General features: G+C 39.5%; 4 protein-coding genes and 1 long non-coding RNA gene across 6 annotated transcripts; 3 read left to right on the plus strand and 2 right to left on the minus strand.

Moving 5' to 3' along the window:
* Positions 1-1,736: 1,736 nt before the first annotated feature.
* Positions 1,737-4,808, minus strand: LOC121808012. The gene is made up of 3 exons (XR_006052090.1): positions 4,494-4,808; positions 3,403-3,499; positions 1,737-1,935 (listed from the first exon to the last, which is right to left on the minus strand). It is a non-coding gene; the product is annotated as an uncharacterized LOC121808012 (long non-coding RNA).
* Positions 4,809-13,866: 9,058 nt separating this feature from the next.
* LOC121806949 (tRNA (adenine(37)-N6)-methyltransferase-like) lies at positions 13,867-17,032 on the plus strand. Of its 2 annotated transcripts, none has more exons than XM_042207126.1 (9): positions 13,867-14,018; positions 14,105-14,244; positions 14,992-15,092; positions 15,225-15,420; positions 15,499-15,591; positions 15,825-15,884; positions 16,004-16,078; positions 16,264-16,344; positions 16,471-17,032. In XM_042207126.1, the coding sequence occupies exons 1-9, from the start codon at positions 13,940-13,942 to the stop codon at positions 16,801-16,803; spliced, it is 1,158 nt and encodes a 385-aa protein (XP_042063060.1). In that variant the 5' UTR covers positions 13,867-13,939; the 3' UTR covers positions 16,804-17,032. The 2 variants fall into 2 exon arrangements, with proteins under 2 accessions (XP_042063060.1, XP_042063063.1); XM_042207129.1 differs by having other exon boundaries at positions 13,897-14,018; positions 14,122-14,244.
* A 17,850-nt stretch (positions 17,033-34,882) lies between these two features.
* Positions 34,883-37,919, plus strand: LOC121806985 (probable receptor-like serine/threonine-protein kinase At5g57670). Its single transcript, XM_042207167.1, has 8 exons — positions 34,883-35,095; positions 35,184-35,305; positions 35,484-36,111; positions 36,199-36,453; positions 36,526-36,683; positions 36,771-36,986; positions 37,119-37,268; positions 37,441-37,919. The coding sequence occupies exons 1-8, from the start codon at positions 34,960-34,962 to the stop codon at positions 37,585-37,587; spliced, it is 1,812 nt and encodes a 603-aa protein (XP_042063101.1). The 5' UTR covers positions 34,883-34,959; the 3' UTR covers positions 37,588-37,919.
* A 2,396-nt stretch (positions 37,920-40,315) lies between these two features.
* Positions 40,316-44,035, minus strand: LOC121806796 (ADP-ribosylation factor 1). The gene is made up of 9 exons (XM_042206950.1): positions 43,359-44,035; positions 43,053-43,193; positions 42,935-42,973; positions 42,539-42,601; positions 42,188-42,206; positions 41,592-41,703; positions 41,162-41,209; positions 40,897-41,027; positions 40,316-40,682 (listed from the first exon to the last, which is right to left on the minus strand). The coding sequence occupies exons 2-9, from the start codon at positions 43,153-43,155 to the stop codon at positions 40,649-40,651; spliced, it is 549 nt and encodes a 182-aa protein (XP_042062884.1). The 5' UTR covers positions 43,156-43,193; positions 43,359-44,035; the 3' UTR covers positions 40,316-40,648.
* A 4,673-nt stretch (positions 44,036-48,708) lies between these two features.
* On the plus strand, positions 48,709-49,644 carry LOC121806560 (pathogenesis-related protein PR-1-like). Its single transcript, XM_042206664.1, has one exon. It carries the CDS (start codon positions 48,850-48,852, stop codon positions 49,354-49,356), a length of 507 nt encoding a protein of 168 aa, XP_042062598.1. The 5' UTR covers positions 48,709-48,849; the 3' UTR covers positions 49,357-49,644.
* Positions 49,645-72,089: the final 22,445 nt, after the last annotated feature.

Consider the following 72,089-nt stretch of genomic DNA (forward strand, 5'->3'; position numbering starts at 1 on the left):
ATCCAGGCATATCAGACCATATATCATCACATTTCCATTCCCAAGTCACACATATATCAAGACACATCAAATCACATGTCACATATCACTGTTATCATATACGTTTCATATGTCCACATATTATAACACATTTTATCACATGTGCTAGTTCGCACATAATCATATATAGAAATACATACCGATCACCTCAAATATTTGCACTCATTTGTCTCAAGTGCTTAGTGATAACACACAGGTATATGGGTTAAGCGAAGTACACCCGCATGGGCTGATCGAATACTCCCGTCGCACCATATACCACATTTCATTTTCAAATTTCATCATATATTGGTCATCAATACATTTCACATTCTTACAACACACATATGATTCATTGGATTCCATACTTTCAAGCATAGTACCCTTCTTCCTCATATCGCTCAATTTCAAGCTCATATATTTATTTCATTTAAACTCACATTTTTAGACATATCATTTCATATATATTATAGCTCACTTAGAGCACCTATTTTCATTTTCCATTTCATTTCTAAATCCTCATTTAAATTTCCATATTCGCTTAGCTCGTCTTCGAGTGCACACATAGTTCTTACGGAGTTCACATTCTAATCTGATCACATTTTGTATCACATATCTTATATCATGTACAATTACTTAGCTTATATCTTTATCGCATCACATCATATTTCCTATTGCCCAATTCCGAGCACACATATAATCTATACAGAATTCATACTTCCATACACATCACATAGCTCGATCTCGAGCGCACATATAAGCCATTCAACGGCACACAGATTCAGATCCCATCATTTATTTCTCATTTTCCTTATAACCAACAAGTGCCCATAATCCAATAGTATGCAATATCAATCACATAACATGTCAACAGTCATCAGTATTCACACAATCATCAAGTATTCCACATGACATCCACACATCACATCAATATCACATATCACATCCATATCCTCATTACGTGCTCAACTATTTAATTTCATCATTTACAAAACATCCCAACATCATTTACAATTACAACAGAAACTACTAATCGTATCGTACAGCAAAACCAATCATATCATAAAGCTACCAAATTGCATCGTATAATACCATACAGAACTCAAGCATAACATATATCATCTCAATCACATCATATAGCCCCACTTGAGGTCCGATCGAATCCTCCTATCACCGTATATCATATATCAGTTCCTCCCATCACACCATATATCGCGTATCATATTTTCGATCACATCATATTTCATATATTAACACTCATTTCCTACAATTCTCAACATAACATACCAACATCTTATTTTGACATATTATCGAATAATACAATTGAAGCAAATCTCATTTCTTTCATTAGGACACACTTTTCATCACTATTTTCAAACACACCCTCCCTGCACTTTTTAAGTCTTTTACACAAAATAACGTTACCGAGAGTCGAACTATATGAGGTGGCCAGTCTCATATAACATCTTTCTCGGTCACACGGGAAACTATGTCCCGTACTTTACTAACTTCTTTCCACTTTATAAATAGGCAACTGCATCGAGACACTGGTACTAACAGACATTTACTCCTATGTGGCATGTTTCTACACACTTTACTGAATCACTTCTTTCCAGAACCGCCTAAACCTTTGCTCTGATACCAACTTGTAACACCCCTTACCCGGTAGGTAAACCCACCGAATACGTGGTGTCACGTTTCAGTATCGACAACACGTACTGAAATTTTCCTATTTTCTTTTTAGCACAAAAAGAGCAATTAAAAACTATTACAATTAAAAACTTAACATTTATCCAGCGAAAGATCAAAGATTGAACTATTATACAACATGCCACGACTTTTAACCATGTTGATCACCAGTGACCAGCCAAAAATTGCAAAGCTGCCCAACCACACTGACATACTATCAACTCTAACCTGCAGGGGGGTAAAAGATGATAGGAGTGAGCTTTCCACAGCTCAGTAGATATATCCAAACTATAAAAATCAATTTTCTAATCTAAACTGTATTGAGACTTTTACATTATTTATCTTTTACTTATAACCATTCATTCTTAGCACTTCCCACTTTCATAATTTACTATATTAATCTTTTACCCGTCAACACATATTAATTTCCGTATCACCTTCCACATGTTGTCATTTCTTAAGACATCATATATCATGATTCTTTTCTTGTATTACCATATATCACTTTATTACAACATCTATACGTTCACCGTGTTTTCCAGATAATATCTCATAACAATACTATCAAATTGCACCATAATTCTTCATATACTTACTTACAAAATACATGTTTCCATATAATTCCTTAATTTATTCAATTAGCTAATTATTATTTATTCACACTTATTCTTATCTTATAAGCATATTACTTCCCATAATATGTCATACGTCATATTTCCATATCCAAAGTCATTCAGTCATTTATAACTTTATGTTACATTCTTATCCACACACCAATGCAGACAAATCGCAAATGTTAACCCATTTCAAACACATATAACGATCGCCAAGGTACTCATATACCGAAATACATATAATCAGAAATAATATACAACCTATATCATAAACAATTTCATATCCATATACATATGCCTCTCTATTCCTTTTTATTATTCTGTGACGGATCAGGCCTGGTATCTGCCCGGGATATCCAATATGATTGACCCGAAGGTCCCAATATGATTGACCCGTAGGTCCCAATATGATTTGACCCGAAGGTCCCACTGTGATTTGACCCGAAGGTCCCAATATGATTTGACCCGAAGGTCCCACTGTGATTTGACCCGAAGGTCCCACTGTGATGTGACCCGAAGGTCCCAATATGTCCACTGTGATTTCAGATCCAGGGCAAGACCGTCACAGATCCTCTTTAGTCGAATGATTCATATAATTCCAATATCATATGCAAAACATATCAATTTCATCAATCACATATCCATATCTTATCCTACCAAATAATTCGAATATAACATATAAAACATATCTGTTGCATCAATCACATATCCATATCGTATTCCACCATCAATATCAAATAGCGCATAACCATATTTAGTTCACACCATATAACCCAAATATTCACCACAATCAACATATAGCAATCAACCACATAATATATGTAAAATTAAAAGTGTGATTCATACACACTTCAACGCATATTATCACATTTCACACCATATTATTTCTATCATCATCATATAATTATATTTATACAATTTCTTTGTAGAACTTTCATATCATGTTTATAAATATCATAATAATTCCATTTGTGTCTTCTAATGACATATATATAATTATCACATAGAATAACATATTATTATACATTTAGTTCACACAGTTCAAACCAGAGAAGTAAAATTCATAGTAAGAATATCCTACCTCTTAGGCTTATGAACATAAGCATATTTCACCTTGATACTTCTCTACCTTCTAGGTTCACTCCTTTGTCTCCAAAATGCACTATAGGTTCCTTCGCCTTTATGCGTAATATAAATAGCGTAACTATTAATAACTCATATTTACCCAAAGAAGTCAATTTATAATCCAACATGATTCACTCAAGGATTCCCAATAGTTTAAGAGATATTCTTGTTTTCCCACAGACTACCAAAATTAGACAATTTCTGGCAGCATTTTCTAAACAATTTTTGTAAATGGTATTTGTACTCTTTAATTAATCATAAAATTCAGAGAACAACTAAACACCTTTTAGTTAATTTAGAAATTATGAAATCAAGTTTTCATCGACCTTACATGCCCTAAATATTTCGGATAACACATACCAAAATATGACAAAGTACCAGAATTTTGACAGTTCGTAGCTGTATTGTTATAACAATTTATACACATAGTAAACGAACTCCTAAATTCTCCATAAAAGTCAGGGACTCTCTAGACTCATCAGAGTTATTATAAAAATTGATAAACCAAACTTTTCACAGTCCTAAATATTCAAAACAATTCGGAATATGGGGCTGAAAAACAGAGGAGTAAATCTGACTCATACTTTTGTATCAAATTCTATTTCCATTTATGTTTAATCATCCCATTAACCATAAATCAACAACCATTTACTCTATATAATATCAAAAATATTTAGTTATAGCCAACTTTGTTCGATTATTTCACAATTTCTACCATAATTGGATTTCATTATGATTATCGAATCAAACGACGTTTATTCACGACGTTAAACACTTTTCCCAACCAAATTCAAATCCACAACAGGCCAAACACCTCAATTATATCCTAGGGTTTCGATCATGATGGAAATTTGGGTTAGGGTTCGATACATTTAAATCCAAGGGTGTAACCCAACGTTATCGACGTCTACAAACTCGTATCTATCGAAAGAATTAAACAAAGACCACAACTCCACTCACAAATATGAAGCATGAAAATCACAGCCCACACACCCTCCAAATCATCACTCAAATAGCAACAAAAGTGGTATAGAAAAGAAGGTTTACCTCAAGTCATCGGGGAGTACGCGTCTAGAATTCGATTTCACCGAACGATTTGCAAAATAGAGGGAGATGAAAGCTTGAGGTCTACTTCTCCTATGGGGGCTGATATGCACGGTTTTTTTTGAAGAAAATGAGTGGAAGATGAAGTCTAGATTAATATATAATTGATTAGAATCTTCTAGATTTAGTTTATTATGTAAAATATTTTTAATTATTCTTTTAATCTTCCAATATTTTATTTTCCTACCATATGATATCACATTTAGGATTTCTTTATACCCTCATTTAGCATTTAGATTCTAGTTTAAGGTAAAATTATTCCCGTCTATATCTTCAAAAGTTTCGCCGATTGTTTTCGCTAAAAACTGAAAAAATATGCGATAGAATTTTTTTTATTACCTTCTAATGGCCCAAAATAATTCCTCACATTATTTACAATTATGCTAGGCCATAATTTTATAATTTATAAAATTATTAGCCCTTAGCTTCGATTTACGATTTTACGTGGGTAAAAGAAATTGCCGAAAATCGCATAATCGACATTTCGTATTAAATTTCTACCTTATACTTTAACTTAACTACTATTCCTCATCACATATCCAAACGTTTCGTCAAGCCCTATAATTCGGGATGTTACACGATGGAAGCACTGTGGTCTTCTTTCTGGGTAGAGTAGAGAGAGGGTGAGAGGAAGAGGGAATTACAGAAGAGAGATATGGTAAAATTGAGTTGCAGAAGAGAGAGAAAGTGAGGGTGGAAATGGGAGAGAGAAGAGTGTTGCAGAGAGAGAAAGGAGGGCAATTATGACTATCATGAACAAAAAGCCTACTATCGGAGGATTTTAGTGAGATAGTGTAATCCCAGATATCTGGTTAGTCCACCGGGCCTAGGCGGGCTTTTTACTTTTTTTCGGGCTTAGAGATACACATGGATAAGAGGGACTATCTAACCCTATCATGGCAACCAAACCAACCCTAATAATGATGGAGTATTCATTTAGGGCTCGTTTGATAAGCTAGTAAAACCAAGATATAGATATATATCCATTCATTTCTAAATGTTTGATATCCTATTTACACTATCATGAAGCCCGTGTAATTCACTATGGAGCATCTTGGGCCCGCAGATAATGCCTCAAAATATGCAGATACATATCTTGCCAATTTGGTGGGATACTATTCCTACTTCAATTTATGGATCCAGATAAAATAAAAAATCTCCTTCATACCCTTTTGCCGTCAATTTTCCATTCACACAATCCTCCATCGTTGACATAGAGAGGCGGATTGGCAGAGTCGTATTCACTACAATTTGAGGGCGATCTGCCTCTTCTCTATCTGGATTTATTCTCTTTCTATAATTTCTCCCTCTCTGTTCTTGCTTTTTTTTCTTTTTTTCGACAAATTGGCCAGAAGACGATCTCTTTGAAATTTAATCTGCAAGGATTTCATCTGGTCAGTTCTTCATTTTCCGTTCTTTCTCTATTCTCTATTAGCTTTTTCACTATGAAATTCTTTGTGAGTTATAAATTTGTTGTCTATTGCGATTGAATTTCTCTGCCCCCAATTCAATGGAATTGATGAGTTTCAAATATATTTGTAGCATATTGTGATTGAAATTTTCTATTCCCAATGGAATATATATAAATTATGCGATGGAATTGTGATCGGATACAATGAATTCAATATTCTGTTCAATATGGTATCATGTAGTAAAAGCAATTACATGTAGTGGAGATTTTTGGAGCAGCACGCTCTCTCTCTCTGTAGTGAAGATTGATGGATGAGGGAGTGGGAGGGAGCAGTTAACAGTGGTGTTAGACTTTTGACTTGTTATGGATGATGAGAATTTTCTAGCCACAATTCCATATTCTGCCTCCAGATCTTAGCCACAAACAAAGCTTTTAAAAGTGATCGAGTGAATTGGCATGCCAACCATTTCAAAATTAAATCCATTACAAAGTTCCTTAAGAATCTTGTTGATGATGTATGTAGTTTTAGCAAAAATTTTTCTGCTAGTTTTCGTAGTTGTTCATTAAACTTAGTAGGTCTTTCTTTGCCTATCTTTGGGTCATTTATCTTGTTCAATTTAGTGTTCATACATCCAGCATAGAACATAAGATTTATTTGACAAATTATTGGATTGTTTGTAAATTTTGTTAAAGGTTCGCCTTATATGTTTGTGTGTTTAAATCATTTGCAAGTGAATTGTTGTCTAATATATAGTCAGATTATTATGTTTTTTTTATCAGGTAACAGTGTTATGGAGACTCGTAAATTATCGGATGCATCAATTGCCTTAATACTTGAGGACATCTTGCACAACTACAAGTTCGAAACAATGTGTATTCTTTACCTATTAGCTGCAAGGACTCGTAGCAGAGCGCGTAGTCGATGAGCAGCGGCTAGAAAAACATTCACCATAATAAGTCAGTTGCCAAGTCAAATTAAGCACATGGATAGGTTAGTAGGAGTCACAGATGTCGATTGTGTGGACAACCTTCGAATGGACCGTAACACGTTTGGGAGGTTATGCCAGTTACTTAGACACATAGGAGGTCTTAAGGATGGGAAATATGTTCTTGTGGAGGAGCAAGTAGCTATATTCTTAGGTATCTTAGCACACCAAAAAAAGAATAGGATTGCTAAATTTAATTTTTGGAGATCAGGACAGACAATATCTCACTATGTCCATTGTGTTCTAAATGCGATTTTAAAGATGCACACCCTTTTTTTGGTGAATCCTGTCCCAATAACCGACGATTGCCTTGATCCACGATGGAAGTGGTTTAAGGTAACTTTATATGTGTTGATTCTACTACTCGTTAAACCAATTCATTATTGCTCACTTTGTTGTCGAAAATTATAGGGTTGTCTGGGAGCCCTTGATGGGACGTATATCAACATGCTTGTGCCTAATATAGACAAGCCAAGGTATCAGACACGGAAGGGACAAATATCGACAAACACATTGGCTATGTGTGATCGATATATGAGGTTTGTTTATGTTTTACCGGGATGGAAAGGCTCGACTGCAGATTCTAGAGTACTTCGTGACGCAGTCAATCAGGTTCATGGATTGCGAGTACCAAAAGGTAATTAAGATATCACACACCTATTGCTCCACACATTGTTTCGGCTTGCATAATTTTTTAAATATTTGGTCACTTTTGAATTTTTGTTTTATTTTGTGGCATGAACATAGGGAATTATTACTTGTGCGGCAATGGATACGCAAACAACGATGTGTTCGTGACTCCATACAAAGCTGTACGTTACCATTTAAAGGATTGGGGCCCTATTGCAGAAATGCCGCAGAACCCAAAGGAAATATTTAACATGAGACACACCAGAGCACGTAATGTAATTGAGAGAGCCTTTGCTGTGCTAAAAATGCGTTGGGGAATTCTGCGTAGTGCAGCATTCTACCCGGTTAAAGTCCAAATTCGGTTAATTATGGCTTGTTTTTGCTTCATAATTTTATTCGCTTTGAGATGACATCTGATCCAATAGAGCAAGAAATAGATGGTGTTGAAGGTGATAAGGATGTTGAACATGATGACGAAGTGATAGAATTTGTGGATGGGGTAGAATCTTCAACGGAGTGGAACCAAAAACGTGAAGAAATGGCGCAAGCCATGTGGAACCATGCGCGTGTAATTGCAATATGTATTATTTCATTTAAATTTTATGCAAGTGTTTTATATATTTTTCCACTAAATTATGTTTCTGTTTTGTTTTTTGATGTGTAGAGACATGGTGCCAGGGCATGATGACACGATGTTGGTTCTGGATTGCAGTTGTGTAAGGAAAAATGTCTTTAGTGTTTGGGCAAGGCTGCACAATCATGGTGCAATGGCTCCAGAAAGAATTTGAAGTCCAACTAGTTCTATTGTTCATATCTATTGTGCTTGAATTATTTAGATTTGCAATAGGTAGTGGAACTAGTATCTAGTATTATTATTTCTCCATTTTATATTTATGTTTTACAGAACAAGTTAAACATGATGTCCATTTTTGTAGTTAATGAACTTTTTTGCTTTTAATGAATGGTCGTTGCTTTCTTTCTTTCGTATAAAGAAGCAAAAGAAATGGAGGGCATTTGTCCAACCTTTCTCTTTTATTTTTCTGTAAGATTCTTGAACTGAGATGCCAGTGGACAGTTTTGTAGGGTAGCTAAGATGGTTGGATTTGTGTGTGTGCTAACCTTTAATCATCTTGTTTTAATGGGTTGATGCATATGACTAACTTGATCCATTATTTCCATTGTTTAAATTAGACATGCAAAACTAGTTTAAAAAGAAGACAACAAGATAGTAACATCAACATTTTGATTCATCAGTTTCTCAACTTAATGAAAAACAATATATAAGTTAACTTGCTACATTGTTTTCAACCTTCATGGCAGGGATGTCATGCACCCGAATATCATCTGTCACAGGGCCTACAAGAACAACAATCTTGTCTTCCTGCAATTCACAAAAGTATGAAAAAACTTAATTATCAATTGGGATATAACTAGAAAGGATAACAAATGTGATTGAAATAGTTAATATGATCACACTACGCTGTCTAAATATACATGAGTAGTACCAATAAATCATCCCATAGAATACATCTCATACAAATAAAATAATCAAACCAATTGCCAACAGATAAATAAATTGAATTTCAAATATTTAACACATTTTCCCAGTATTGGGCAACGATCGTTTTCAACTTACAATGTGCATAACGTTTCATTTGAATATACAAACACAATTAACTTAATGGTAGGCTTAAGCAACTAAACAACAATTAAGTATAAATATTTGGCAATGCCGTGATACATGTTTAACCACATCATAAAAATACAAATTTCCAATTGATTGCCAAAGGAAGCTTTGTTGACCCTGCTCATGATCAAACGCTTCAATATCACTGCAGAACCCAAAGGATTGGTATTTCTGTATTTTAGGTGAAGCTAGAACAAGGAATTGACATGTTAATGATCTTCAAGAACCATGATGTTGACACCTCTCTTCTTGATGATTTTAACTTCTATGATGAGCGAGAGAAAGCCTTGCTAGACAGGAAGGCAAAACAGCGAGCTACTCCTACTGGAAATACGACGGCTACTCTTGCTACTGATTCGATAAATAAATTGTCAGATAACTTGGCTGACGCTCTCCAGTTAGATGGCGTTAAAGCCTCTCAAACAAAGATGTGAAATAACTCCAATGGTGGTTGCTTTCTTGTGTGTTTGCATCTTGCTAAGGTGAGTTTTACCTTAGATGCTAGAGTGAGTTTTACCTAAGAGCTCTACTCTCACAGAAATCTTTGTTTTACTTGAAAACAATAGACAGTAGAATGTATGAATGAAAAGGAAAAATGAGCAAAAACGAATTAGATATTGGTTCAAAATAATATTACCAAGTTCAAAAAAATTCATCGTACGGAACAATAGATATAAGTTCAAAAAACAGTACTAAGTCTAAAAAATCATCACCAAAAAGGATTATCTTAGTCTATTATATCACCAATCGAAAATATGATATCATTTCGGCGATAATTGCTCCAACACCATCAGCATATGTTGTTTACTGCATCCATTATGTCCTCCGCGCCTTCCCCATTGGCTCGATCCTTACCAAAAATCTCCTTCCAGTCGTCAAAGTAGGGCCATGATTGCCACGCATGAACCTTGCATTTCCATCTTTCTGCAAAAATAAATTAAGAAAATTTAGCTTCAGTTATCATACCTTCACAATCACTAAAGAAGATTTTTTATCAGCAATGAAACTAAAGTAAAGAAGATTTGAGAGTGATAAATCACTTTTTCTCAAAGAAAAGAAAATTAATCAAGCCACGTCCTAGTCACGGTGAATAAAAATTGGCCAAATTTATTTTTACTTCTTTTCCTTCAAGAGACGTGATATACTACAGATTATTGTAATCAATTCAGTTTCTATACACAAGCATACCTTCACAATGTCTGTCCACTGTTGGTCATCACAGTCGATTTTGTGGTCTTCATTCAGATTAAAACCGACACCACTTAGATTAAGGATCTGTTGAAGAGAGTAATAACTCTTTTTCCATGCAGACACCTTCGATATGATATTGGGATTAACCTTCAGATCCGTTGTTGGAAACTCACGGCGTAGCGCCTCTTCCAGTCTAACAAGGTATCCAGCGCGAAATCCATTATCAGATTTCCAACCCTGAGCAACGAGCTCCTTCAAGGTCGCAAGTAAAACCCCTCTTCCCGATCAGTCCAAATACGCCGAGTCCTTTCGCTTTTGGGTTGTTGGGGTCGAAGACCCCCGCTAGTTCCTGATCATAATATCATGAAAAAACAGACCAAATTCAACGCATATGATTTTGCGAAATTAACGAAAGCCAAATAAATTATTATAACACAAACCGCGACCACCAGAAGAGGAGTGCATAGTTGTTTTGCTACCCCGAAAATCAGCCATGTAGCCTAGAAAAACTAACTACATCATGTTTGGCCACGACAATCACACACATATAGTGAAAAAACTCAACACGTGAAGATTTTTAGTAAGATTTAATAGAGAACCTAATACTAGTAACAAAAGTTTATTTACCTTTCGAAGAACTGTGCACAAGAACGAAACTGCTTGAGGAATAAGAAGGGGAAAAAGAGAGCGAAATATGATGTTCTTTTTTGTTTCTCCCACGTAGAGTATATATAGGAAATAAATAGAATCAATAATTTAGGTTTAGAGGGAGCCACCTTAGAAATAAGGAGGGAAAAAAGAGAGCTAAATTTTTGATATTGTTTTTTGTTACCCGCGTAGACTATATAGGAATTAAAAGATTTGATTTGTTACCATATTTGCCCATAACCAAATGTATTCTGCCGTGATAATAATGAGGGAAAAAAGAACCCAAGTGTGATATTCTTTTTGATTGACACATAAAATATTTTGGAATTTAAAAGATTTGATTAGGTCAATACAAAGGACAATCCAGGAAATAAATGAATTTATTAAGGTCAAATTTGTCATTGCATATTTATTTCTTATTTCATAACTTCCCTATCAAACAAAGTAGGCTTTTAAGAAAAATAATTAACTAGGTTATCAAATGTGTATTATTAAAATTATATCTTTTCCTAACTTGGCTTTATATCTTTTCCACCTGGCCTAGGCGGGCTTTTTACTTTTGTTCGGGCTTAGAGATACACATGGATAAGAGGGACTATCTAACCCTATCATGGCAACCAAACCAACCCTAATAATGATGGAGTATTCATCTAAGATGTATTTTTAACATATTCTACTAGTACTAAGAGCATCCACAATAGCGCCTAGCGCACCGCCTAGCCGAGCGTCGGCGCTAGGCGGTGCGCTAGGCGAACTATTGCAGCCGCCTAGCCGATTTCGCGGAAAAAAACCGCCTAGCGCTCGGCGGTTCCGCGGCGCTAGGCGGTGCGCTAGGCGATCCGCTAGGCGCTATTGCAGCGTCCGGATCGCCTAGCGCACCGCCTAGCGCGAATTTTTAAATTTTTTTTTTGTTTCCGAAACACTATATATACGCGACTTGCCCGTCATTTTCATTCGCACCACTTGTATTAACGAGTACTCTCTCTATCTTAATTTTTGTACAAGATCAACACCTAGAAATGAGTAACGCCGGTGGTAGTGGTGGGAGTGGTGGGGATGCTGAGGAGTACGAGCGTATAATGAACGAAGCGTTAGAGGCCTATACGAACCGTGAGATTGATCAATGGATGCAGAGGGCCTTGCAGCCGGCGGTACCTCGACCTCGACCAGTGGTACACCGCCGAGCGGTGATTGATCGTGATCACGTAGCTGCACATCAGCGCATATACGAAGACTACTTCGCACAGGAGCCGCGGTTCAACGCCAACCTTTTCAGGCGCCGTTTTAGGATGCGCAGGTCCCTGTTTATGCGTATTGTTAACGGATTGGAGCAACGATATCTGTATTTCCGCTTTAGGCACGATGCGGCTGGCAGACCCAGCCACACTCCTATTCAAAAGTGCACTGCGGCAATCCGGCAGTTGGCCTACGGAGGCGCTGCAGACATGTGGGACGAGTACCTCCACATCGGTGAGACGACTGCCCAGGAGTGTATGAAGTATTTCTGTCAGGGCGTGATTGAAATATTCGGTGATCAGTACCTTCGAAGCCCTACCCCCGATGACTGCCGGGATCTGCTGCGGATGCACGGGGAACAGCATGGGTTCCCAGGGATGTTAGGCAGCATAGATTGTATGCATTGGGAGTGGAAGAACTGCCCCGCCGCCAGGAAGGGGATGTACACTACCGGCTACAAGGGAAAGAATCCCACGATGATCCTCGAGGCCGTAGCTGATTACCGGCTGTGGATTTGGCATGCGTATTTTGGGATAACTGGTTCGAACAACGACCTCAACGTCCTCAACTCGTCGCCACTTTTCAACGAGCAGTGTCAGGGTGTCGGTCCGGCCATCAGTTTTGTCGCCAACGACAACCGACATGATATGGGCTACTACTTGGCGGATGAGATATACCCTAGGTGGCCCGTCTTTGTGAAGACGATCCGATGCCCAGGAGATGAGAAGAAGGCCTACTTTGCGGCACGGCAGGAGTCGGCGCGCAAGGACGTGGAACGCGCATTTGGTGTGCTCCAGGCTCGATGGGCGGCAGTTAAGGGGCCAACGCGTTTGTGGCACGTCGACTGCATTGCTGATATAATGTACGTCTGTATAATCATGCACAACATGATTGTCGAAGATGAAGGTGGACAACTGACTGATTGGGCCAACGACGATAATGAAGCTGGTCCAAGCCACGGCGTAGCCGCCCCTAACGTACGGAGTGGGGTACCCCACGATGAAGACGGCCGCCTCCAAGCACATGCCGACATGCGCCAAACGGAGGCTCATACTCGACTCCAAAAGGATTTAATTGAAGAATTATGGGCGCGGAGGGCTGCACGACGTTAGTTTTTTTTTTAATTATGTAATTTTTTTTAATTAATGTACTTTGTAAATTTTATTAATATTAGTGAATTTTCTCGTTTTTGTGGCGTAAATTTAATTCCGTATATTGTGAGATTATTAATTATTTCATTTTGTATATATTTGTTAATAGTGATGTGCATAGTATTATTAATGTTTCCCGTATATGTCTCGTAAATTAAATTCCGTATATTGTGTGATTGTTAATTATGTCATTTTATATAATTGTTATTAGTGATGTGGCTATTGATGTGGCTGAGCTATTTATGATGTGGCTAGGCTATGGCTGGGCTATTTATGATGTTGCAGGAGGATTTTTAGTGCTGATGATGTGGCAGTGACTAGGCTATGGCTGGGCTATTCCTATTGTGGATGGCCTAATAATCTAACGAACACCGCACCCATTTCAAATTTTCAGTCTTGGTGTTAAGTGAGATCCCTAGCCGTGGGCCAACTCCATCAATTTTGTTTTGATGGACGGCGGCAGCAGCAGCGTGAAATCGCAGTGGTTTGCACTCTCAATCGGTTGTGCATTTACTCTCTCTGCTTCCCGTAAGCCCTTATCATTCGCACCATGAAATCTGAACTCCTCTGAAACAAGTGTTTGTTGTGTGTGTTGATATTTTCAAGTGGTGCAGTTTATTTATGGAGGAAGAAATCGAAGCCGGATTTTCCAAACGGCGATGCGACCGACAAAATCCTTGAGCTACAAGCCTCCTTAAAGGGCGCTCTCGACAAGTGCGCTGCTGAAAGACAAGGCCGCATTATGGCTCAGAAGGTTCTCTCTTTCTCAACATGTCTTAATTTGAGTTTTTGAGTGAAAAACTAATGCTGATTGGAAATTCCTCTTAATCAGTTTATTGCCTTATTGAACCTAGCTTTAATCTTATGAACTCCTCGATTACTTACACAAGCAGTTCTGTAGTTGAGACATTTTTGGGTAAATGGCTCATCTTGTGAACTACTCCCTCCGTCCCCACTCTAAGTGGAGCACATGATAATATAGTGTTGTTTTGTGAGTAAGGTGGAGGAAATAAAGTAGAGAGAGGGAAAAAGTAGAGAGAGTGGTGTTTGTATATTAAGAAACGTGTCATTTAGAGTGCGACATCCCAATATGAAAATGTGTCACTTAGAGTGGGACCGGAGGGAGTATTCACGTCAGAATAGTAAATCACTAGTCTCACTCTCAATATACAAGGCTTACTAGCATATTGCATCTAGCTTGGCATTTCAGAGCAAAAGACCGGTGAGTTAATCGAGCTTGGCTTTACTGAGCAAAAGCTCCATGAAGTACGTCGTGAATTGCAGAGCGCTCCAGATAGCAATATGCATTCTTAGACTGTTAGATCCACCAAGACATGCATGTAATTATCTGCGAAAAGGTTTTATATGTAGTCTTCAATATGACATGCTGCTTAATGTTGTATTGCGATGCATAGTTATGGTGCTTTGTGAACTGAACTGTGTGATATTCCTGAATTTTCTGGGGCATTGTCTCTGATATTTACCAATTTATCTTTTGCAGGCTTTAAGGGAGGCATTGAGCAAGTCCAGCTATGACAAGGTTGAATCTACTTCATATCCCATGGCACCTATTGGAGTAGTCCGCTCGTGTTTCTCTAGACGGTAATCTGGTCAATCTGTGGAAGAACTATTTTTCTTCTAGCTATGACACCAACAATATGATGCCACAAATTAAAAAAAAATTACTTTGTGATTCATGTGCTTGTTTGATGATGTATATTGGAAATTTTACAGGAATGGAACTCCAAGACAGCCTTTGCTTGTACCTCTAGCAAAAGCAACCTTGATGTTTGATCCTGCTCGGGTTCCTCAAGCATCTCTTGAAGGCCTTGAAGGGTATTCTCACTGCTGGATTATCTATGTGTTTCATCTAAATACAGATATTGAAAAGCTATGGAAGCATCCATCTCAGTCAAAATTTAAAGCAAAGGTGTGTTGTCTTCTGCCTCTGTGTTTTAAGCTTCTTAGACATTATAGCGAACTCTGAAAGTTGAATCCATGGATGTAGGTTAGAGTGCCAAGGCTGAAAGGTGAAAGAATTGGAGTCTTTGCTACGCGATCTCCCCATCGCCCATGCCCTATTGGATTAACTGTGGCAAAGGTATTGTTGATTTTCCCCAAGCCAAAACCACATCTTTCTTGATGATTTTCTAAGGCAATGGCAGGTTATGAGCTATGCTAGACTTTGCCAATATTATGTGTTTGGGAACATGTGTTTTTGTTGGAAAATGCTCTATTGCCTTCTATTTTGGAAATATTCACTCTGAAACATGAGTAGTCTTCCCCACCATATTATACTTCGAACTCACACAGATTCATTTTTCTGGTTTCTAGGTTGAGGCCGTAGATCAGCATAAGGTGTTACTATCTGGCGTGGATCTGGTTGATGGTACCGTGAGTAATCCACTAGACCATCATAGATTTCCGAATCTTGTTTAGGGTTTTCCTTATCAAAGAAGTTTATACATTACCCTGCACGTCGAAACAACCTAATAATAATTTGACTCTTGCAGCCTGTCCTGGACATTAAACCTTATCTGCCGTATTGTGACAGCATTCATGGAGCAATAGTTCCTGACTGGGTAAAGGTAATCTCTTTAATTACTCTTATCTTTTCACTTGTTCCAGACCTTCACTATTTGTTACTTTGAGAATTTACTTCAAGGTTAGAAAAACTAGTCAGATTAATGTACAGATTTGTAGGTTTTTTCATTCCACGTATACACAATTTAATTCCTTGGTCCGAATCTAACGAGCATCATGATGTGCACAGGTGGACAATCTGCTAGCAATAGCTTCTGTAAACTTCTCCCAAGGCTTTTCATCCAGTCTAGCAGATTGTTGGTCACTTGTGGTAAGACCTGGAAATTAACCGGACTGGACTTATTATTATTGACATTTTATTGCTAAATATGTGAAAAAAATTGGGACACCGGGTAACAGTCTTTGCAAATATGATTAATCTATTCATGATTTGCAGGAAAAGAAGTCTCTTTATTCTTCTCCGGACGAATTCCAGTCGTTGATAAGGCAGGTGCTATCATGGGACATACAATCAGTGTCACGACGAAGTCATCTGGTTCAGACAAAGGGCGGAATAGGTGATGACGATAATGTTGAAAATACCATCTGTCCTGCTTCGAAGGTCGAGAGTGGGCAAGATGAAGAAGCTTGTGAGCAAGATTCCAGCAATGTAGTTTACCACCTTATATTGGAGGGCCTTGACGTTTCATATGGAGTTGATTCCGATGCTAACGTCGTAGTTGAGAAGGTTACCTTGCCATCTCGCTTGCCAAGTTTAGGCGAGATGTAAGCGCTGCTGCATAGTTCTATTGTTTTGAATACAATATATGGCAGTATAGGAACATAGTTTTTTTTTTGGTTGTTATATGAGATGAAGTCATAGTTCTTGTGTTGTAATGAGATGAGTAGTTTTTTTGTATACTGATCCAAAGTGGGATATTAGTAAGAGGGTGATTGTTTTTTTTACTCATTGTGTTGGATATTGTGTAGTCAGAATGTAATATTGATTCCCTTAAAAATTTTGATATACTAAATTTTGGTACGAGAAGACGGTACGATAACGATATCAAAAATTCGGTATACAACTGTGCTCAACGTGTCAGTGACGCCACAAAAAAAAGCGCCTGTTTGCTACTAAAGTTTTGCTAGCACATGTGTATGCTCACAAATTATGAGATATTTCAAAATTCGAGCACAAATGAAAACAGTGACCAGTTTTCAAAGAGGGGAATATAGTTTGGCCAGCACCCAACCGTGCTCGCAAACGGTGCCAGCAAAATACTACCGGTCAAATTTTCTTCCATATTGTGATTCCCAGGTGCTCGCAAAATTCTGTAACTTTTTTATTCTTCTGTTGCCTCAAGATTTGCGAGCTCGCGGAAAAAACTTAGTTCCCGCTTATTTTGAATAGGTTCCTGCCTGCCGCTGTTAACACAAAACCCTTAATTCTCAATTTTCTCAGCTCGATTCTCCCTTGCTCAGCTAACCACCACCGTTCAATTCTACCTGCTCCGCCACTAATTCTCCGCCACCAGCCAGTCTCTCTCTCAAATTGAGGAACAATCGCTAGAAAGTACCTTGATCGTCAAGCTACACGAGTATTTACTTACAATTGCATGTAGGGATTATAAATTTGCTAAACCAATGAATGACTATTTTCCTAATCGGCGTTGTTTTTTAATCATGCACTGCATTATGTTTACTTTGTTTCGATTGGGAAACTTGTGTGTATGTGTGTGTGTGTGATTCTCATTTATTATCCTTCTCCTGCTATTAATAACATTAGGAAACTTGTTTAGTAGCAGATAAAATCCGTTGTGTAGTGTTGATTGTTGTGCGTGTGCTAAAATGAAACTGCTTCTGTCGATTTCTTAGAAATTCAGTTGATTTTTCGTTGATTGATTTTTCGTTGCTGCAACCACCATATTGTTTCACTGTGGCTCAGATGGAAAATGCATCTTATAGGGAAATTTAGGCATCTTAAGAACTTCTCACAAACCTGTTTGAGATTTCTTTCTACAAAAGCAGGATAGAACGTCTTAAAGATGGTAATCGAGAGAAATATTGAAAGATTGGTAAAGCATTTTAGTAGTAGGAGGTAGAAAGATAAGTTTATTGTATGTTTTTCTTGTATATTTGAAATGCTCATCTCCCTAGTATTTATAGGGAGATTTGAGTCCCTTGGAGTACATCAATAAATGGATATTGGAACTCTACCACAACTAGGAACTCTACACACATAAATATATTCTAGGAACTCCACTGTAATGAATGATGGGCGGCTAATGATGGGCGGCTAATTTATGATTTCTTTTTCCAACACTCCCCCTCAAGTTGAGCAACGGTATCTCCGATACTCAACTTGCCCAGAAATTCTTTGAAGACTTTCGGACTCAATGCCTTGGTTAGTATGTCTGCAAGTTGTTCCTCAGATCGGACGAAGGGAAATTCGATGATGCCGTTTTCAAGTTTCTCTTTGATAAAGTGACGATCGACCTCAACGTGTTTGGTCCTGTCATGCTGTACGGGATTTTCTGAAATGCTAATTGCAGCTTTATTGTCACAAAAAAGCTGACTCTTCCGAGTGGGTGGAAAGCCAATTTCTGTTAACAATCTCCTAAGCCAAAGTATCTCCATTAGGCCACTTCTGATTCCTCGAAATTCGGCTTCTGCACTTGATAAAGCTACAACTTTTTGCTTCTTGCTTCTCCAAGTGACAAGGTTGCCCCCAACAAAGGTAAAATATCCTCCGGTAGATTTTCTATCCACCGGATTGCTTGCCCAATCGGCATCAGTGTATCCATCAATTTCCAAATCTTTCATCTTCTCTAAGAATACCCCATAGCTGGCTGTTCCCTTTAAGTATCTCACAATTCTCATGACAGCATCCATATGATCTTCCTGGGGCTGGTGCATGAATTGACTGACAACTCCGACTGCATATGTGATGTCGGGTCTAGTATGAGAAAGATAGATAAGTTTACCTACTAATCGTTGATATCTTCCCTGGTCTGTAGGTTTAGCTCCATCCACAATCTTCAATCCATGGTTGGGTACCATTGGCGTTTCGGCAGGCTTGCAGTCCAGTAGGCCCGTTTCTGCTAACATGTCAAGAACATACTTCTTCTGTCTTAGGAATATTCCGTGCTTGGATCTCAACACTTCAATTCCTAGGAAGTACTTTAAGGCTCCCAAGTCCTTCATTTCAAACTCCTTGAAAAGATTCTCCTTTAGATTTTGGATCTCCTCGGCATCATCTCCTGTTATGATCATGTCGTCAACATAGATTATTAGACATGTCATTTTACCGTTCCTCTTCTTTAGGAATAGCGTGTGATCTGAATGGCTCTGTTTGAAGCCATGCTTGAACATTGCCTGGCAGAATCTTCCAAACCACACTCTGGGGGATTGCTTTAACTCATAGAGGGTCTTCCTCAGTCTGCACACCTGTCCTTTTCCAAATTCTTCACAAAAACCTGGGGGGACCTCCATGTAGACTTCTTTGTCTTTCTCAAGTTCTCCATGAAGGAAGGCATTTGTAACATCAAACTGGTATAATGGCCATTCTTTACATGCAGCTACAAATAGAAGTGCTCTTACTGTATTTAGTTTGGCCACAGGGGAGAAAGTTTCTTCGTAGTCTACTCCATACACCTGAGTATATCCCTTAGCAACCAATCTTGCCTTGTATCTCTCGATTGAACCATCTGCACGCCTTTTTATGGTGAAGATCCACCGACATCCTACTGGTTTCTTTCTCGGAGGTAGAGTACACTTTTCCCACGTTTCATTTTTTATCAAGGCATCAATCTCCTTCTTCATGGCTTCCCTCCAGTGCTTGTGTTTCCTTGCCTCTTCGAAGGACTGCGGAATCTCTTCTTCTTCATAAAGTGCAACTTCGAACGCCCTAGCCATTTCGGTAAGGTGTCCCTGGGTGAGATTGGCAATACTGTATCTGGATTTGTGCCCTTTCCAGTCTGGCGAATATCTCCGAGGGGGGATGCCCCTTGTACTTCTTTGGGGCAATCTGCCGTGCCCTGTTCCTTGTTCCGTTGGTGGCTCATTTATATCACTTCTGTTTTCCCTGTCACTGTCAGTGGTTTCAAGTAGGGTACCAATATTGGGATCAGAAGCGTTTACCTCAGGATTCAAGGACTGGTCAGATAGCTTGGCAGCGTCCTGAAGCGGCATGTTATGTTCCTGTGGATTTGATTGCCCGGCGGTACTGCTAACTTCCTCTGTTGGACCGATATCTATGACAGGATTTTGGCCTGATATGGTAGTTTGGCTGTTTTCCCCATGAATATCCTCCCCCTGAATGGTTTCTCCCCACAGAGGTAGCCAATTTAGGGCGTCACTGCTTGGATTTTCTGTCTCACTCTCCCCCTGACCACTAGATTGGCTATAGAAGTACTCACTCTCAACAAAGTCGCAGTTCATAGTTACGTACATGCGATCTGTTGACGGGTCATAACATCTATACCCTTTCTGATTTTTTCCATAACCCAAGAAGACACATTTTACTGCACATGGCGAGAATTTGTCACGATCATGTTTGGGTATGTGAACAAATACGGAGCAGCCGAAAATTTTGGGTTCGAGGTTGAGAGATAAAGGTGTCGAGTGTAGGGAAGAGAAGAGCTCTAGGGGGGTTTTGAAGTTTAGGATTCCTGTTGGAAGACGATTGAGGAGGTAAACGGCTGTTGCAATAGCTTCTGGCCAAAAGGATTTAGGAATGTGGGATTCGATTAGGAGTGCACGGGTGATCTCCAGAATGTATCGGTTTTTTCGCTCGGCTACCCCATTCTGTTCTGGTGTATATGCACACGATGTTTGGTGGACAAGGCCTTTTTCGATGAAGAAGGTTTTCATTCTAGAGTTCACATATTCCCTCCCATTATCGGACCTAAGGATTTGGATTTTGGAGTTGTACTGGGTTTGAACAAGACTATAGAACTCTGTGAACTTCTCAAAAACTTCTGATTTTGTTTTCAAAGAATAAATCCAGGACATACGAGAAAAATCATCAATAAATAGCAAAAAATATCGAAAACCTTGTCCCCCAGTAACCGGGGCTGGACCCCACACATCAGAGTGGACCAAGGCAAACGGTGATTTTTCTCTAGTATTGTTCAATCTGAAGGAATGTCTACGACTTTTTGCCAAAACACAAGTTTCACAATTCAAAACATGTGAAGAAGAAACTAACTCGGGAAAGAGTAGATGGAGATATCCTATAGATGGGTGCCCTAACCGGCGATGCAAGAGCCAAATCTGTCTGTCTTTCAGTCCGTGAGTTAGCATCGCAGTACTCTGTTGGGCTATCTCATCCACGTAGTACAGTCCATGTCGCTCAGTGCCACGCCCAACTATCATCCCCGTCTTGATATCCTGTAACATGCAAAAACGAGGCTGCATCAGTAATTTGCAGTTAAGATCTTTTGTGACATGACTTACAGACAAAAGTTTGTGGGACAAAGACGGAACATAAAGACAGTTTGAGAGGCGAAGGGTTGGTGAGATAGTGATAGTTCCCGCCCCCTCAACTTGTGCTAATTCCCCACTAGCGGTTTGAACAAAATTCTTTGTGGATTGGGAAATATCTAGGAAATCGGACGCATCAAAAGACATTGTGTCGGTTGCCCCACAATCAAAAATCCAGTGGTAGTCTTTAGGTCCTATGTTTGAGGATGATGAGCACGCTAGAGCTTGGTATGAGTTTGAACATGGGATGGAAGGCTGAAATTCGAAATTCAGGGGTGTATTTCTGGAATTTTGAACAGTTTGGGGTATCTTTTGAAATTTCTTGGTCAAATGGGGCATATTTCGAAATCTCGGGTTTGACTGGGGTGGGTTTTGGTAGGCATTTTTAGGATGGGGTTGTATTTGGGATAAGAACAGACTGGAGGGTTTTTTTTGCAAAATGGGTAAATAATTAAAACAACCCCTCCCCCATTCAACCCTAGCCGTCCCCATTGTGATTTCCGCCTCCCTTCCAACCCTAGCCACCTCCTGTGAGGCGGCTCCTTCGGCCGGAGCTCTACTCCCTCCCCGGTCACCTGCGTCGCCTACCTTTGGAGCCCTCATTTTACCTTCTGTCCAATTCTTGGTGGTAGCAATCGAGGTCTTGGCTGTATTGTTTGGGAACGGGTTCCCGGTGGGATTTTTATTGGTTCCGCCGCCGCCGCCGTTGAGGTGTAGGTGGTTCTGTTGGAACGGTGGTGGAGGGGTTGGCGTGGAGGTGTAGGTGGCTCTGTCGCAGATGTTGCCCGTCGATCCGTCGGTGTAGGTGGCTCTGTCATCACCGCCTACTGCCGTCGCTGCCCTTCCTCCGCTATTGCCGCCGCCGCGCTTCCCACCTTGCTTTGTCCGCTTGATCTCTTGCCACCAATCGGGGTAACCGTGGATGTGGAAGCATGTCTCCAATGTATGTCGTTTTCCTCCACAGTGTGTGCAGGTTAACTTGCTCTTATCCTCCTCTGATTTCCGATTTGCACTAAATTTGGTTGTTGGCTGGTGTGTTCGGCTTCGGTCGAAGGCGCCAAGTCCAGTGGCGATTCCGGATTGGTCAGCTTCTCGTTTGAGAACTTTGTCATTGACCGCTTCTCTTCTCACCATTCCGTAAGCTTTTCGGACTGTGGGTAAGGGTTCTTGATTTAGAATTTCTCGTCTGATTTTGTCATACCTTTCATCCAGTGCCCAAACGAATTGATAGAGTCTGTGCCTTTGAATGTGCTTGTTGTATTTGTCGATGCTTTTACGGCTGTCCATGGGGTTGGGATCTCTTGCATCAATTGAAATCCATAAATCTTGAAATTTATTCCAAAGGGCTTCCAGGGTCATATCTCCTTGCTTCATTGACATGGCTTGTCTGTGTAGGTCATGGACTTGGAATGGATCTGCTCCACTCCCATATGTGACAGCCAGACCTTCCCACAGGTCTTTGGCTGTCTTGTATTGGGATACTTCATTTACAAGGCTGGTTTCCAGATTGCTGATAATCCAATTGAAGCAGCAGTGATCCCGTTGCTGCCATTTTGAGTAGCCGGGGTCATCGGGTGGGGGAGGATCTGAACCTCCAGAGATGTGAGATGTCAGTCCCTTCCCCCCTATTGCTCTCTCCATCAGATTGGCCCAAAGGGGATAATTATCCCCATTAAGTTTGGTCTTCAGGTTGATCTCTCCTAAGGACTCCAGCTGCAGTTGTGGCTGTTTTGTGGAGTTTTCGGACTTGTTTCCAGATTTATTCATGAATTTCATGAATTCAGCAAATTGTGCTGCAAAATCTGCCATGGTTTCTGTTGGGATTGGTTTTGAGGTTTCTGTGTCAGAATCTGACATTTTGAGTTTGTGTTGGTTTTGCAGGTTTTTAGAAAGGGCCGAGAAGGGTATGATCGGGACTATGATGACATTGTTCTGAGTCCCAAACTGATATATCCTGCTCTGATACCATCTTAAAGATGGTAATCGAGAGAAATATTGAAAGATTGGTAAAGCATTTTAGTAGTAGGAGGTAGAAAGATAAGTTTATTGTATGTTTTTCTTGTATATTTGAAATGCTCATCTCCCTAGTATTTATAGGGAGATTTGAGTCCCTTGGAGTACATCAATAAATGGATATTGGAACTCTACCACAACTAGGAACTCTACACACATAAATATATTCTAGGAACTCCACTGTAATGAATGATGGGCGGCTAATGATGGGCGGCTAATTTATGATTTCTTTTTCCAACAGAACGTAGTGAATTGTATCTGTCAAATTTCTGACTGTTACTTTGCTCAATGTGGTAAGGTTTACTGTTCTTATCTCTATCATTTGATTATATTTTATAAGCCTGTAGCAAGGGAGAGCATTCAACTGCTTTAGCAACTGCTACTGATGCTACAATGCAGGTATCTTATAGAAAACAGATCCACTGAGTGTTGGTGATCCTTTTAGGCAGATCCACTGATGCTACAATATGGTTGCTTGTGCTGGTGTTTGCAGGAGCTGGAGATAAATAATGAGAGAGATTGTGGGGACTCACCATTCCCATTTCTCTCAAGCAGGTTTCATATATTTTCTTTTTTTATATGTTGGTTTAGCATGCCAAAATCATACAATGATGGATTATCCAATATCAGGAGGATGATTGTTCTGCTTTATACTCTTGAATTTGGATACTATATGGGAGCAGGCTACCATTGTTTTGATGCTTAAAAATGTGATAGTTCCTTTATAACTTGAATGTTGATTTGAAAATTTTAAGGGAATGCAGAGAAAGTACTATGAATCTCTATTGGTGGCTTACTAGTGATATGGAGTATCACATAACAGTTTTATGCATCCAAGGATGAACTCCATGACTACTAAATTAGTGATCGTAAGTTGTAGAAAACCATAAGGATTTTGGCAGTGCTTAGGTGTTTAATAAGGTAGAAAAGAGAACCTCTAACGAACTATAAGCACGAAACATGTAGATCAAGCATATGGTTTGTCTATAGACTCAAAGGTGTTTATGCAATGATATAAACCTTCTGAATGAATTTGCTCAACTCTTTAACTTAACAACTTGTATGAAATGATGTTGGAATCTGACCTGCTGTTTCTATCAAACTGTTGTTATGCCGTTTCTGAATTGTTACTCATTATGTAGCCCCACTTCCTAGTGATCCTGGATGACCTTTGTTGTGATTGATGCAGCCTGGTCCAAGAAGCTCTTGGATTCAATGTTTCATAAAGCGGAATCGTGGCTTGCAAACCTATCACCTTTACCTCAATTTGAGCCAAGGTAAATCACAAATGATTTCGGTTTATCTTTCAGTTGTTCTAAAAATATTATATCTTCCTCTTTCAACAGCTTCTAATGATGAGGGGAAATTCCTACTTGCTGCTCGGAGATGTAGACGTCCAACGTATGCAGATTATATAACCCTGGAGCGATGATGTTTTAGAGGGCATCAGCAAATACATTGGCAAGTTAAGGTAAGTCCTATTTCAGAACAAGATCTTGTGCTTCCAAAGCCTTTTCTACAATAGCAACTGCTACTGATGCTACAATATATGTATTTTTTAGGGGTTTGCTTTTCATCTGCAAAGGCACTAATTTATTGCAATGGACTGCTTGTATTCTTTGTATATCATGTGTGTGTGTCTACCTTACATATATGTACATGAGTTTGTTGAGAATCAAATTCAGAAAAAAGTGTTAAATCAGAATCAGTATATCACCTTTCTTCTGTCATTAAGATGATAATCTAATAAAAATATAGTTTCCTGAAATAGTATGAAATAAGATTATTTTGAGTGTGATGCTGTTCTACATTCTTGTTTTTAGGGAGAAGAGCTCAGAAAGCAAATTACCGCAGTTACCTTATATCTAGTGCAGTGCCAAGACGCAACAGGTTTGCTATCTCCGTATACCTCTTGAGTGTTTTTGTCCAAACATTTTGATGCTGCACTTTGTCGAAGTGATTAATAACAATGCATATATTCCTTTGGTTTGTAATTAGCTAATCATTATGCCTTCGTTAGTCTACACTATAATCAGTAGCTGATCCTGATCATTATCAGGATCAGTTATTGATTCAATATGAGCAGTTCATGAAGCTCACTGAGCTATTGACAACTCATAAGAATTCAGTGATGATCTGAAAAAAGGGTTGCGGGGTTGAGGCGATTGTGCACCTGGTTATCATTTACTTTCACATGAATATGAAGATATATGGCATGATAAAAGATGATAAAAGGCACAAATATATCTGTCTAGTCCTACAGACCTTGTGTGCTCCTATTGAACATATAATGCATGCTACAAACTAAACACTTTATGCTCTTATTAGAGTTGGCAGAGAAAAGCGCAAGTGATTATGAAAATAAATGCCATATTCCTTTTTTTAGGGGCTTTATTGATCTAGTGTGGCAAATCTCAGAATCATAGTTTCCTTAGTTACCTGAACCACAACCATTTTTAATATGCCTGAGCACTGTCACCTGATAGTAGATCATTTGTTGTAAACCAAGGCAGTGGTTGGTCATAAAAAACCAAGGTCTTCATTGTGTTTCTCTACTTGAATAGAATTGCCCTTTGAATAGATTTGAAGTTGGTGTCTTTTGCTTGTGTTGTGGATGGCGACCGATTCAATACTCACTCGAACTCCAAGAAAAGACACAATGATTTAACGTGGTTCGATCTTTCGATCTACGTCCACGGGCGAGGAAGATGATAGCTTTATTGATCACGATCGGAGATTACAATTACAACGTATACAACTCCAAGAAACACTACACACTCACTTCTAATCTCACTTTCTCTCCAAAGCTAATCAAGCGAATGTAAACTGGATTGTATCGCGTCGGTTGCTTCACGCTAAAAATGGCGTGCTTGTGCTTCCCATCCCCTTTTATACATTGGAGAAAACACACGCTCCTTCAACAGCTCGAGATCCCAGCTGTAACAGCTCTCAACCGTTTTAACCGTTGCCTTCAATACATAGCCGTTGATCTTGATCTCTCATGATGTGCGGCTGTGATGATGCATGGTTATATTTTATCAATCTCCACCTTAACCATGCCATCAGCTCTATACTCAAAACTCCTCCTCGCCATACCCCAGTCTCAATCACTCTCGGAGGCCCACCAACTCCAAGCAATATTTGAACTTTAGAGTTGGCAATGGCTTAGTCAACATATCCGCGGCATTGTGATCGGTCGATACCTTCACCATCCTGACTTCCCCCTTCTCCACTTCATCCCTCACAAAATGTAATTTCACATCTATGTGTTTCGACCTTTCATGGAACACTTGGTGTTTCGCAAGAGCCAAAGCACTGCTGCTGTCACAGAAAATGTCAACAGCCTTTTGTTCTTCACCAAAATCCTCTAAGATCCCTTTAAGCCATTTTGCTTCTTTTACTGCCTCAGTTATGGCGATATACTCCGCCTCTGTTGTGGATAAAGCTACTACATGTTGTAGTCCAGACTTCCAACTAATGGCAGTCCCATATAGGTTGAAGATGAATCCTGTCTGAGATCTTCTATTGTCTCTATTCGAGGCAAAATCTGAATCACAAAAACCAACAAGTCCTCCACCTTGCTGATTACTCTCTGCCTTGTAGACTAATCCATAATTTGATGCGCCCTTAAGATACCTGAGCAGCCACTTGAGCGCACTCCAGTGCTCTCTACCATGATCAGCCATGAACCGGCAGGTGGTGCTGATTGCTTGCGCTAGATCAGTCCTTGTACACAACATTGTGTACATAATGCTGCCTATTATGTTAGCATAGGGAATCTTGCTTAACTCCCTTCTTTCATCATCATTCTTGGGCCTCTGATCCATGCTAAGCTTAAAATGAGCCGCCAATGGGGTGCTCACTGCCTTGGAATCATCCATTTGATACTTCACCAACAGCCTCCTGATATAATCTGATTGAACCAGCCTCAACTCTCTGTGTTGCTTGTCCCGGATTATATCCATCCCAAGTATCCTTCTAGCCTCCCCCAAATCCTTCATGTCAAAGTGAGTTTCTAACTCTGACTTCACCTTCAACACTTCAACATCACTTGCAGCCGCAACTAGCATATCATCTACATAGAGTAGAAGGAAAACCACTGGAACTCCCCTCTGCTCCTTTATGAACACGCAGCTGTCAAAATCTGACTTTCTAAAGCCCATAGTAGTGATGTGCTCATCGAATTTGAGGTACCATTGTCGGCTGCTCTGCTTCAATCCATATAAACTTTTTTTTAGCAAGCAAACCATGCCTTCACTGCCTGGTACTTCAAAACCCTCAGGCTGGTGCATGTAGATGGTCTCTTTGAGATCTCCATGGAGAAAGGCTGTCTTAACATCCAACTGATGTAAGACCCATCCATTCTTGGCAACTAAAGCTAACAAAATTCTGATCGAAGTGTGCTTAACAACCGGTGAGAAAACCTCATTGAAGTCCACTCCTTCTTCTTGAGTGAATCCTCTTGCCACAAGCCTAGCTTTAAATCTGATGTGCTCAGTTTCTCCCACCTCAATCTTCTTCTTGAAGATCCATTTGCAGCTGATTACTTTTTGAGTCAAAGGGTTTCTGATCAGAATCCAAGTACAGTAATTCAACAGGCTTTCAATTTCATCTTTCATTGCCTTGAGCCATTGCTCTCTTTCTTTTCCATTCATGGCCCCTGCATAGCTGGAAGGCTCAGCATGCTCAATAATCTCAGCCACACATAATGCAAAAAAACTCATTTCATAGTCATTGAACCTGGTTGGCTTCTTGATCTCCCTTCTAACTCTATCTCTAGCCAGCCTATATCCATCAGTATTTTGAGATGTTGTCTCTGGATCAGCAACTTGGGGTTCAGAATTCCCTGACCCAGCAGCTCCACCTCCATCTGAACTCTCATTTTCTCCAATACTTGGATCCATATCAATAGCTCCACCTCCATTAGGAATTTGCTCAACATCCCCTGGTTCAGTAATATCAACAGCAGTAGCCCTCTGACCAGTGTCTGCAGGTGTATCAGCAACAAGAAAAGGCATATTCTTTTCATCAAAAATCACATCCCTACTGATGATGATCTTCTGGTTTCCTTTCTCTGTGCACCATAGTCTATACCCCTTCACTCCATGCTGATATCCCACCAGCACACATTTTAGAGCTCTAGGATTGAGTTTGCCTTGCTTGACATGGGCATAAGCCCTACAGCCAAAAACTCTCAATGATCTGTAGTTGTTATCCCTTCCATACCACCTTACATTTGGTATTTCATTCCCAATTGCTGATGAAGGTGAATTATTGATCAAGATGGCAGCTGTGGAGACTGCCTCACCCCAGAAATTCTTAGGCAGACCAGATGACAAAAGCATACACCTCACCCTCTCCAATAGGCTCCTATTCATCCTCTCAGCCACCCCATTCTGCTGTGGGTTGGCTGGCACGGTTCTATGTCTGACTATACCATTATCTTTGCAGAAGGTCTCAAATTCTGTGGACAAGAACTCCAGCCCATTATCAGTGCGCAGACACTTCAACATTCTTCCAGTTTTGAGCTTCACTTCTCTGATCCATTCTCTGAATTTTTCAAATGCCTGTGACTTCTCCTTCAATATAAAGACCCTCACCTTCCTAGAATAGTCATCAATAATGGAGAGGAAGTACTTTCCTCCACCTAGAGTCAGAGGAGTGGCTGGTCCCCATAAATCTGCATGAGCATAGTCAAGAATCTGTGTGGAAGAGTGTGTTCCAGCTTCGAATCTTGCTTTTGCCTAAAACATAATGCTCACATACATTTGGCCTTGAAGGATCAATTACTTGGATCACTCCTTTTCTGATTAGCTCTTTCAGCCCAGTCTCCCCAATATGCCCGAGCCTTCTGTGCCATCTCTCAGCATCAGCCTTCTCTGCAACATTCAATGACCCAACTATGGTCTCAGCCTCCAAATAGTATAGGCTATTCTTTCTCCTAGCCCTCATCACATCAATGCCATCCTTGGAGACCACCATTTGTCCATGTTCAGAGATTATCTTGAACCCTTTTGATTCAAGAATGCCAACTGATATGAGATTTCTTTTAATGCTTGGGATGTACCTGACTTGTGTGATGATCTTGACCGCTCCAGTGCTTGTCTTGAGCCTTACATCTCCAATCCCCTTGACTGCACAAACTTGATCATTCCCGAGCATGACTGATCCAGTTGCTTCATGGTAATTCTCAAACCAATCCCGGCAAGAACTGATGTGAAAACTGCACCCCGAGTCCATAATCCAAGCCTTCTCTATTTCCTTTCCAACAACATTCATGACTTGTGCTGGCTCTTCATCCAGAGCCAAATCAGCCTGATGTTGAGTCACCTCGTTCTGTTTTTTCTTCCAAGAAAAACAATCTTTCTTGAGATGCCCCGGCTTCTTACAATAATGGCAGCTGCGGGTTTCTTTCCCTCCACCTTCAATCTGTTTCTGATGTTGAGGGGGCTTGAAGTTTCCTTTCTTTTTCTTCCCTTTGAAACCCCTTACGTTGAGAGCCTGACTACTCCCAGCTTCAATCAATGTAGAGGAGCTCTTTTCCAGCTCTTTCAATCGAAGAGCACACTGAACCTCCTCATAGGTGATTCCAGACTCAGCATTCCGGCCAAACAGCATGGCATCTTTGAGATGCTGATAAGACTTAGGCAACGCATTCAGGAGTAAGATGGCCTTATCCTCATTCTTCATGGGGCCATCCACGTTCTCGAGATCATCCAGATTCTTGCTAAAGTCGTCTATCTGCTCCGCAAACGATCGATCTTCAAGAATCCTATATGAGAAGAGGCGCTGCTTCATATACAAGCGGTTGGCGAGAGATTTGGTCATGTACAAGCTCTCGAGCTTCGTCCACACACCGAGTGCAGTGGTTTCTTTCGCAACCTCGCGCAACACTTTATCAGTGAGGTTGAGAACAATGGCGCTATGAGCTTTCTTGACGATCTCTTCCTTCTTTTTAACGCTCTTCTCGTCGAGATCTTCCTTCTCCTTTCCCTTCGGATCAATCGGCGCAATGGCTTCGTCAAGCCCATGCTGAATCAGTAGCGCCTTCATTTTGATCTGCCACAGACCAAAATCATTCTTCCCCGAGAATTTCTCAGCTTCGAATCTCGTCGTCGCCATCGATGATCACTGCGATCTGGATCTGGATCTTCCCACAGACGGCGCCACTTGTTGTGGATGGCGACCGATTCAATACTCACTCGAACTCCAAGAAAAGACACAATGATTTAACGTGGTTTGATCTTTCGATCTACGTCCACGGGCGAGGAAGATGATAGCTTTATTGATCACGATCGGAGATTACAATTACAACGTATACAACTCCAAGAAACACTACACACTCACTTCTAATCTCACTTTCTCTCCAAAGCTAATCAAGCGAATGTAAACTGGATTGTATCGCGTCGGTTGCTTCACGCTAAAAATGGCGTGCTTGTGCTTCCCATCCCCTTTTATACATTGGAGAAAACACACGCTCCTTCAACAGCTCGAGATCCCAGCTGTAACAGCTCTCAACCGTTTTAACCGTTGCCTTCAATACATAGCCGTTGATCTTGATCTCTCATGATGTGCGGCTGTGATGATGCATGGTTATATTTTATCAGCTTGTTTGGACATGCTATTGTAGAAACAATGATATTTCTTCATAATTTGATATATGATTTGTTTTGTGATTTAGAATACTTACTACTGTCTTTGTTTGTTTAAAGGAGCTAGTTATGACGAAGGCTTATGATTTACGGGCTAATGGGGTAGCACAATGCCGCATTGCGTGCGGAGTTAGAGAAGCAAAATAAGGAGTTGCCTGCGGAGCTAGAGAAGAAAAATGCGGAGTTGCGAGAATAGTTGAAGAATCTTAGTCAACAAGTTTCTAAAATGAGAACTCAAAGATAGATCAAGTGTAATGGAAGTGTAAAACAATACTATTATTCATTTTATGTAATTTTTGAATTTTTACTTTTTCAATTCATTTTATTATAAATTTTCTCTAAAAAAATTCTAGATAATAATTTGTAAAAAATTAATAATTAAAAAGGAAAAATAGTACAGAATTTATGGTGAAAGCAGTTTTGCGAGCACTATTTTGCTAGCAAAAGAGTCCAAATTTTTGAGCAAAGGGTAGGTGCTAGCAAATTTGCGAGCAAATTTGTGCTCACAACAGTTCCAAAATTTCGAGCAAACTATAGGTGCTCGCAGTTTTCGAATATGTATATAGCGAGTAGAAAGGTGCTCGCAATTAGGGGTGGGTTGATGCGATATATCGTATCTAAAATTTTGTATCGTTATCGTATAAAAAATATCGATGTGAAAGAATTTCATATCGTTACCGCATCGAAAGTTTCAGTATATCGGATTTCGATATATCGAAATTTCGTTATGGATAATATCTATACCGTTACCGTATTGAAATTTCGGTATATCGTACCAAACTTCGGTATACCATTCTGAACGGTCGAAATTAAATGGATATCTATTTATGATTTTAGGGCTTCCAATAAATATTTTTTGAATATATAAATAAATTAAATGGATATTTATTTATGATTTTAAACTTTTAATCTTTAAAAAATAAATTATATTATTATTATAATTAGTATAAATGGTATGCATCGATAATTCAATACTTATTGATTTTCGATATATTTCGGTATACCGATAATATCGATATATATCAAATATTCGATATAAAACGGTATACTGCGGTATAAGAAAATTCATATCGTTATCGTATCGAAAATCTACGATACGATATTATATCGTATCGGAAATTTCGGTATAACAAAAATTTGATTTTTTTCGATACGATACGATACGATCGATATACCATTTTTTCGGTATATTTACCCAGCCCTACTCGCAATTGTCTTGTGCTCGCAAAAGTGGTCGCAACTTTGCTACTGGCCTCATACCTAGCACCTATGGTGCTCGCAAATGTGCTAGCTAATTGGGTTTTGCTAGCATATGTATACCCTTTTTGCGAGCACATTGTTGGTGCTAGCAAAAGACCTTTTTTGTAGTGTGATAACCTTGTATATCTTTCGTATCATGATGATACTCTTATTTCTACCAGATCATTGGCTCAATGAGGTAAACACTAGCAAAAAAATTGCCAAAGGCATGACTTGGTAGCTATATTATGCAACTATGATAGCAATTCAAACCTTTTGTATTGTGGCATGGGGTGTAGCAGAGGATAAGTTTATGGCACTTTCAGTGGCATTAGCCTGTTGGAGATATAATTGCAAGGTTGGAGTAAGGATTTCAGTTCAATTTATTGAAGAACTTTAAGGTTAGGCCACAAATGAAAATGCATGCTTCACCTTGTTAGCATTTTGAAACTATAACAGTGAAGACATGATTGAAAGAGAGTTTTTATTCATGCATAATGCATTTACTTAAGTGGGGACATGTCTTGTTTAGTTAATAGTTAGTCATGTTGTTGAGGTTCTTTTGTTTTGTTATAGGTAGTTGGCACATTTTGATCTCTAAACCAGAGTTGGAAATACCTTACTCTCTCAAGCCAACAGAAGAAACCCATTGATGAGGTTTATGTGATCATAATGTAGGAACGGATGTCCAGATCGCCTATGGTTTCCACCGTTTACGCAACGAGAGAGAGACCATACCTCGGTCAAGGTCCTATCTCAAACAAGGTGCGACATGTGTAAAATATCAATTTTACAAACTTACCTTTCGAATATCAGTTGTCTATTTCCAGAAATCCCGTCTTAGAATTAAATCCATGTATTATGATGGTAATTGCATTTATTTTACACATTGAAATTATGGATGTCTATTTGTATTCGTGCATTACACACCAACTAAGGGCATTGTCCCACTATGACCACCAAATAATTAATATCCGTTGTGTGTGTTAATTACTAAGTGAGTGCAGTTTGGTTTGGGAAACATTTTCAGATTGATCAACATAATTACTCTCCTAATAATAATTTCTCTTAATAAATTATTAGTATGTCCCAAGATTGTTGGGATTAGGGCATCATTATTGAGTTCGTAACATATGGAGTATTATGTATGTCTTCTCTCTTACCGAATGAACACATACATCCGTCCGTCCCATTAAAGATGATTGACTTTCCTTTTTAGTTTGTACCAACTAAAATGATCCATATTAAAAATGGAAACACCTTTTATCTTTATTTTATTTCCCTCTCTTACTTTACTCTCTTCACTTAATACATAAAATAAAGTTGCATAAAATCTCGTGCCATCCATGGAAGAGGTCATCTTCCTTGGGACGGAGGAATACATAACATTATGTATGTCTTCTCCCTTATAAAATAAACACACATAATTATGAATATAATAGGATACAAAGAAATTATTTGCAAAGTTTCATCCGATGTTTATCTCTATTTAGGGCAATGACAAACCAAAAATTTCACTATATAATTTTTGGACAAAATTACAATGAGAAAGCAAATATATACTTCATCTATTCATGAAAAATACTCATAGATGGACGACACAGATTTTAATGCGAATTTGGTAAAGTATGTGATAAAAAGGATAAAGTGCGTAAAGTAAGAAATAGAAAAGAAAATTAGAATACATTAGAAGATAGAAAGATAAAAATTGAATAATAAATTGAGAATATATTTCCATTTTTAGTAGTATTAGACTAATTCTTATGGACATAGATAGACAGATAAAAATAACAAAGCATAATCCTAGTCATAATAAAAATCCGGTCGAGCCTAAATATATATTGTACGGAAGCCTAAACTGGTTAGAATCATTTTTTATAAATAAAAAATAACAGACCATTCATCTCATATTACATTTACTGATGGAGTTAGTCCATGAATTCCTTAAAATAAGTACTACAAACAAGAACAAATATAGGGGTTGTTTAATTTGGGGCAGTTTGATCATCCCCAACCATTTTCGCCATATATTAATGATTTTGCAAAAACAATTACGTATATTAAATATTTTCACGTGTAATGCCGGAAATTCTCAATTATATAAAATCCTAAAAAGCGCTACGAGTAAACTGAAATGATGATTGGATAGTTTCTTCTCAAAGTCTCCTCCCATGACATAATGTGTTGTCCAACACTACATACTAATAACAATCCTCTCCCTCCCTACCAAACACTCCCCTTTTTTGACACAAATATAAGTGTGTGTGGCATTTTGGCTTATGTAACAAGACAAATCAAATGTGTTGCTTATCTCCCAAAGCACCCAATCAAACCAATTATTTGCCTCTCAAATTCCACTATTAAAACTAGCCCCCTTTTTTTGCTTGTCACATAAGAATATTCGAGAGCCTTGTGGTCTCACTCCCTTTTGTCATCTATACATATATCTCCAAAATGGTGTCGCATCGATAGCATCCAAATTTCTATCAACCAAGCAACACAAAAATATCTTTTTTGTCCCACAATTCATTCTAGTATAATATACCAATTTAAAAAACATGATGATTTCATCTTCGGCTAGTAAAATTCTCATCGGCATTCCTCTTGATGCCAATGTGAGTGTGGATCTCCTTGGTTGGGCCATTCGAGTCATTGCTCGCCCCGGTGATTCGATCATCGCATTGCACGTTATAGGTTACTTATTCTCTCACACCTTAAACAAGAATGTGTTACACTTACAATGTTTTTTAGTTACTCATATAATGTGTTTTTCGGTCTATAGGGGCCATGGAAAACAAGAACAAGAGACAGTCGGCCAGGAAACAGCAGAAGCAGTTTCGTCAGGTGAAATCGTTCGTTATAAACATTATGGGAGAACTTGTCGAGACCTGTCTCTCTAATGAGGTAAGAAAGAGTCCTATTTGGTTATGACACATGTTTTGATAAATATAAAGAAGTTAAATAAATTAGTGGAATATGAGTCTCACTTATATATATTAGTTTTATAATAAAATAAAAGTGAAATAAGATTGTTATTCAGGGACGAAGGGAGTAGTATAAAAGAGTATTGTGAATATGATAGGTGAATATGGAAGCTAGAGTGGGAGCGAGCACCAGTCCCGGTCGAGGCCTTGTAGAGGAGGCCCGGAACATGGGTGCTGATTATCTAATCATCGGCGGCGCCCAAAGAAAAAGATCAAACAGGTCTTCTGCAATCTCCCACTACTGTTACACCAATGTTCCACAAGGTTGCTCATTCGTCATGCTTCGTCCAACACAACAACCAAACCTTCCGGGTAGGGGTTGTTGCACTTATATATTACTTTGCACATTTTCTAATTCTGTGATGCATATCACAGAATTTGAGCACGAATCGAGTAGCAGCTGGTCGGAGAAGAATTTATCTACTGAAAATTCGTTCTCATCGGAAGAGAACGAGTCTCACGTGAAGTTGAAAAGGCCATCGCCAAGAACGGTGCTCGGTATTTGTGAGGAAGATTTGGATAGTGGAGAAAGCTCGGATTCATGTGGCGTTGCCAAATCATCGGTGTCCGGGAAGCCCAAGTCCCCGTTCCGGCTGATTTCATCGCTATTCCGGCCATCGTTCGATTGGAGAGTGGCCAAGAAGAAACAGAAAGGGAAGCATCAACCAATGTTGAAGTGCTACACATATCAACAAATTGCAACTTCTACTAAGAGTTTTCACAATGGTATGTATAATTCATTTTTTTTTATTAGTAGTAATTGAGATTGAATAGTGAATTAGACCAAATTGTAAGTTTTGTAAGTGTATGCAGATAATTTGATAGGACAAGGAGGGTATTCTGAAGTTTACATGGGGATAATTGGGGATGGAAGCCATATTGCAGTGAAGCGTTTGGCTAAGGATAACAACAATGCAACTAAGGAAAAAGAATTTCTAATGGAGTTGGGAATTATAGGACATGTCAACCATCCCAACACTGCTCAACTGCTTGGTTATTGTATTGAAAATGGACTTTATCTCATTTTTCAATTGTATCCAAACGGGACACTATCCTCCGCCCTCCACGGTAAAAATGACCTCCCTAGCATTAGGATTTATTTATTTATTTATTGATTTTGTATAATTTTTGATGTGGTAGGACAAGCAAGCAATGGCCTAGATTGGCCAACGAGGTATAGAATAGTGCTAGGGATAGCAAAGGGACTACATTACCTTCACAAATGCTGCAAACATCGCATTATTCATCGAGATATTAAGGCCTCTAATGTTCTTCTTGGTCCACATAATGAGCCACAGGTAATCAAACAGAAAATATAACATACATTTATTTTTATTTTGTGTATATACTTTAATTTAACTTTTTTTTATTACTTATTTTGACAGATATCTGATTTTGGACTGGCAAAATGGCTACCTAGCAAATGGAGTCACCATGCCGTGATTCCAATTGAGGGCACATTTGGATACCTTGCACCCGAATATTTCATGCATGGAATTGTGGATGAGAAAATTGATGTTTATGCCTTTGGAATTCTTCTTCTAGAGATCCTAACAGGCCGACGTCCGGTCGATGCCACCAAACAGAATTTGCTTCTTTGGGTAACTCATATAGATTGAATATTTGAACTGAGCCAAATCGAAATCATACAATTTATCAACATAAATAATAGAAATATCTAAATTGTTTATATCTTTTTTACACTACTAATGTCGAAATTATTGTGAAAATAGGCGAGGCCTTTGATGGAATCAGGAAATTTACGAGAATTGGCTGATCCAAATATGAAAGGTAGTTTCGATATGGAGCAATTGTATAGAGTGGCTTTAACGGCGTCGTATTGTGTGAGACAGTCTTCAATTTGGCGACCTTCTATGACTGAGGTAAATTTCCATAGGCCTCATCACAAAATACCTTTGTTCTATCAAGTTTTATTTTTGAAAGAATTAAAACTTACTCAAGTAGTTTTAATTTATTTTTTACTATATTTTTTATCTACGTTATTATTTGAACGTAAATTAGTAATTTTGACGTTTGATATTGTTGAATGATTAGGTGTTGCAATTGCTAACGTATGGTCAAGACTCAGAGGTGGGAAGAAGTAGCTGGAGAATACCAAAATTCACTAGTGATGAAATGGATGATTATTCTATGATTTTTGGATACAAACTTCCTTCTGATTTATCTTTGGAGGATATTTGAATTCCAAATAATCTATGAAAATTCTTACTACTTATTTACTAACCTTTACATGGTTTTAACATATTTACTTGGCGAAGTTTGAGAACGGAGATGAATAATAATTTTTCCCTTTTCATTTAAGAATTGGAGTGGCTATTTAGGAAAGGGTTGGGTGTGTTTATTAACAAGGTTGCGATGGATAGACGATGTATTTAGGACAAGATTATTATTCATCTTGTAATTTTTAATTGTGTATTTTTTCTTTTTTTTTGCACTGATAATTATTGTATTTCATAGACATTGTAATGTAGAGATGTTGTTTTTGAGATGAATAAGATTCTATTTTGTCGTCATCCTACACATAACCACACGGGAATGGATTTCGTCGTCATCCTACACATAAGTGATTGAAGACTTGAAGTACTATTAGTGGAGAACGAAGTCTGCCTCGTAAAAGAGAAAAAAATAGGCAAAAATGAAAATGACTAATTTTGTGGGAAAATCAAAACAAAAAAAAAATATTGTTGTTTGAGGACGAGTTAGTATATAACAAAGTCGACTTGAACTTCATATGTATAATCCAAAGCGATTATATTCACGTGCATAATGGCCCAAATGTTGTAAATGGGGACAAATATCTTTCACTATTTCCGCAAGAACCCACAACCCAGTCAACAAACATCTTACCTATATCTTTCTCTTTCACACACACTTGGAGCCATTGTGCTATTCAGATTCTAACAATCTCAAACCACTCTAATTTAAATGCCACTACACCATGTATTCTTACCAAACTGACAGGAAAAAATTATGCAGCCACAGGTATCACTGTAGTATGTAAAGATAATCTATCTTGAATTATGACAATGGATTATGTGTTGATCACTAGCGTTGGCTTAACATAGTTGGGAGAAGCTAAAAGTAAAAAAAATTCAAAAATACCACATAGATTTTTGTCATTAAAAAATCACAACAGAAGTACATAAACATTAAAAAATTACAAGTTCGGTGCTCTAACTAACTCATCAAATCAAGCTAAATGGACAAATACATCCATCAAGGGCTAAAGGGTAGAATAGTAAAAATCAGGAGTGAATTTGGGTTTATGGAACTTTTTGAATAAAAAATGTGATTTTGTAAATGCTGGGTACTAAAAAGGTGCAAACCCCATTTTCGCCCACCCTCATCTATAAACACCATTATTTCTCATCTCATTTCACTATCCATTTATTGTACTCTCATTCTATTTACATCTTTCAAAATTCATACAATGAATAACAATATCGGCGTTTCTCCAATGAATTCTATGATCCCGATAGCTCAAAATGTCTTTGTCACGTATTGTCTTTTAATGAGATGTGAACTCAACGATGCAACAACGTTAAGTCTCAATGCGAAGGCGATAGACTTTTGCGTCGATGATGAATGCATTGAAGTCCATGATGAAATTATGGAAAGAGGCTGAAACCTAGGAAGAGAACCAAATGCACCAGGACTTGATCCACATGGTTCACACCAATATAGGACTTTGATGCACCAGGACTTGATCCACATTGTTGCATTTTTAATCTATACAGTAGTATTTTCAATCTATGTTTTTTTTAGATTTTAAATTATATTTATTTTATAATTTAAAAATTAATAAAAAAAAGAATTACATGAACTTGATAAAAAAAGTTATGATTGGAAATGAGACTGATCGTGCTAAGGCCCAAGTGTTCTGACTAAAATAAAAAGTATTTATATAAAAATGAAATTAATTTAAAGATATTATTGTGAATATTCTAACCTAATCTAAAGACAAGCCCGAAGTTCGTAGACAGACCCACTTTTCTTTATTTTAATCGGTAAATAAATTTAAGTTTAAAGGTCACGCCACGGAAGCTCGAACCTGAAACCTTTGGGCATAGACATTAACCTCTCTACTACTTGGCCAACTCACCCGCACAAAATTGTATTTAAGGGTGATACTAGGGGTGGGGAAAAATACCGAAATACCGGTCTTATCGTACCGAAAATATATCGAAAATACCGAATTTTTGGTATACCGTGACTTTCGGTACGGTATGATACCTTACCGAAAAATTTCGGTAAGGTAACGGTATGGATTTTCAAATACCGCGGTATACCGCTGCAAACCGAAATTCGGTATATACCGTAAATTAAGGTATATACCGTAAACTAAGGTATATACCACAAAAATATAAACACAATTATATATAAAATATATTTTATATATTTTTAAATTATAAAATCTATTGTGAAATATAAATATATTTATGAATAAATTATATTTAATTTATTTTTAAAATTATAAAATATAAATAATATTCTAAAAAATCTAATTTTCTATTTTAATTGATGTTGAAAGTAAGGTATACCGAACTTCGGTATGGTATACCGAAAATGAGGTACGGTATCGGTATAGAAATTCGTCATACCGAAAATAAGGTATACCGAAGTTCGGTATACCGAAAACTTTGGTAAGGTAAATGTATGATTTTTTCGCATACCGTATTTACGGTATGGTGGTTTCGGTAAGGTATACCGTACCTACCCACCCCTAGGTGATACTACCTCCATCACACCCCTACAGCCATACTGTATAATACTTATATGAACATAGGTATAAATAATTATTGAAACTAAAATAAATATTGAAAGGGATGAAGCCTGATGAAGGCAGGAACAAAATCATAACCCTCACTACACGTATCGAAGATACTTGTCTTCAAATGTTTGAGAAGTATTTATAGAGAATGTTGAACACTCTTAAAATATTAGATAAGGTTCCAGTAATCATGATCAATTACTAATCCTGTGAAACTTTGGAAATAAACCAGAAAGGAGGATATATGCCTAAAATCTGTAAGCTTGGAGTCATTTACTGTGAAAGTATAAGATAGAGAATGAGCAGAAGAATTGAAAAACGTGCTAGATATTCATATTTCATCAAAAACCAACACATAGCTCTGTCCGCAGATGCTGACTTAATCGAATCTCTACACAAATCACGCCAGTGACTATCGTATATTTCTTGCTCAGGATGGATAAGAATGGTATCATGTTCTCGATCAGAGACTTAGCCACCTCCAGATTTAAGTGTATTACTCAACCTGTACGAATATCAAGACAGGTATGGTTAATTGAAGGAGATGCAAATGACTCTGAGAGATGCAGAGTTCAGTTCACAAAGTTAACACACACTACATTGCACTATATTTCCAAAGAAACATAGCAATTTTTAAATGATGGAAGCGGGGAATGGATGCCCCTACATGAGATTGCAAGTTTAAAAGATGCTGACAACATCAAGTTAATACAACTTACCAGTCCAAGCCCTCAAAAAGGCCTTCTCCTTTTATAGCAGAAGTTTTGAAAATAGACCATTGCCGGTTCTTAATCTTGTGCAGTTCCAAGGCTTCAGTAATTGCAGCATCATCAAGTGCCCCAGGAAGATCCTGTATGTCAGTCAATGAACGTGGATTCAGTGGTGTGTCTGCATTAATACGTTTTGCAGTGGTGCTCCATATAGCTACCAACGAATGTTAAACATGCCAATGAGACACTAGATTAAGCAGTCAGTTGAGAACACCTGTTTATTTGCAAATAAGAGGACGACAGCACCTTTAAGCTCCTCCTCCTGTCAATAGGCCATAATAGTACAATTAAAAGTTAAAACAATCAAGGACATTAAAGGTAAGGCAGAAACCTGTGAGAAGGTAATAAAAAACCGCTCTAACTCTAACCACAATACTACCAAAAGGAGGAAAAATTAGACAAGGGTGAAAACTGCTATATGCAGATGTATGCTTCAAGACACCGTTTATAGGACTCAAGTAACATGAACACAGCTCACTAAACACCTTTGACCCTCAAGCTCAACATGCATATAGAAACTGATGTCAAGCATGTGAGCAGGACAGTAATTCCACTCGCTGGATTCCACAGTTCTAGAGATTGGCTAATATAAAGATATACCAAATTTTAACTCAATCATTTCAATATTGTAAAGAAACAAGAACCTCTAGTATTGCATGAAATTCTTCTTTGGCAATCACCAGCCTATCTGTATCACTTGAATCAACAACATATATAATAGCTTGAGTGTTGGGAAAGTAGCATCTCCAGTATGGCCTATATTAAAAAAAACATTAAATGATCCGAGGGTCAGCCAAATGAAATAGACTTTGTGACTTATTGTCAGATGTAATTCAATTCATGGCCTAAATAAGACTTGTAAAGGTTCTAAAATGATGCACTAAATTCAGCAGCAATTTCTATGTCTGAGTTAAACATTAATCCTTGTGAGGTCATGGATGAAACCCACTTTGATGCTTCAAATGAGATTACCAAACAACTCAAACTTATAAATGAACAAATCTTCTCATATCATCTAATGGGGAAATGAAATGAAAACTCTAATAATATTACCAGAGAGCCAACAAAATCAATTTTTTTTGTTCTTAAATTTCCTTTTTATCAGGCTATCAGTTTTTTCCCTGTCCTCCATAAATATTCTGTTTCGTCCAGAAGTCAACAAAGTCGAATTGGAATCTAAAAATATTTTAAAATAGAACTGAAAACTAAGAGAGAAAGAGAGAGAACCAAAATAAGTTACCTGATACTTGTCTGGCCACCTGACATAGGAAAGCAAAAGGCAGTTAGCTTCATCATCAGAACAACTTCTAGCAACAGAATGCGGAAAGATGAAACTGATGATAATCATGTTCATACATGTCATGTGTTTGCATTCTCACATTTCAGAATTCATAACTAATTTCACTTTGCATGCATCAACGTTTGTCACATTTACACTCTAGTATCATTGTTCCTAACATATTTCCCTATAGACGATGAATTTTTTTCTATTTTCGAACTTCTGTCGAAGTCACAGGTCAAGAACATGGGAAGTTTGTTACGTTTTCATGCTGAAGAGATTAAAATAACCAACTAGTGCACAAAAATTTACCAAGATCCCACACTTGAAACTTTATGTTGTTATACTGCACCGTTTCCACATTGAACCCAATTGCTGCAACCAAAGGAAACGAATAATGTTAAATCACAATAAGTTTAGTTTCTACTCTCCCATAAAGAGGGCAATTATGTTAATCATCTAAACTACTCCATCAACCGACAATTCATACGGAAAACTTGTGAAGTCCAGAGACTATTTTCAGTTAAAAAATCGATTTGAGCATAAAGAACTTCGGCTAGAAGTCTAGAACACTATCCACAAGCTGCATAACTTATATTTTAACACCAGTAGCAGTTTATCGTAAAGTAATAGGATCAATTCTCCAATTATTATACAATGCCCCATCATTGTAGATTCAATGCACAAAAAAAATGGTGAGCTCCTTACTCGGAATTGTAGATACTACTTCACCCATCTGGAGCCGATCTGCCAAAATAAACAAAGAAATTAAACAATCCGAGCTCGAACCAATCACCGGAAAGGGGAAATAAGGAGGAATCCGTACAAAGGATGGTGGTTTTTCCGGCATTGTCAAGACCGAGAACCAGGATCCGAGCTTCCTTGTTGCCAAACAGCGACGAAAATAGCCGCGTAAATACTATTCCCATTGCCTCGCCAATCCGCGCAAAAGGTCGGCGAATTTCCACTGAAATCGGAACAGTAATACAGAAAACACCTAGATCAGATCGAAGAAAAACTCTGTACCCTCAAATCCTTCCCGTGAAACCAAAATCACGACGAATCAGAGCCGATAAGGATACGAAGCGGATACAAATCGATCGAACTAAGGTTGCAGTAATCGATTACGTACAGTGAAGAGGAGGTTCTGCGACGGAGGAAGATGGCAGCTATGGGAATTAATTTGAGACTGTGAAAAGTGATGGCGCTGAATTATTCCGAGATACAATCTAGAGCTTTGCGAGCGTGATTGGCGTAGAAGAAACTGAATTTGATTTACATGATAATGAATTTGGTTAGTAACGTATAATCTGGGAAAATTCCATGGTTTTTCAGTGACACTGCAGAATCTGAAGACGATGAAACCAAAATTAGCAGAAAACAACGGGCCTTATTCAGGTAGGCTTAGCCCAACGGAATAGTAAATGGGCTTTTCTAAGAGAGTAAAATAGGCCTTTTTAAGTTAGCGCTCGTTTGCATGTTTGATTAGCTGTACAAAAACCTGACCCATTGGTTTTGTTTTTGTTGGCATTGATGCAGATCTGAACGCACATAGGGCATACCAGTAAGCCGAAGACAGATGGGACTCAACGAAGTTGGTTTACGCGCGAGTCATGAGGAGGTGCAACTATTAGCCTTGAATGACCTTACCGTGAACGGATGGAAATCAGCGCGGTGTACCTGTGTCGGATTTGGATTGATGAAGTCCTTAAGCGTGAATTCCATCACACGGACATTAAATTGACCCCATATGACATCCAAGATTTCACAATGGAAAAAGCTATTTTTCTCTCGTTGGTGTACTCAACGAATTAGCGTGGGCTTCAATATCAAGGGCGATCATAAGATTAATTGTGATAACAACTAATGAAGACAAATTATTAAAGTATGTTCCTTGTGCTTGTCTGAAACCCTTCTATTTTTGCCACACAATTTGTTTGAACAAAAATATTAACATGCTTTAGTAGAGCAATTGGGGTTGAGAACATGTGGTCCGTCTTTTGTGGTTGAAGGGGGGACAACAATGCACACTGCATGTGTTTCAAGTTGTGGCCTATGTTTGATGTGTGAGATTTTTATTTTTGGCAAAGGTCAGGTAGCATGCTCTGCTGCATACGATCTTCTGGAGCTCTATCACGAGGTAGGCTCGGTAACATGGACAAGGACGGGCAAGGAAGTTGGTTTGATGCAAAGAAATTTCATATTAAGGAATTAAATTCTTTGACCTTTCAGATTTTGGGATTAAATTCACTGACATTTCATAATATGAAATCGAGGCATGCGAATTTTTCAATATAAGAGATTTTTGCATTTTTTTTCTTTTTTTCTTCTCTTCTTTTTCTTACTCACTTTGTCCCATAGAAATAAGTCATATTTCCTTTTTTCGTCCATCTCATAGAAATTTTTCGTTGGGCACATATTTAATTATAATTAGTAAAGTAAGAAATATGAAGAAAAAGAATAGTGAAAGTAGTGTTAGTGGAAAATAAGGTTCACATTATTAATAGTGTAGAGGGGTCCAAAAATAAAAGTTTATACTCCATCTGTCCTATTAAAAATGAAACGTTTTCCTTTTTAGATTGTCCCATTAAAAATGAAAGGTTTCCTAAAATGAAAACAAATTTATCTCTGTTTTCATCTCTCTTACTTTACCCTCTCTTCATTCACTCACAAAACAATACTACATAAGATCCCGTTTCGATTCACAAATGTTGCATATTTAATGGGACGAAGGGAGTACTTTATAGGGACAGACTAAAAACGAAATAGTCCACACTTTTTAGGAACGTATGGAGTAGTCCATATCCATTTATGGAAACTTTTTCTACTATCTTACTTTATCATTTATAGAACTCATAATCCACTATCACCATTTTAACTATTCTTTTCTCATCCTTTCTTACTTTATCATTTATAAACTCATCATCCACTAACATTATTTCGGTTACTACATTCTTTCTTTTACTTTTAGTTTATCAATTACACATTAAAACTCATACAGTGACCAAATGACATATTTCTATGAAACAGAGAGGATATTATTTCCCTCACAAAAGATATATGAATTGCTTATTTGTGTGCCTCTCCCAAATTTTTGAAGTAATTTAATTTGGGAAAATGACCAAAATACCATGAAATTTAGTTAAATTATGTTCGTCTTGCAACTTTAAAAAATGACCATTTATATCATAACTTTGACAAAAAAAATTTATCATGATATGATTCTGAATTTATTGATGTAATGTGTATACATGTAAAACTCCCATAGAAAATAATTTATCGTGCATATTTTATCATTACGAACCATTTTTGTGACAATGGTTGAAGTTGAAGTGAAGAAAGCCTTTGAATATAAACTGGATACCCATTAAACATGCCATGATACCATTACTTTATTCTCTGTTTGATTGATCAATTGACAACATCTCAGGAACTCGACATCAATGCTTTTCAGTTTTTAAAACAACTATGTTACAACTGATGTGTGGTTTATTATCTTGCAAAGGATGCGACTCCAATTCCGATTTAAGAAGACTGTAATTTTACCATTTGCACTCATAGTTATTGTTGGTCAGTTGGTGCATTTTATGAAGTTAATTGAGTTTCTTATTCCTACTTAGTGTTTGAACAATTTGTGGTTCAACCACAAATTTATTGGTGTTTTGATGCTCTGAAACATCAAGCAATTACAAGATAGTAGTATATTTGCTTAAACTAGCTTAACATTGTCTTAGTATTTGCTTAGCTTTTGTTCTTCATTTGATGTCTTCTTATTTTGGTTCCAGTTTGATTTACAATACTAATTTTATGCACGGTTTATTTTGGTGTTGTGATACTCGTTATATGAAAGATTGTTATTAATAGCAGTTATGACGCCCCAACTTTTGTTTTTTTAGGTTGACTTTGATTTTACACCTAATACTGCAACTACTTTATTGATACTATTATAAACACCCTAAATTGACATTTTGACTCATCATAAAAACCCTAAATTCCCCCCTATCTATATGTATAGTGGAGTCTCTCTACCAAAAAAAAATTCTAGTTTACCACCAATTGTATCTTCCCTACATTCAACAATCTCCACTCTTGTAAGATCACAAGTTTGAATCTACCATTACAAAGTGTGGTTTGTATTTATTCAATAATTAAACTACAAGAGCTATGAACTTATGATAACTTAAAATCAAAGCCACAATTACTCTTCAGTAGCGCAAGCTTAACTAAATTGAAAAAGGCCAAATGCTTGACAACTAAGCACGCAAAAGATATCATAATTTGTTATAATGTCAACAGTCACATGGTAATTGAAAAAAAAAATCAAATCATACATAAATTCTAATGCGATCCACTTCAATTATTATACTCATACATTTTTTACTATAATTTTATTATATTATTGTATGTGTATATTCAAAATAATAATTTAAGCTTTGACGAGACAAGTGGTGATGAATTATTAGGGGAATAATCATATATAATCACGTTCCGCAAATGTAGGCGAAAGTTTTGAGAAAGCTCCAATTTTTTCAAATTTTCATCAACTAATACTTACGTATTAAGCGATAATTACGGTTACCTTTATCTAAAATGCTAGTACTAAATTCATATTTCTTGCGCATTTTATATTTCAATATTTTTCAAATCTACTTACAAAGACTTACACCCTCTCGTCTACTGTCACAAAAATGGTTCGTAATGATAAAATATGCACGATAAATTATTACGATAGATATTATGAAATATTTAGTTTAGAATAAAGTATAGACATTGTTTGAAACTACACATTCATGCTTCAACGAACAAATAAATTGATATGCAAGGTACGACCAAGCTAGATATCACTTAGGTTACTAGAAAAAAAAAACAAGTGATTTAAGTAATCCTTGGTCAAATATTTAACAAAATCCCTGCAAAATCTCAGGATCAGTCAGAAATATTAATATGTTTATGCAAAATTGAAAATTACTTTCATTAAATGATTGATCGTCACGTGCCTAACTGGCTTAATGCAACTGACATTGTAGTGTACAGTATTGTTTGATAATCGAACTGGTCTATGGGCTAAATGCTTTTTTATAAACTTGTTGTAAATAAATATAGAAAGAGAGTGAGTTAGATTTTTTATTTTGTACCATAATTTATGCTATATATAGTAGATTTTCATATTAATTTAGTGACTAATTTTTTATTTTGTTTTATTTTTTGTGATGGGAGCACTGGTTAATTTTTTTTATTTTGATTCAAACACCTTTAATTAAAGTAAATAGGTGTATAATAAAATGAGCCACGTGGATGAGACGAGGGATTATGTGAATAAACATGGCTATTGTCTGAAGTTATTATTGTGTAAAATTACTACTACATCGGTTCCACTAAAAATGTCCAATCCTAGTGACATAGAATTTAAAAAAAAAATTATTTAGTGTAATAAAGTAGAGTGAAAAAAAATAGTTGAGTGTTTTACTAAGAAGAGAGGAGAGATAAATTTGTTTTCAAATATGGAAAATTGACATCTTAAATGGGAAAATCTATAAAGAAAATGTGAGCATCTTGAGGGAGACGGACGGAGTACTACTACAGACTAGTAAAAGTACAAATAGTAATGTAACCTCTCTACTAAACAAAAGATTTTATGAGAATAAATATTCAAACGCAACTTAGTTGATAAGATGATTCTATTCTATTTCATAGGTCGAGAATTGGAGTGGTCATAGGCAAGATGTGGAAATAATACTGATATTCTTTAATTAAAATACATGCTAATTAAGTCGTTATCCACGGCATACTATAACCATATTCGGGTTATTGCCTTTTTCTTAGTGTTATTTGGGATTGTAAAATTGTAATGCCACATTGATATAAAATTAAAATTAATATAAGCAAAAAGTAGAGAATGGGGTCAATAGCATGTTGTCGTCTCTTATAGCAACCTTTTAAAATAAAGTTGGATGAAAATGCAAGTTGTAAACCTAATTTGATTTTAGTCCTCATGTGAGCATGTGATGTGGTCTGCGACGAATAGAGACTTATCGGATCACCTTTTTGTGGCAAACTGTAGCCTCTACCGCTCTCTTTATAGCTTTCGTTTAAACTCCCACACCAATTTCATTCAATTTCTTTGCAATAAATGCCTCTACCAACATATTATCTGCAATAAATTAATTTGTGGTCAACTGTTTTACTCTTATATGCACAAACATATATATTACCATCACATGCACTATCTAGTTATTTGCTTCCAAAGATATGTACTACCACTTGAATTGACTTTTATTAGTATAAATTAAACTCTTTTTGAATTAATAATGAAACTAGAATAGGGGACTATGACATTGCCCCAAATTCATAAAATAATGAAAATAAAACACTATTCCAATTATCAATCATTAATAATGAGAAATACAAAGAAAAATTAGTCGGCCGAATATCATGGCCTCTCCAATGTGACAATCATTACCTAACATGGATGCCACCCCACAAAACACACTCACACTTCACTTTTAACTAACACCATAAATTCAACTACTCTTATAAATGGCTTCGCCAAATACAACGCAATCCTATAAATATACCACTCCCAAACAAGATTATTTCGCTACATATACCCAAATTTATTTAAAATGAAGACGCTTGGCCGCGTCAAATGCCCGAATCCCGTCTTCGTCCTCGTCCTCGTCCTGGTCCTGATTCAGGGCAATGCCGCGGCCGCGTCGTCCAAGAGCCAGTTCCTGGCCGTGCAGAACGCGGCCAGGGCGGCGCTGGGGCTGCCGCCGCTGGCGTGGGACCGGCGGATAGCGCGGTATGCGGCGGCGTACGCGCGGCGGCGGCGCGGGGACTGCGAGCTGCGGCACTCGGGGGGGCCGTACGGGGAGAACATCTTCTGGGGGAGCGGGGGCGCGTGGACGGCGGCGAAGGCGGCGGCGGACTGGGTGGGGGAGCGGCGGCAGTACAGCTACAAGTCGAATTCGTGCGCGGACGGGCAGCAGTGCGGGCATTACACGCAGATTGTGTGGCGGGAGACGGCGAGGATGGGCTGCGCCAAGGTGGTGTGCGACGGAGGGAAGGGTGTTTTCGTCATTTGCAACTACGATCCGCCGGGGAATTACGTTGGGGAGAGGCCGTATTGATTAACTTCGTTACGCTACACTATACCGGTATATATGATTTTTGATAAATTAATACTAATACATATATATATATATATAGTTTGTAATTTTATTTTATTTTGACTTTTTTGGGTGGTTTGTAACTATGTATATAGGACATAGCGGTACTAATGAGGTGTATGCAAAAAAATGAGAAACGGAGATGAATATGGTGATATTATAATTAAGTCGGTGCATCCTTGTAAGACTAATGTTTTATTTTTTTAGATGGGTAAAATGTTATATAGCGTGTGACTGCTTTTACTTGAATAGTGTGTCGTACTCCCTAATACAGTTTATTAACTACCACCACCCTCGTAGGAGTATATGATCCTCTATTTCAGTAAAAGAGGTAAATGCAAATGGAGTATATTTTATATTTTGTTCTTTGCAATTTACGGTCTTCATGCTTAAAAATATCAATATATATCTCTAGAAATGATTTTTATACTACTATTTTGTAACTTATTTTTTTTTATCTATTTGTACTTTTTTACTTGAAACCTATTTTAATCAATCTGTGTTAAATGACTGTTGGAATCTAAGTCCGATCAAAGCATTTTGAATGGATAGTATAAATGATGGAATATTTAATTTATAAAACTAAATTGATATAAAATCTATCTCAATCGTGGTATATTTATTTTTTTACTAAATCAATTCTTAGTAAGTGAGAAATAATGAATTAAATTTGGTCACAATAATGGAGTCATGAGAGGAGCTAATGAGATTAACTAACTAACAATAATGGAGTCATGAGAGGAGCTAATGAGATTAACTAACTAACAAGTGTGTTATTTAATCACATAGGTTTATGGGCCTTCATAAACTTGGGTATATAAGCGGCTAAATTGTAACATGTAATAATTAATGTGCACAAAAATGGGCTGCAAAGCCCACACACATACAAATTAAAAAAATAAAACAAAAAAGAAAACTCCACGACTAGGAGCTCTATCATAGATCCCGCCAAAATTAGAATTCCGCCAAGTCCTTTTAAAAATATTACAGTGTACATATACGTGATAATATCTCTAAAGTATGAGGACCACAAATATGTTAGTGACAAAGTATAAAATATGAGATAATAAATTAATGTTTACTCCTCCGTGAAGTCTTCCGTCTTCTTTTACCTTGATCATAGATTCCAAATAGAAGGAGGATGAATGTAAACTGTGTATAGGAGATTGAGGAATTTAGAACTATCGATTGGACTATGTTCGTAGAGCACCCGGATTCCGTTCAATGATGAATGTTGAACAATATTCATAGACTTAGAGGCTCCTTCTCTGATTAAGTATCAATTCTGGCCTCAAAAGGTAAGTCTTGGCTCGAATATGTAAAATTGGGCAGCCGTCAATCTCAACGGACTGTTGAGTTGAAGTCAGCAAACCGCTGACTTCAACCTGGAATCTCGGGCGCTTGCTCGGCAACCGCTGGGCACAAGTCGGTGGACCGCTGGGGAAGAGGTCCTTAGCCATGTGCTTTCGAAGTATGTCGCTATGGCCTCGATGGTCGACTGCTGACTCAACGGACTGCTGGCTTGCTCTAGTGGGTCTCAATCCAAATTCAATCTTATTGCACATTTTTCAAATCTTTTTCTATCATTTCTCAACAAACACGTTAAAAATACTTAATTGTACACATGCATCACAATCAAAACAAGCTAAATCTAGACATTAAAAACATTCATATTCTGTGTTTAACAATATGCTAGATAATTTTCGAGGACAATTAAATGGTGCTTTAAAATTTCCGAGCACATGCGTCCTTGCTTGCAAAATCTGGCGTTCATATGCGGGACCTGTTTCTTCCTTCTCATTTTTCCCTCATCCCATTTCATCCCTACGATTTCTTCGATTTGGAAGCGTTTCCTTTCCCTGTGGCCAGCCCGACTTGCCATTTTAAAGTTACAATTTATATTTATTAGTTATTTTTCTAAATTTATTGTTTACATAATTCGATAATATTATAATATTCGGTTTGATTTATATTATTTTAAGTGTGAAAAAAATGCTCGAGTAATGACTATGAATTCTGAACATCAAATGTCTCAACGAATCGTTGATGAATTGTGCCAGTTTATGAAGGAGCATATACTGAAACCAAACTATATTCCTAATAGTTTCTATATGTGCAAGAACAAATACAAATGTTTTTAAGATACGTTTTTACACGAAAGGGTACATAATCTATTTAAGAATAGACAAGCTTGGAACTGAATGCAAAGTTTATAGTCAAAACAGATTCATGGGTATGGCAGTAATCCATTCAAGAAGATGTACTATTTTCCTTTGCACCCAAGATTAAGACGACTGTATGCATATGAAGTTATAGCCCAATCCATACAATGACATGCAGAACACGCCCAGACTCTATGACATCCGACGAATTCTATAACCTGGAAACCTTTGATAGTACATACCTTTTTTTTCTTCTGAATCAAGAAATGTCAAGTTGACACTAAGCAAAACTGGATTTTAGGTATTGTTTCCAATTGGGCTAGGCCGACCCCATCTAACATGACCTAGGCGCGGTACAGGCCGGACCAAAACCAGCCAATACTTGAAACGAATTAGGCCCGGACTAGACTCATTTGTTGAAGCGGGCTCCAATGAGCCTTTTTACAAACATAGGCATGACCTAGGTCTGGGCCATCAAAAAACCCAGCCTAGCCCAGGCCGACACACAACCTAGTCCAGGACCAACCTAGACTAGGCTCATATAAGGCCAATGACTACAAATATTGTATTATATTATTTCTCTTATAATTTTAAAGGCTACTAGCCGGAAAATACATCAATTATAAGTCAATATAGGTCTTTTCACCAACTTTGAATGTGGTGTTCAAATACGTGAACTTTTAGTGTGTAGCCAATTTCTCACGATGAATTATCACAAAATTAAATCTTTTGTGGTGTATCTAGTAACGATTTTAAATGTCGTCGAGATGATATAACAAAATTTGTGAATCAACTTCAATATATATAAGATCCGAAGATAACAGAAATGGAATGCACAATACGCAAATATTTATGTGGTTCAGTCGAATGACCTACATCCACAGAGAAGATGATCCCAGAATTTTATTCAAACACTCAGAAAGTGATTACAAGAGTCAACACTTGATCGACACGATCAAGAACACTCAAACTCACATACAAACGTTTTTCCCTCGACAATCACAGCCGATAACAATGTGAATCTCACAAAGATAGTGTATCACTTGTAATAATGAACAGTCTCAATCTCGCTATTCAGATCTCGATGTATTTGTTGTTACTCGGTCATTCCTTTACATAGAGTGTCGCGCATAACTGTTGTGCGTCTTGCGACCGTTCCGAACTGATGCAACGCTTGGTCAATCGTTACCTTCAACCGCTAGGTTAGTTGTCGTTGCTTGATCAAGCCATGTCGTTGCTTGATCAAGCCATTGTTACTTCAACCGTTGCAATGGTTAGTTCCAAATAACACCATTCTTCCATTCATTTAGCTTCACCTCCAACAAATCTCCACCTTGGAGCTATATGAATAATCCCGAATCATCTTCTCGATCCACTCTTCATTTCCCCTGGACCAGACTGATCAACTCCATACATTTTCTAAGTTTGGAGTTGGGCAGCGTCTTTGTCAACATGTCTGCGGCGTTATCCTCAGTCGAAACCTTGGCCACTCTCACTGTTCCCTTGTTGACCTCACCCCTTATGAAATGGAGTCTGACATCAACATATTTACTCCTCTCATGAAAGGTCTGATGTTTGGTCAAGCAGATGGCACTTGAGCTATCGCAGTTTACTTCTACGGATATTTGCTCAATACCAAAATAAGAAAGAATTCCTTTCAGCCAAAAACTCTCTTTCACTGCTTCGGTTAAGGCTATATATTCCGCCTCCGTAGTAGATAAAGCCACTACTGACTGCAGTGAAGATTTCCAACTGACCATGCTTCCGAACAGACAAAACACATATCCAGTTTGTGACTTCCTCGTGGCTATGTGATAAGGCTAATTTCATGCATGGGTCTAGGGATTTAATTCGTGATTTTACTAGGACTAACGCACGTTTTAAGCCAGGTGTGTGAAGGAATTCGCCAGGTCCAGGAAAGAAGACCAAAAAATCACAAGGTCGAGGAACTGGCGATTTAGTGAACAATTATGAAGAGAATTGCTCGACGGAGGAAGCTCCAGAGTTGAAGGGTAGAATAGGGATTTCTACGAAGACTCAAGGGCTATGTCCGCATCTATAAAAGGCAGAAGCATGCAAGCTGGAGGGATCTTCTCGGGGGAGACCTCACCACAGCCTGTTGCTTAGTTCACTTTCCCACACACACACTTGATACTAGTTTTGAGGAGATCTCAGTTCGCACGTTCGGGTTTCATCTTAGCTTCGATATGGTGTAACACCGCTCTTGTTAGGAGCGAAGAAACAATTTATTTTCCGCTTTCCGTATTTTACTTACTCTGCCGAGCTTCGTTGTTCGAAGCTCGGTTCGCTGTTTTCACCGAATAGTTTCTGGTTTAAATGCAAGTTTGATTTTCCGTTATGGCGATTGTGTTGATTTCTGGTTTGATCGTTTCGCTTATTGAGATTTTGGAGTTTTAAATTGTCTGAGTTGGATGCGTTTCGCAGCTGTTTACTGAGTTATTGTAGGTTAATGGTCAGATCCGGGAGATTGGAGTTGGATTGTGGAAGAATTTTGGTTGGATTTGCTGGATTTGTTGGTTGTTGGGTTCGGATGTCTTGGATCCGGAGTGGATCAAGTATTCTGACGTGAATCTGAGTAGTTTCGATCTGATTTTCATGCTTAGTTTACGTGTTTTTCTTTCATTCCGTCTAGTGTACGCAGATCTGATGTGTTTCCGAGTTGCAGCAAGATAACGACGACCAAATCTCTATATTCTGTTCGAATCTCGTTTTTTGCTCTGTTTTGTTCATCTGCAAGTTTAATTCGGTTGAGAGGATGCATTTTGCTGCGAGCTAGCGTCAGAGTTTGTTAATCTGCAGTTCTTTCCGTACTTGCCATTTTTGGAATTATGGTCCCCACTTTCAGTCATATTCTGTTTAGCTAGATTAGGTAGTTGTTTACACTGTCTAGGAAGTGGTTATGTTTCTTGTTGTCGAAGTCTGAATTTACAAGTTTAACATGTCCTAGGTCTAGCATTTACATTTTCTGCCTAGGTCTAGAGTTAGTTTAAAATTCTCAACCCTTTTGTTGCGTGGCAGCAGCCATTTGTCTGTCCAAAGTCTCTGAGCACTACTTTGCGAGTCCATCTCTGTGGGATCGACCCCACTTCCCTATACTAATTCATAGTATTCGGGTTGAGGGATTTATATTTTTTTTGAAGGGGAGTCGATGTGTGTCCAACGACCAAGCACTTTATGTTCTCTTAAGTTCCTAGACCTTGTGCTCTAGTGGATTTAAGGAGCGTGGTGTCTTGACCAAGCGCTTGCAGTGATCTATTTCTGTGCACACGTGTTAAAAAATTCCTCGTTTCAAATGGCGCCGTTGCCGGGGATGGATGGCGTACTTTGTGTTAGTGCCTAGAGTTTTTGGTGTGAATAATTTTAATTTACTTTTTCTTTCCGTTTTCTTTGTAGTACATGAGCAGGAGCTTCCACCGGAGTAACTCGTCTGGTTGGAAATACGGTCAGTTCGTTTGGAAGATCAAGGATACAGCCTCCACCGTGACTACCAGATCAGGGTTCACGACGGGAGATCCGTTCCCGACTGAGTTTTTGAGTGACGAATCCTGGGAATCTTCAGGACGAACAGATCCGGACTCCCCACCAGAATCGGAAACAGAGTCAGAAACAGGGGAGGAAGAGGAAGTTGAGATGGCACACGTAGCGGACCCAGATCCAGAAATAGGGTCACTAACGGCTCATCTCGATGGAGAGCCAGCACACGCAATAGTGATGAACCCACGTCAGAGATCTATTGAGATCAAAACGAATGTGTTAGGTGTCTTGCCAACATTTTCTGGGCGAAGGAGTGAATGCCCGTACGAGTTTTTGAACGAGTTTAGCAAGTTATGTGGCATTCAAAAGAGGCCTAATGATGCGACAGAGGAGGACTATCGCTTGCGCGCGATTCCTTTCACTCTAAAGGGGGAGGCAAATACATGGTTGTTGAGATTACCCCCGGATTCTATCCGCACCTGGAGGGACTTTAAATTGGAGTTCCTAGATTACTTCTTTCCATCCAACAAGACGAACGCTCTGAAGAAGGAGATAGTGGAATGCAAGCAGGATTACGATGAGTCATTGAGCCAATACTGGTCAAGGTTCAAGGGATTGCTGGACGCATGCCCGAATCATCGGATGATAGAGGCAGAGACCTACTCTCTGTTTTATGAAGGGGCAACTCCCGAGTCTAAGGATTTGATGAACTCCTCGAGCGGGGGGAATTTTACAAGAAAGAGAGGAAGTGAGGCAAGAGAGATTTTGGGAAGATTAATCGACGCCAAGAAGGCGTATGACAGTACGAGGAATGCTGTGAGAAGAGGCTCTGTGAATGCATTGAGGGAGCAGGAGGATGACAAAGTTGAAGCAAGGATTGATAGGCTGGAGAAAGCCTTGCTGAATGCTATCGAAAAAACTAATACAGCCGCACCAAAGGAAACGGCTAAGTTGTTAGGTCCAGTAGATAATCAACTCCAGCAATATTACGGACCTCAGGAAGGTGATTACCAGGCCCAGGCGAACGCGATGGGAAGTTGGAATCCTGATGGAAGTTGGAACCAAGGAAGACAAAGAGATGCACCCTGGAGGAATCACCCGAACTTTAGATGGTCTGAAAACGAGCAAAGCCAGCCAGCACCCCAACTGAGTATACAGTCCGCACCGCAGCCCGAGAGGCAGGGTAACTGGAGAAATCATGAGGGGCAAGGAAATTGGAACAACCGTAATCAAGGAGATCACTCGACCTGGGGAAACAAGAATCAAAATTATCAAGGGAATTCTTATGTACCACCACATCAAAGGAATTTCCAAGCACCTTACCCAGGTCAAGGAAGTAGTTTCAACAACAATCCAGGAGGTCAAGGGCACATTCGCCCAGGCCAAGGAAGTGGAACAAACCAAAATATAGGGCCAGGCCCTAGTCAGCCAAGCTCTAGACCAAGGAACCTTGATGAGATGGTTCACGACCTCGTTAGTTCCCAGCAGCACATTCAGAACAATTTACAGTCGAACAATGATGTGGTCCACAAGCTTCAGGATGCGCAGCAAGAACAGAAGGCGGCAATGGATATGTTGGCCAAACAGTTGTCTCAAATAGCTACTTCCTTGAGTGATATGCGGGGAAACGAGGGCAAGATTCCTGCATCGGTAAGACCACCTGACAAAGCCAATATTAGCCAGATCACGCTGAGATCTGGGAAGGAGTACGAAGTGCCGGTCATGAGGTACAGAGAGGTCACGACCCCCATTAAGGATAAGGAAACAGAGGAAAAAACCACTGAATCAAGAAACTCGGTTGAAAGCAACCCTGCAGTTAGAGATGAAATTCAGGCAGGAGATTTAGAGAAACGGCTGCCCAGGACAATCGAACCATTTTTCCTAGATCCAGAACCGGAATTGGTAGAGAAAAAAGGAGTCGATGAATCTTCAGCAGGTGAATGTTCCGGAACCGGGAAACGACCAAAACCTTTCCCAAACCGAGGAGAGGCAAAGAAAAAGAAGGATGAGCCAGTGGATCTTATGGATATTTTCGGGAAACTGGAGATAAATCTACCCTTCTTACAGGCTTTGAAAATGCCAGTTTTCAGCAAGTTCATCAAAGAGTTTATAGCTGGGAAGGCTAGACCTAGTGGAAAAATCTTGATAGGCGAGAATGTGTCCGCGGTAATTCAGAAGCGGAGGATGCCTTCGAAATGCAATGACCCAGGTATGTTCACCTTGCCTATTTCCATCGGCGATGTAAAAATTGAGCATGCTATGTGTGACTTGGGAGCATCCATAAATGTGTTACCCCTGTCCATATACAAGAGGTTAGTGGGAGTAGGTATGATGGATACGAAGGTTGTGATCCAATTGGCGGACAGGTCATGCATCTGCCCTGAAGGAGTGCTCGAGAACGTAATAGTCAAGGTACACGACTTCCTGTACCCGGCTGACTTCCATGTGATTAAGATGAGCGATAATGAGTCTGTAGAGTCTGGCGGAGTATTATTGGGGAGAGCTTTCCTGCGAACTGCTAAGACTATCATTGATGTCTTTGATGGTACTATCTGTCTCGATTACAATGGGGATAAATATACATTCAGCATAGATGAGGCAATGAAGAAGCCACTTGATGTTGAAAATTTGCATTCTGTAGATATCATTAACCCCTTGGTCCAGGAATACCTCGAGACTGAATTAATGCAGGGACAGATTGAGAACTCAGAGATGAGTCATGCTGTTGATAGGGAGGTGGCCAGTTGGTGCCAAGCAATGAATACGAGCAAGTTGTCAGATGAAGAGCTAGCAGAAGCAATTCTGGAATTTTGCACCAAGCCCGAGCTAGCCAGATCGAGGGAGACACTTTATGGGGCAAGCAAGGAAGATCTTCCTGGATCGACTAAGGGGATGACGACTGGAGCAGCAGAAAAGAACCCCCTGCCCCAGGAAAAAGATGTTCCCAAGAAGGAGTTGAAAACACTTCCGCCAGGCCTAAAGTATGCTTACCTTGAGGCGAATGAGACTTTTCCGGTGATTATCAACAGCAACTTGATCAAGGAACAGGAAGAGGAGCTGCTGAAAGTCATCCGAAGGAACAAGAACGCTATTGGTTGGACACTTTCTGACTTGGTAGGGATTAGCCCTGATCTGTGCATGCATCACATTCGATTAAATGAAGGAGCGAAACCCTGCAGAGACCCTCAACGCAAATTGAATCCCAATATGAGGGAAGAGGTATTGAAGGAGGTATTGAAGTTGTTATCCCTAGGAATCATTTATTCCATACCAGACAGTGAATGGGTTAGCCCAGTACACATGGTACCCAAAAAGTCGGGAATCCAGGTTGTCAAGAACGACAAGAATGAGTTGGTACCGACCAGGCTAGTCACCGGTTGGAGGATGTGCATTGACTACAGAAAATTGAATGAGGCAACCAAGAAAGACCATTTTCCCCTTCCGTTCATTGACCAGATGCTGGAGAGATTAGCAGGCAAGCAATATTTCTGTTTCTTGGACGGATATAGTGGGTATTTCCAAATTTACGTGGACCCCGAGGACCAGGAGAAGACAACTTTCACGTGTCCGTTCGGAACGTATGCATATCGGAGAATGCCGTTTGGCCTTTGCAATGCACCAGGCACTTTTCAACGATGTATGATGAGTATTTTCTCAGACCTGCTGGAAGATTGCATCGAGATCTTTATGGACGACTTCACTGTATACGGGGATTCATTTGATTCATGTCTGGCGAGCTTGGATGTAGTGCTGAGAAGATGTCAAGAGAAGCACTTGGTTTTGAATTTCGAGAAATGCCACTTCATGGTCCCTGAAGGAATTGTCCTGGGGCATGTAGTATCGGAAAGGGGCATACAGGTGGACCAAGCAAAAGTGGACGTGATATCAAAACTGCCCCACCCGACAAATCAAAAGGAAGTGAGGGGATTCCTAGGTCACGCAGGATTCTACAGGAGATTTATAAAGGATTTTGCCAAAATTGCTCAGCCACTCACTCATCTGTTGCATAACGATGTTGAGTTTGTTTTTAATGAGGGGTGCATTAAGGCTTTTCAGCTGCTGAAGGACAGATTAGTATCTGCCCCCATCATCAGAGCACCTGATTGGGGTTTGCCGTTTGAAATCATGTGCGATGCGAGTGACTATGCAGTAGGGGCGGTGCTAGGTCAAAGAGTTGACGGAAAAAGTTACGTGATTTTCTATGCGTCAAAAACGCTAAATCAAGCCCAGAAAAATTACGACACCACGGAGAAGGAAATGTTGGCAGTCGTGTACTCTTTTGAAAAATTCCGACCATATCTGCTCGGGTCGAGGGTGATAGTCTTCACAGATCACGCTGCGATAAAGTACTTACTGGCAAAGAAGGAGTCTAAGCCAAGGTTGATCCGATGGGTGTTACTGTTACAGGAGTTTAACTGGGAAGTCAGAGACAAGAAGGGGACGGAGAACAAGGTGGCTGATCACCTGAGTCGCATTTACCAAGGTGAGACGGATGAAGCAATACCTGATGCGTTCCCGGAAGAACATCTTTATTATTTTAACGATTCTCCTAGACCTATCAATTGGGAAGAAGTAATGGCTGCAACAGGTCCAGGAGATGCTGAAAAAAGGAAATGCCAGGCGAATGCAGAGCCATGGTTCGCTGATCTAGCAAATTACTTGGTCACTAGAGAAGTGCCCAGTTCCGACGAAATTTCCCGGGCCCAGAAGATGAAATTAAAAAGTGAAGCCAAATACTACTTTTGGGACGATCCGTATTTGTGGAAAATGGGAGCTGACCAGGTAATTAGGAGATGCATTCCGGAGTGGGAGCAAAGGGATGTGCTGAATCATTGCCATGCTTTAGCTTGTGGGGGTCACTTTGGACCTAGGAAGACTGCAAGGAAGGTTCTAGACAGTGGTTTCTACTGGCCTACATTACATAAGGATGCATTCGAATTCTGCCAGAATTGCGAAAGGTGTCAGCAGATTGGAGGAATTTCTAGAAGGGACGAAATGCCACAAGTTCCGGTGATTGTTTGTGAGATTTTCGATGTTTGGGGTATGGACTTTATGGGTCCATTTCCATCTTCATATGGGAATACATACATACTTGTGGCGGTGGACTACGTTTCGAAATGGATAGAGGCAAAAGCTACGACCTCCTGCGAAGCTGTGGAAGTAGCCAAATTTCTGCGGTCTAACATTTTCAACAGGTACGGGATCCCTAGGGCTGTCATCTCAGACCAAGGAACCCATTTTAAGAACCGTACAATAGAGGCTCTCATGAAGAAATACGGAGTCCACCATAGGTTGTCTACACCTTATCATCCTCAGTCCAACGGCCAGGCAGAAATATCAAATAGGGAGATAAAGGCCATTCTCGAAAAAACGGTGAACCCGTCTAGGAAGGATTGGAGTAAGAGACTGGATGATGCATTATGGGCTTATAGGACAGCTTATAAGACACCTATTGGTATGTCACCATATAGGTTGGTATTCGGAAAAATGTGCCACTTACCCGTGGGAATCGAACACAGAGCATACTGGGCGGTCAAAGAGATCAACATGAATCCGCAGGCTTGTGAAGAAGAGAGGAAGATGCAGCTCCAGGAACTTGAAGAGTTACGGCTTGAGTCTTATGAATCTGCCATGTGGTATAAGGAAAAAACTAAGCTTTGGCATGATAAAAATCTCCGGGTCAAGGAACTCAGGGTAGGACAGAAAGTCCTTTTGTTTCAATCCAAGCTCAAGTTGATGCCTGGAAAGTTAAAGTCTAAATGGATTGGGCCTTACATCATCATGGGACTTCGAGCAAACGGAGCAGTTGAAATCCAGGGAAGTGCACCAAATTCCATACCTTTTCTTGTCAATGGACATAGGATAAAGGTCTTTAGGGATAGCTCAGAGTTGTGTGTAGTGGACGAAGTGCCACTACGCGCACTCTTTGATATCACCTAACCAGTCTAGGAAGGAAGTGTTTTTAAAATATCTCCTGGGTCTAGTAATTAAAAGTTTGACCATACCCTGATCCAGGAAATTTTGAGAACACTTGACAACAATTTTGTAAATATTTAATTGCTTTCTTTAAATCAAGAAAAATCCAAACAAATAAAAAATTTTATTCTTCCAAAAATATTTTCGAAACACCAGACCCATCGGGAATGTTTTTGATGCTGTCATATCCTAGACCCGGGGAGTTTGGCGTTTCATATTTGTTTTTTTAGTTTGATGTTTTCTTTTAGTGTGTTTTGGCAGAAGGAATTTACTTGAGCAAGGAATTGTGGGGTAAAAGAGTTTTGGAGGGAGTTGGCACCGGTCCGGATTTCAAAGAGCACTTTATGGGGAGGCGTACGGTCGCTAGCGTCACCACCTGCACCCGCCTGCAAAAGGAAACTGTCCTCTCCAATGCCTACACTATGATCGGTTTTGGCCTTCTTATTTTCTCATTACTCATTCTCTCTCCAAATATTCTCTCTCCCAAATCAAAAACCCCAAATTTCAATCTCTCTCTAACCCTAATCTGAAAATTTCGCCCAAGTTCTTTTCAAAATTTTCTGCAGAATACCATGGATAACCAACAAGGAACCAGCAGCGCTTCTGGATCCACCGAGAAGAGTGCGGCGGAGTTCATGAATGAACTATTTCAGAAGTTCGGAGGGGCCGATAAAGCGATGCAAGCGTTCGCGATGTTTGCAATGGGACGACCCATGCCAGCCGTTCCAACAACCACCGTGACACAACCGGAGGTTGTCGAGACACCACCCACTGCTGTACAAGAAACCGCACCGGAGGCTGCTACCATTATTCCAGAAGAAACCACCTCTGCCCAGGACACAGTCCCAGAAACCGCCACCAGGCCGGAGGACGATGCAGTGCCCGCCGTTCCAGGATCACCCATTGCGGAGATTCGCGAAGTAGAGACAGATCTGGCCGCGGGACTGACGTTATTGGCCGTAAGTGAACCCAGGTTAGGTTCTGATTCTCAGAAGGAAACCCCTGTTTTAAAGTTTGGAGGTGATGGTGTTTCAGAGGGAGTAAACCTTGATATTTCTGCTGTGAATTTGGTGGAGAGTGTTGTTGGGGGGGTAGATGCTCTTGTTGCGGTAGTTGAGGACACCGCTATTACTGTTAGTAGGGTTGAGGGGGAAACCCCTGTTCTGGAGGCGTCTGTTGAGAGGGATGCCGTTGTTGATGATGATGATGTTCAAGTGGGCGGAGAAGCCCTAAATTCTGAGAAGGATGTAGAAAAGGAAACCCTAGACGTAGTTGGGGGCGATGAAGCCCAATTTACTGAGGAAGATGTTGATGCGGGAAGGACTCCCGACAAATCTGTGGGCACTGAAGCCCAACCTGAAGGAAATATTACGGGGTTAGAAACCCCTGTTTATATCACGGGGGCAACCCCATTGTTAGCAGAGGAAAGTGGAGCACTCGATTCTGAGGGTGCTCAAGAAACTGTCGATGCAGGACTCAACATGATAGTGGATTTAACTGAGGTCTCTGAGGAGGCCGATTCGCAGCTTAATCTAAGGGAAACAAGGAGACGGACACGTCGGAGTATTCTTGATGACATTGACGTATCTGCCCAACAAAAGGAAAAGGATACGCTGGACCTAGCGACAGCCGTGTCTGCGCAGGAAGACTCCCCCAGGCCGAGTGGAAGGGAGAGTGACGAAGAGGGGCGCCGCGCGAGGGCTAAGAAGAGGAAAGGGAAACAAATTGCTTCCTCCTCGACCGAGAAGGAGAGGGGGAAATCTACTGAATCCCCACTTCCTCCACCCGCCAAGGTACCATACGCCACAGAGCCCGAGAATCCTGCCAGGTCCAGTGATTCAGAAGAGGAGCAAGACGAGGATGTACTGAACTTTGAGCCGACGGAGATTTGGATTACAAAAGAGCTGCTAGACGATATGAGAAGATTTGACGATCCAAAACGTGTGGCCATATACAAGGAAAAGAGTGCTGAGGGAAAGGTGGCGAAGTCCGGAAAAATGTACCACCCGGCGGAACTCAAACATATTAGCTCTAACGATGAGTTCAGGGGGTATATAGATGCAATCGGTTTTGATTGGTTACTAAAGCACAGCACTTTCGAAGTTCCAGTCGACGCGGCCCGTGAATTCTTTTCCACCTTCCTGTTCAAATCCACCGCCGATTTGGATACGGATTCCATAGCTTTCAGGCTTTTTAATGAAGAACATAGGATGAGTATCCGGGAGTGGACGCTGCGGATGGGCTTGCTAACGAGAACAGAAGATGATGAGGGCCTGTGGAACGACAGAATGGTTGGTCCGCCGAAGTTGACGCCAGGATTTCAGGCACAAGGTGCGTGGGAGTTCTTGACTCACTCAAGAGTGGGTCAATTTAAAACAAGTTTTTCGAAGGCACACCATATAGAAAATCGGGTCCTGCGATTCGCCCAAACTTTTGTTAGCTACAACTTGATGGGCACTGCCAACAACGCCCTGACGACCGCCGACCTATACTTTACGTGGTGCATGGCCACAGGAGTACGAGTTCATTTGGGTTATTGGTTAGCCCAAGCCTGCCATCAAGTCACCTCCAACCCGTCCAGGCATCTGTACACGTGCCATCTTCTCGGGGCCTATTTGCAGCGCAACATTGTAATTAAAATCAGCAAGGCCTGCCGTGTAGTAAAGATGTGCTCAGCCCCGGAAGTCTTCAATTTCGACTTTTTTTTCAACAAGGGGTTGCTGATCGCCCGAGGAAAGGAGGTGTGTTTTTATGAGGTCGGTAAGTCAGAGGCACAAGTCAAGCAGGAACCCGATGGTGTGGAGGTAAAGGATCAAGCCACTGAGGACGAAGTCAGGCTGATGGTTCAGGGAGTTCAGAAAGAAGTTGAGGAGGTAAGGAAAGGAATCGACGGGGTACGCAAGGAAATGACTGAGATCCGAAGGGAATTCGGAAAAAGCAGGGAAGAGGCCGCAGTCCTGAGGGGACGTATCACCGATTGGGTGGCTTCGTCAAGTGAGCAAACCAACAGGATGGCGGAGGGTGTTGCTTTGATGACGACCATGCTGAAATGGCTGCACAAAAAGTTCCCGGATGCATCAGAAACTATTCCTGGGTCTAGCGGCAACATTACAACGCTAAGTCCAGGAAGTGTATCCGCGCAGAAGCCATCACAAGGCCCGAGGCCTAACATCACCCCCTCTTCCGCTAGACCCGTGATCCTGAGGACAGCCATACCCCGACCTACTGATGACAGACCAGAGAAGCCGGAGATGCCGGCCAGGAAGAAAGCAAAGGTGACCCAGCCGACGGTGCCACCAAAGTTTGGCTCCCACGGGGGCCAGACACCGAATTGAATTTCCCCTCAAACCCAAGTAACTTTTTCTTTCTTTTATTTAACAGTTCTTTCGTTTTATTTCTGTTTTACCTGCCAGCATGCTAGGTTCTGTATATATGTGTTGAACCCTTCCACTTAGACCAAGCATTGGTCTAAGTGTGAGAAGGGGTTATATGTCATAACATGTTTTGTGTTGTATGTTGTTCCTTCTCCCACTTAGCCCAATGCTTGGTCTAAGTGTGAGAAGTTTGTGTTTTGTTGAGTTCGTTTCATGTCGCCACTAACTGGCCTGCTTTCCACTTCATACGGATTGCTTGGGGACAAGCATAAATGAAGTGGGAGGGGGGACGCAGTTAGTGCAGTTAGTGTCTTGTACATATTCTGTTAGGTCTAGGAGTTTGTAGAAGTTTTTTTTAGGTTTCGTGTTTGCATAACTGGTAAAATAAATAGCAAAAAGCCCCTTAGGGAGAGTAATTGAAGAGAAAATACATGCTAAATTGTGAATCCTTTTCTCTTAATAAATCAAAGTCAGTTGGATGAAGTAAGAACGATAGAGGATGCCTTAGATAACCCAGTTGTGCAGCCCTACTATAAGAGCGAGTTATAAGCCTATACACTTTGAGCTAACTTGTAAAAAGAATGGGCTACCACTTGATGCTTAGGGAGTAGAGAATAAAGGAGGTATAAGCTGGACGAAGTCCAGGAAAAGGAGGTATAAGCTGGACGAAGTCCAGGAACCGGAGGTATAAGCTGGACGAAGTCCAGGGGAGGAGTTAAAATAATAAAACCGGAGGTATAAGCTGGACGAAGTCCAGGGAAAAAAAAAAAAAAAAAAACTTCATTTATGCAGACCCAGGAAGCAGTAGTAACCAGACCCAGGAATAAAAAGGAGACGGTAGGAAGGAGAAACTCTCATAACCCGATGCATCAGTGGAGTAACTTTAACTTAAGAGCGATCCGATCCTAACATCCCTGGTGAGGAATGAGTGATCGAGTGAATCTAACAATTGGGAAGTCAGAAGGCTATCTTGACGAACTGACAACTTGACTAGACAGAAGAAGGGAGGGGGAGGAATCTGAGGCTGTAAACGCTTGGATTGACCTTAAACTTGTGGGGATGGCTGCTAGGAAAATACCAGTTTATGCGCTTTTGTGTTTTCTTTTCTTTTGTGATTTTTATGTGTTTCGTGTTGTAGTTGTCTAGGTCTAGGAGTCTGTTTTGTTTGTAGAATAGTACTTGGGGGGGGCCGTGCATTGAAATTCGCCTTATTTCTTTTTCTTGTCTTTCATACTTGAGGACAAGCATGGTTTAAGTGTGAGCAGTTTGATAAGGCTAATTTCATGCATGGGTCTAGGGATTTAATTCGTGATTTTACTAGGACTAACGCACGTTTTAAGCCAGGTGTGTGAAGGAATTCGCCAGGTCCAGGAAAGAAGACCAAAAAATCACAAGGTCGAGGAACTGGCGATTTAGTGAACAATTATGAAGAGAATTGCTCGACGGAGGAAGCTCCAGAGTTGAAGGGTAGAATAGGGATTTCTACGAAGACTCAAGGGCTATGTCCGCATCTATAAAAGGCAGAAGCATGCAAGCTGGAGGGATCTTCTCGGGGGAGACCTCACCACAGCCTGTTGCTTAGTTCACTTTCCCACACACACACTTGATACTAGTTTTGAGGAGATCTCAGTTCGCACGTTCGGGTTTCATCTTAGCTTCGATATGGTGTAACACCGCTCTTGTTAGGAGCGAAGAAACAATTTATTTTCCGCTTTCCGTATTTTACTTACTCTGCCGAGCTTCGTTGTTCGAAGCTCGGTTCGCTGTTTTCACCGAATAGTTTCTGGTTTAAATGCAAGTTTGATTTTCCGTTATGGCGATTGTGTTGATTTCTGGTTTGATCGTTTCGCTTATTGAGATTTTAGAGTTTTAAATTGTCTGAGTTGGATGCGTTTCGCAGCTGTTTACTGAGTTATTGTAGGTTAATGGTCAGATCCGGGAGATTGGAGTTGGATTGTGGAAGAATTTTGGTCGGATTTGCTGGATTTGTTGGTTGTTGGGTTCGGATGTCTTGGATCCGGAGTGGATCAAGTATTCTGACGTGAATCTGAGTAGTTTCGATCTGATTTTCATGCTTAGTTTACGTGTTTTTCTTTCATTCCGTCTAGTGTACGCAGATCTGATGTGTTTCCGAGTTGCAGCAAGATAACGACGACCAAATCTCTATATTCTGTTCGAATCTCGCTTTTTGCTCTGTTTTGTTCATCTGCAAGTTTAATTCGGTTGAGAGGATGCATTTTGCTGCGAGCTAGCGTCAGAGTTTGTTAATCTGCAGTTCTTTCCGTACTTGCCATTTTTGGAATTATGGTCCCCACTTTCAGTCATATTCTGTTTAGCTAGATTAGGTAGTTGTTTACACTGTCTAGGAAGTGGTTATGTTTCTTGTTGTCGAAGTCTGAATTTACAAGTTTAACATGTCCTAGGTCTAGCATTTACATTTTCTGCCTAGGTCTAGAGTTAGTTTAAAATTCTCAACCCTTTTGTTGCGTGGCAGCAGCCATTTGTCTGTCCAAAGTCTCTGAGCACTACTTTGCGAGTCCATCTCTGTGGGATCGACCCCACTTCCCTATACTAATTCATAGTATTCGGGTTGAGGGATTTATATTTTTTTTTAAGGGGAGTCGATGTGTGTCCAACGACCAAGCACTTTATGTTCTCTTAAGTTCCTAGACCTTGTGCTCTAGTGGATTTAAGGAGCGTGGTGTCTTGACCAAGCGCTTGCAGTGATCTATTTCTGTGCACACGTGTTAAAAAATTCCTCGTTTCACTATGCTTACTGCATAGTCTGAATCACAAAATCCCTTGAGCGGATACTTCTCTTTTTCTTCATGCTTTTCAAACATGATTCTGAGGTTTGTGGTTCCTCTCATATATCTGAGAATCCACTTAAGCGCCTGCCAATGCTCCATTCCTGGATTTGCCATGAATCTACTGACAACACTTATGGCGTGGCTCAGATCAGGCCTGGTACAAATCATGGTATACATGATGCTTCCCACTATACTTGCGTATGGGATCTTGTCCATATGTCTTCTTGCCTCCTCGGTATCTGGACTTTGGCTTTGACTCAACTTGAACTGCTGAGCCAGATGAATGGTTACCGGCTTCGATGACTCCATCTGAAACTTCTTGAGGGTCTTATTGATGTAGTCCCTCTGAGTGAGCCATAGCCATCCTGCTCCTCTGTTCCGTACTATGTCCATGCCCAATATCCTCCTTGCACACCCCAGATCTTTCATCTCAAACTCTATTTTCAATTGATCCTTGATTTTCTGCACTTCTTTCATAGTAGCTGCAGAAACCAACATGTCATCAACATAAAGGAGTAAGTATGCCACTGCAGCCCCATTCTCCTTCTTGATGAATACGCAATTATCATATTCAGACATCTCAAAACCGATCTTCTGAATATATTAATTGAAAATGAGATACCATTGCCGTGAGCTCTGCTTTAAACCGTAAAGGCTTTTCTTGAGCAGACAGAGTTTATCTTGATCTCCCTGCTTGATGAAACCCTCTGGTTGTTCCATGAAGATCTTTTCTTCAAGGTTCCCATGTAGAAAAGCAGTCTTCACATCAAGTTGATGAAGCTCCCAATCCTTTTGAACAACAATGGCTAACAGAATACTGATTGAGCTATGTTTCACTACTGGACTGAAAACTTCATTGTAATCAATTCCTTCCTTCTGAGTGAAACCCTTAGCCACCAATCTTGCCTTGAACCTGATGTTGTCGTTCTGAAATGCTTCAATATTTTTCTTGAATATTCACTTGCATCCTACACATTTCTGATTCTTTGGCCTCAGAACCAGTATCCATGTTTTGTTCTTGTACAAGGAGTCTATCTCTTCCTGCATGGCTTTCAGCCATTTGTCCTTCTCATGAGTCCTTACTGCTTCTTTGTAGCTTGTTGGCTCATGATATTCAATTTCTTCTGCCACAGCCAGGGCATAGTGTAGCATTTCGTAGTCACTATACTTTGTTGGCAGATTTCGAGTTCTCTTGGATTTTTCTCTGAGTCTTCTTGGCATATCTGGTTCCGTTCTGTGAGCTCCTCCACCTTGAGTGCCCTGTGAACTCCCTACATCTTCAGACATATTATCCCCAGATTCCTGACTTTCCAATCCCGAGGTCTCCACCTCAACTTGAGCAGTCTGCTCCACCTGAACTTGATCAGTTGAATCCACCTCAACTTGATCAGTTGACTCCACCTCAACTTGATCAGTCTGTGTGTTCTTTAGAAAAGGCATTTCATGCTCCTTGAAGATCACATCTCTACTGATCACCACTTTGTTGTTCCCAGGCTCTGTACACCAAAGTCTATATCCTTTTACTCCCTTTTGATAGCCCAGCATCACACACTTGATGGCCCTTTCCTCCAGCTTTCCTCGCTTGACATGGGCGTATGCTCTACAACCAAATATTCTCAATTTGCTATAGTCCCCTTGAGATGCATACCATCTCAAATCTGGCGTATCAAAATTCAGGGCCGATGAGGGGCATTTGTTGATCAACACAGCGGCAGTCGCAGCCGCTTCAGCCCAAAAAATCTTAGGCATTCCAGAGGATAACATCAAACATCTCAGCCTCTCTAAAATGGTCATGTTGGCTCTCTCAGCCACACCATTCTGCTGTGGGTTGCTTGGTACGGTCCTATTCCGCTTGATTCCCTTCCTCTTGAAATATTGATTAAATTCAGAAGATAAGAACTCCAATCCATTGTCAGTTCTTAAACACTTCAAATCTGATTCTACTTCAGCACACCATTCTTGAAATTTTGAAAACACCTCTGACTTTTCTTTCATAACATACAGTCATAGTTTTCTTGAGTAATCATCAATAATGGTGAGAAAGTATCTACCTCCACCTATGCTTTGTGTCTGTGCAGGACCCCAGACATCACTATGCGCATAGTCCAGCGGAGCTTTTGAGCAATGCTTTCCTTAGGGAAAAGTGAGCTTCTTGCTCTTGGCCAAGATGCATTCTTCACATCCAGCCACGCTATCTCCAGATCCATCTCCAGTGGTTGAAATAGCCTTCCTTTTCTCCAACTCCTTTAAGCCTGCCTCTGCGACATGTCCAAGTCTCATGTGTCATGTCTTCATGCTAATTCTTTCAGTGATATTAACCTGATCACTAATAACCTCTGCATCAAGATAGTAGAGATTATTGATTCTTTCGGCCTTCATGAAAATGGCGTGGTCTTTGAACACCTCCATCTTGCCATCTCCGACTCTGGAATGGAAGCCTTTCTTGTCCAGCAATCCTAGCGAGATCAAATTCCTTTTGACCGAGGGGATGTATCTTACCTCAGTTAGAACTTTAACTGACCCATCGAACATCCTCAGCCTGACTAATCCCAATCCCTTTACTTCACAAGTATGGTCATTTCCCAGGATTACTGATCCTTCCGCAACATCAATCTTTGTGAACCAGCTTTTGTTGGATGTCATATGAAAACTGCAACCAGAATCCATGATCCAGCAATCTATCATGGATCTTTCTGTTATATTCATAATCTAGCCATTTTCAAAATCCTCAACCACTTCTGCTTGATCAACTGGCTTCTGAGCATCTGCTTGCTTTCGCTTCCATGCATAGCAGTCCTTTTTTATGTGTCTTGGTTTCTTGCAGTAGTGACAAGACCTAGTCTCCTTTCCTTCACTCTGCTTGTACTTCCAAGATTGCTACTTCTTTTTCTTTCCAGCCCTTCTGGAAACAATTTTTATACTCAGGCTTTCAGCAGCTTGATCAAGGGGTCTCAGCCCTTGCTTTTGAGCCTCCTTGAGTTTCAAAGCTGAGTAGACTTCCTCATATGTGACCTTGGAGTTCCTTCCCATGAGAATTGCATCCTTGAATTGCTCATAGCATCCGGGCAGAGAATTGAGGAGCATCAAGGCTTTATCCTCATCTTTCAACTCCTCCTCGATCTCCTCCAAGTCGTCAACACATTTGCCGAAATCTTCTAACTGTTCAAGAATGCTTCTGGTTTCTGAAATCTTGAATGTGAATAATTTCTGCTTCAAATGGATCCTATTTGCCAGTGACTTGGTCATGTAGATTGATTCAAGTTTGGCCCAAACCCCGGCAGCTGTTTCCTCCTTCGACACTTCTCTTAGCACCCGGTCATTCAAACTGAGAATGAGTGTGCTATATGCTTTATCTTGGAGTTCTTGATTCCTTGCCGCAGTCTTTTCATCTCCTTCTTGAGCTACGGGATCATTGTCCCCATTCAAGATTTCCCAGAGCCCGTTCTGCATCATCATCGCCTTCATTTTGAGTTTCCACAACCCAAAATCGTTCTTTCCATTGAACTTTTCCATTTCAAATTTTGTTGTCGACATCGCAGTCAGTAGACTTCTTCAGATGCGCTTCCCACAGACGGCGCCAATTTGTGAATCAACTTCAATATATATAAGATCCGAAGATAACAGAAATGGAATGCACAATACCCAAATATTTACGTGGTTCAGTCGAATGGCCTACATCCACGGAGAAGATGATCCTAGAATTTTATTCAAACACTCAGAAAGTGATTACAAGAGTCAACACTTGATCGACATGATCAAGAACACTCAAACTCACATACAAACGTTTTTCCCTTGACAATCACAGCCGATAACGATGTGAATCTCACAAAGATAGTGTATCTCTTGTAATAATGAAGAGTCTCAATCTCGTTATTCAGATCTCGATGTATTTGTTGTTACTCGGTCATTCCTTTATATAGAGTGTCGCGCATAACTGTTGCGCGTCTTGCGACCGTTCCGAACTGATGCAACGCTTGGTCGATCGTTACCTTCAACCGCTAGGTCAGTTCTGTTGCTTGATCAAGTCATTGTTACTTCAACCGTTGCAATGGTTAGTTCCAAACAACACCATTCTTCCATTCATTTAGCTTCACCTCCAACAAAATTAGTGTTAATTTGGATAGTTACCATATAAAAATGTTATTTTAATGATTAATTTGATACTCCCTCTGTCCCAACTAAGTTGATACAAAACATTTGGGCACGGAGGTTAAGAGATTGTGTTAAAAAGTATGAGAGATGAATAAAATAGGAAAGATAAAGAGAGAGTAAAGTAGGTGATGGAATAAAGTAAGAGTGATTGGATGTTTTATTTTTTGTCAAAAAAGGAAATGACTCAATTTTGTTGTAACATCCAAAAAAATGAATACGACTCAATTTAGTTGGGAGCGAAGAGAGTATATATTGTACATGTACTTCATAAATTTTATGCTATTTTTTTGGATAAAACTACTTCAAATTGTTTTAGTTAAACATTCTCACAATTCACCTCAGATCAAGACAGATACTATTTTGGACATTCTAGGATACAGCCTTGAATTCAGTTTGACCAAAATTCAATTTTTAAAAAAATTGACTACGTGATAAAAGTTCATGTACATCGTATTCAAATTTGGTGGTAAAGATTTGAATTGGTTATGTTTATGTTTATCCTAAAATTTTATACTATTAGCGTATACTTTATATTTTGTAAAAATCCTTCTTATATAGTATATGATACATCAAATAAATAAAACTTTCAATTGCGGATGTGGACTATCAGTCACTTCTCCACATATTCAATATTATCGGGATGGAGAACGTATGGGACCGTGCATGTCCATATACATGGAGGACTCGTAAGCTTTCTCATTGAAGCATGGATAAAAAAAACCACT

This window comes from Salvia splendens, chromosome 6, assembly GCF_004379255.2.
Source record: "Salvia splendens isolate huo1 chromosome 6, SspV2, whole genome shotgun sequence".
NCBI lineage: Eukaryota > Viridiplantae > Streptophyta > Magnoliopsida > Lamiales > Lamiaceae > Salvia > Salvia splendens.

What these genes read in the sequence shown, in the direction of transcription:
- LOC121806949 (XM_042207126.1), top strand. Translation starts at nt 13,940, where the DNA reads ATGGACGGCGGCAGCAGCAGCGTGAAATCGCAGTGGTTTGCACTCTCA. An exon ending in AGTCAAAATTTAAAGCAAAG is followed by an intron (nt 15,421 to 15,498) that starts GTGTGTTGTCTT and finishes CCATGGATGTAG; the next exon opens with GTTAGAGTGCCAAGGCTGAA. An exon ending in TGGATCTGGTTGATGGTACC is followed by an intron (nt 15,885 to 16,003) that starts GTGAGTAATCCA and finishes TGACTCTTGCAG; the next exon opens with CCTGTCCTGGACATTAAACC.
- LOC121806985 (XM_042207167.1), top strand. Translation starts at nt 34,960, where the DNA reads ATGATGATTTCATCTTCGGCTAGTAAAATTCTCATCGGCATTCCTCTT. An exon ending in TACTAAGAGTTTTCACAATG is followed by an intron (nt 36,112 to 36,198) that starts GTATGTATAATT and finishes AAGTGTATGCAG; the next exon opens with ATAATTTGATAGGACAAGGA. An exon ending in AACAGAATTTGCTTCTTTGG is followed by an intron (nt 36,987 to 37,118) that starts GTAACTCATATA and finishes TTGTGAAAATAG; the next exon opens with GCGAGGCCTTTGATGGAATC.
- LOC121806796 (XM_042206950.1), bottom strand. Translation starts at nt 43,155, where the DNA reads ATGGGAATAGTATTTACGCGGCTATTTTCGTCGCTGTTTGGCAACAAG. An exon ending in AGTAGTATCTACAATTCCGA is followed by an intron (nt 42,602 to 42,934) that starts GTAAGGAGCTCA and finishes CTTTGGTTGCAG; the next exon opens with CAATTGGGTTCAATGTGGAA. An exon ending in AATTTCATGCAATACTAGAG is followed by an intron (nt 41,210 to 41,591) that starts GTTCTTGTTTCT and finishes GCCTATTGACAG; the next exon opens with GAGGAGGAGCTTAAAGGTGC.
- LOC121806560 (XM_042206664.1), top strand. Translation starts at nt 48,850, where the DNA reads ATGAAGACGCTTGGCCGCGTCAAATGCCCGAATCCCGTCTTCGTCCTC.